Source organism: Capra hircus, chromosome 8 (assembly GCF_001704415.2).
Source record: "Capra hircus breed San Clemente chromosome 8, ASM170441v1, whole genome shotgun sequence".
NCBI lineage: Eukaryota > Metazoa > Chordata > Mammalia > Artiodactyla > Bovidae > Capra > Capra hircus.
In genome coordinates, this window is record NC_030815.1 from 58,061,022 (window position 1) to 58,133,110 (window position 72,089).

The following is a 72,089-nucleotide window of genomic DNA, read 5'->3' on the forward strand; positions in this document are numbered from 1 at the left end:
GCATTCAAGATCAACATACAAAAATTAATTGACTTTCTATGAAGTAGGAAAGGCAACAGTATGAAAAAACAAAAAGATGTGACACTGGAAGATGAACCCCTCAGGTCAGAAGGTGTCCAATATGCTACTGGGGAAGAGTGGAGGGCGATTACTAATAGGTACAGAAAGAATGAAGCAACTGGGCTAAAGCAGAAGAGACCCTGAGTTGTGGGTGTATCTGGTGGTGAAAGTAAAGTCCAGTGCTGTAAGAACAATATTGCAAAGGAATCTGGAATGTTAGGCCCATAAGTCAAGGTATATTAGACATGGTCATGCAGGAGATGGAAAGAGTGAACATTGATATTTTAGGAATCAGTGAACTAAAATGGATGGGAATGGGCAAATTTAATTCAGATGACCATTATATCTACTGCTGTGGTCAAGAATCCTTCAGAAGAAATGGAGTGCCCTTATAGTCAACAAAAGAGTCTGAAATGTAGTACTTGGTTGCAGTCTCAAAAATGACAGAATGATCTCAGTTCATTTCCAAGACAAACCATTCAACATCACAGTAATCCAAGTCTATGACCTAACCACTGATATCAAAGAAGCTTAAGTTGAATGGCTCTAGAACTAACACCAAAGAATGATGTCCTTTTCACCATAGGGGATTGGGATGCAAACTTCTTAATTTGAAGTTAAGAGATACCTGGAGTAACAGGCAAATTTGGCCTTGGAGTACAAAATGAAGCAGGGCAAAGGCTAACACAGAGTTTTGCCAAGAAAATACAATGTTCTTAGCAAATACCCTTTTCCAATAACACAAGAGATGACTTTATACCTGGACATCACCAGATGGTCAATACTGAAATCAGATTGATTATATTATTTGCAGCCCAAAGAATATATGCAGAATATATACAGCCCAAAGAATTCTATACAGTCAGCAAAAACAAGTTCTGGAGCTGACTGTGGCTCAGATCATAAGATCCTTAGTGAAAAATTCAGGCATAAATTGAAAAAACTATGGAAAACCATCAGACAATTCAGGCCAGGTATGACCTAAATCAAATCCCTTATGATTATACAGTGGAGGTGATTCAAGGGATTAGCTGTAGTAGACAGAGCGCCTGAAGAACTGTGGATGGAGTTTCATAACATTGTAGAAGAAGCAGTGACCAAAACCATCCCAAAGAAAAAGAAATGTAAGATGGCAAAATGGTTGTCTGAGGAGACTTTACATAAAGGTAAGGAAAGAAGAGAAGTGAAAAGCAAGGGAGAAAAGGAAAGATATACCCAAATGAATGCAGCATTCCAGAGAATAGCAAGGAGAAATAAGTATTTCTTAAATCAACAATGCAAAGAAGTAGAGGAAAACCAAAGAATGGGAAACACTAGAGATCTCTTCACGAAAATTAGAGATATGAAAGCAACATTTCATGAAAGGATGGGCAGGATAAAGGACAGAAACAGTAACGACCTAACAGAAGGAACAGAGATTAAGAAGAGGTGGCAAGAATACACAGAAGAATTATACAAAAAAAGGTCTTAAGGCCTGGATAATCACAATGGTATGGTCACTCACCTAAAGCCAGACATCCTGGAATGTGAAGTCAAGTGGGCCTTAGGAAGCATTACTACACACAAAGCTAGTGGAGGTGATGAAATTCCAGTTGAGTTATTTCAAATTCTAAAAGATGATGCTATTAATAAGTGCTGCACTCAGTGTGCCAGCAAATTTGGAAAGTTCAGCAGTGACCACAGGACTGGAAAAGGTCAGTTTTTCTTTTAATCTCAAAGAAAGGCAATAACAAAAGATGTTAAATTACCACACAACTGTGCTCATTTCACATGCTAGTGAGGTTATGCTCAAAATCCTTCAAGCTGGGCATCAGCAGTACATGAATCAAGAGCTTCCAGATGTACAAGCTGGATTTAGAAAAGGCAGAGGAACCAGAGATCAAATTGCCAACATATGTTGGATCATAGAGAAAGCAAGAGAATTCTAGAAAAATGTCTACTTCTGTTTCATTGGCTACCCTAAAGCCTTTGTGTGGATCACAGCAAACTAGAAAATTCTTAAAATTTTCTAGCGGTGGCAAGAATACACGGAAGAACCATATAAAAATAGATCTTCATGACCCAGATAATCATGATGATGTGATCACTCATCTAGAGCCAAACATCTTGGAATGTGAAGTCAAGTGGGCCTTAGAAAGCATCACTACGAACAAAGCAAGTGGAGGTGATGGAATTCCAGTTGAGCTGTTTCAAATCTGAAGGATGATGCTGTGAAAGTGCTGCACTCAATATGCCAGCAAATTTGGAAGACTCAGCAGTGGCCACAGGACTGGAAAAGGTCAGTTTTCATTCCACTTCCAAAGAAAGGCAATGCTCAAACTACCGCACAATTGCACTCATCTCACATGCTAGTAAAGTAATGCTCAAAATTCTCCAAGCCAGCCTTCAGAAATATGTGAACTGTGAACTCCCTGATGTTCAAGCTGGTTTTAGAAAAGGCAGAGGAACGAGAGATCAAATTGCCAACATCCGCTGGATCATGGAAAAAGCAAGAGAGTTCCAGAAAAACATTTTTTTCTGCTTTATTGACTATGCCAAAGCCTTTCACTGTGTGGATCACAATAAACTGTGGAAAATTCTGAAAGAGATGGGAATACCAGACCACCTGACCTGCCTCTTGAGAAATCTGTATGCAGATCAGGAAGCAACAGTTAGAACTGGACATGGAACTACAGACTGGTTCCAAATAGGAAAAGGAGTACGTCAAGGCTGTATATTGTTGCCCTGCTTCTTTAACTTATATAGAGAATACATCATGAGAAACGCTGGACTGGAAGAAACACAAGCTGGAATTAAGATTGCCGGGAGAAATATCAATCGCCTCAGATATGCAGATGACACCACCCTCATGGCAGAAAGTGAAGAGGAGCTAAAAAGCCTCTTGATGAAAGTGAAAGTGGAGAGTGAAAAAGTTGGCTTAAAGCTCAACATTCAGAAAACGAAGATTATGGCATCTGGTCTCATCACTTCATGGCAAATAGATGGGGAAATAGTGGAAACAGTGTCAGACTTTATTTTTTGGGGCTCCAAAATCACTGCAGATGGTGACTGCAGCCATGAAATTAAAAGACGCTTACTCCTTGGAAGAAAAGTCGTGACCAACCTAGACAGCATATTCAAAAGCAGAGACATTACTTTGCCGACTATGGTCCGTCTAGTCAAGGCTATGGTTTTTCCTGTGGTCATGTATGGATGTGAGAGTTGGACTGTAAAGAAGGCTGAGCGCCGAAGAATTGATGCTTTTGAACTGTGGTGTTGGAGAAGACTCTTGAGCATCCCTTGGACTGCAAGGAGATCCAACCAGTCCATTCTGAAGGAGATCAACTCTGGGATTTCTTTGGAAGGAATGATGCTAAAGCTGAAGCTTCAGTACTTTGGCCACCTCATGTGAAGTGTTGACTCATTGGAAAAGACTGTGATGCTGAGAGGGATTGGTGGCAGGAAAGGAATGGGACGACCGAGGATGAGATGGCTGGATGGCATCACAGACTCGATGGACGTGAGTCTGAGTGAACTCTGGGACATGGTGATGGACAGGGAGGCCTGGCATGCTGTGATTCATGGAGTCAAAAAGAATCGGACACGACTGAGCGACTGTACTGAACTGAACTCACCTGTTTCCCAAGAAACCTATATGCGGGTCAAGAAAAAAAAGTAAGAACCTTCCATGCAACAACTGACTGGTCCAAAATTGGGAAAGGAGTATGACAAAGCTATTTTGTCACCCTGTTTATTTAACCTATATGCAGAGTACATCATGCTAAATGCTGAATTGAATGAATCGCAAGCTGGAATCAAGATTAAGTGAAGTGAAGTTGCTCAGTCATGTCTGACTCTTTGCAACCCTGTGGACTGTAGCCCACCAGGCTCCTCCATCCATGGGATCCTCCAGGCAAGAGTACTCGAATGGGTTGCCATTTCCTTCTCCAGGGGATCTTCCTGACCCAGGGATCGAACCCAGGGATCGAACCCAGGTCTCCCGCATCGTAGGCAAACGCTTTAACCTCTGAGCAACCAGGGAAGCCCAGGAGAAATATCAACAACCTCAGATATGCAGACAACACCACCCTAATGGCAGAAAGTGAAGAGGAACTTTATAAAGAGCCTCTTGATGAGGGTGAAAAAGGAGATTGAAAAAGCTGGTTTGAAACTCAACATTCAAAAAACTAAGATCATGGCATCTGGTCCCATCACCTCATGGCAAATAGAAGGGGAAAAAGTGAAAACAGTGACAAATTTTCTTTTCTTGGGCTCCAAAAATCACTGGAGATGGTGACTGCAGCCATGAAATTAAAAGATCCTTGCTCTTTGGAAGGAAAGCTATGACAAACCTGGAAAACATATTTAAAGCAAAGACATAACTTTGCTGACATCGGTCTATATAGTCCAAGCTATATTTTTCCCAGTAGTCATGTACAGATGTGAAATTTGGACCATAAAGAAGGCTGAGCACTGAAGGTTTGAGCTTTAGAATTGCGGTACTGGAGAAGACTCTTTAGAGTCCCTTGGACTGTGAGGAGATAAATCCTGTCAATCCTAAATGAAATCAAACCTGAATATTCATTGGAAAGACTGAAGCTGCAGTGCTTTGGCCACCTGATGCGAAGAGCTGACTCATTGATAAAGACCCTGATGCCTGAAAAGACTGAAGGAAAAGGAGGAGAGAGCTGCAGAGGATGAGATGGTGAGATAGCATCACTGACTCAATGAGTACAAATTTGAGCAAACTCTTGGAGATACTGAAGGACAGAGAAGCCTGGTATTCTGCAGTCTATGGGGTCACAAAGAGTTGGGCTGAACTTAGCAACTGAACAACAACAACAAAGCAAAGACAGTAGAAATTGAAATGTAAAAAAGTCACTTGTCATAGCATCAGAAAATATTAAATACTAAATTCTTTCTGATAAATCTATTCAAGACTTATATACTGAAAGTATAAGACATTACTGAGAAAAATCAAAGAAGTCTTAAGTAGAAATATACTACATGTATAGATTAGAAGACTCAACACTTTTTTACATGTATATATACATGCTTTTGTATTCTTTTCCACTATGGTTTATTAAAGGATATTCAGTATTGTTCCCTGTATTATACAGTAGGATCTTATTGTTCATCCATTCTGCATTCCACCCATTTACTTTTAATCTGTACCAGCTTTATATTTACAATTGATTTCTTGTGGACAACATAAATTGGATCATGTTTTTTTTAATCTGCTCTGACAATCTCTGTCCTTTAATTGATGTATTTAGGCCATTTCCTTTCCATTTTGACTTTTTTTATTCATGAAATAAACTCTCTGTGAAGTGACAATGCTGTATGTATATCCTAGCAGTTTAACTTAAATTACATGGAAATCATACATTAAAAATTGTTGATATAAATATCCTAGAAGCATGCCATATAATATAGAATGTAGCATGAGGCTCATGTATTTTAAAGCTCTAAATAAAAAGATTTATATTTTATGAAGTTTAGCAATTCAACAAATAATTATTAAATTCTGGATACATTTTTCAATCTCATTATTTTGCTGAGAATATAACAGAGAATGTCTCTCAGACATTCTGTGAAGAAGATTATTTCAAAGGACATTATAGTACTGTAATGAAAATTACATCTGAAGATGTGCTGGAAAGTGATTGGAGGATAAGGAAACTACTTTATATAATATAATAAATCAAAGTATATTAGTCAAAATAATCTAAATTATGCTACAATCTCCAGATCTTGGTGGCTTAAGACTGCAAAGGCTTATTCTTGCTCCAACTGCATGTCCAGCACAAATAGTCAGGTGGCAGGAGGGTTGTCCTCTGGCCATCATAGTCTAGAAACACAGCATGTCAAAGGTCCCATAGAAATATTTATTTATGTATTTATTTTCTATGATCACCATTGCAGAGGAGAAGAGATATGGTGCCTCTGCTAGAATTGACAGATGTCATTTGTGTGTAAAAGCTCTACGTGCCACTTCTCAAATTTCACTGGCAAGGGACATGGCCATATTTGACCTGAATGGAAGTCAAGGATTCCAGTCACACCAAGGCCTAGAAGAAGGAGTACTGGAATATTTCTGAACATTCCTAAGGACTATCACAGAAAGCCTTTATGAGGAGGCAACCTTTTTTGAAACCTTATCAGTAAGCCAGTCAAACATAGATATAGTCAGTAATTCTTAACCTTACTGCCCATTAAAATCACCTTGGATAGAAACTGTGTATGTGCTTTCAGGCTTTAATTCCATTATTGTACAGCAATGCTCACATTCTATTTCCATCCTCATTTTACAGAAAAAGAAACTGAGGTAGAGTGAGGCTATGTTATTTTCACAAGGTTGCAAAAATAATAAATAGAATCAGGATTTGCATTCAGATAATCTGACTACAGGACCAACAATTTTAACTACTCTAATATAGTCCCTATTTAAATTTTGTGAATTATGGCCTCACATGTAACTAAGTGAAAATAAAGAGTGCTGATCCCTTAGGCTCACCTTCTCTACCCTCAGATGTGTATGCATGTGTGTGTATATGAGTGTGCACACATTTTTGCTCACTTGCATGGCCACTTTCCAACCCTTAGTAAATTGGAGGGCTTTGTGTCATGGCTGACACTAGTCACCTTGCTGTTCTTTGGTTCTCAAAGTATACCTTTCAACCTCAAAACTTTTTAATTGACTTTTCCTGATACTTAGAAACTATTTCCCCCAGATAGTCAAACAATTTACTCCCTCACCTTCTTCAGCTCTTTGTTGAAACATTACCATTTCAGTGAGGCCTATCATAGCATTTAAAATTACAACCCTCCTTCTGCATTCCACAGATTTTTTTCCCTGTGTCCCCAGGGCCTGGAAGAGGGCTAGCACATAGTAGGAACTCACTAAACATTGGTTACCTAAATCTTGGGAATTCAGGCTGAGAGTTGGTCAATGAGGGTAAATGGGATTGGATGCCACAATCTTGTCACAGCATGTGAAGGCAGAGTGGGATGCCTACCCGGGAGAGAGGTGGTATGGAAGGAAATGTGCTGCCATCAGTGGGGCCTGCTAGACTCTTTCCATTCCAAAGAGTACATTAACCTTATCCATAGTCACTGTAGCAAAGGAAAGGTATATAATCCTGTCTAGCCCAGAAAAAAAAAACAATTTATTTTCCTTCTTTCTCTCATCTTTGTCTAGTTCCTAAGAGATCAAGTGAAGGGGAAAAGTACAGGAGGTTGGGACGGTGGGTGGGGCAGACAAGAGCTGACTGTGCCTCAGCTCAACTCCTGTCCTGGAGACAGAGAGAACTTTGAATCAGATTTGGGATTGAAATTAAACCCTGAACAGAACTGTCTTTCAATACTGAAATAAGAAATAAGATTTTTCTGATAACCAAAATTCACTGAAAAATTGGCAAATCTGCCACAATTTATGTTAAGGGAGTTGCTGCCCAGAAGGAAAGTTTGGTTCCACATAGATGACTTGGAGGAATATATTGAAAAAAAGCATAAAACAATTTGCTGTTTCTACTTCAGAAAATTAACACTTCTCCTTAACACAACAGTTTAGTTTAAAACTAGATATTATTATCCCATTAGAGAAGACAGAAATTAAGGCTTAGGAAATTAAACAATGAATTTAAGGTCATACTGCAGAAAGTGTCAGGTTGGCCAAAAAAATTCACTTGGGTTTTTCCATAGGATATTATGGAAAAACACAAATGAAATTTTGGTTAACCCAATATTAGCCATGATTAAATATCAAGTTTGGCTGAATCTACTGTCTATACTTTACTGTTGGAGATATTTTCTCACTTGCAATGAGAAAGAAATACACAAAGGGAGACACACACTGCCCACACACACACACACACACACACACACACAAACACACACCCCCTTCCTTCAGCCCAACCCATTTTACATTGTTCTCATAAAAGTGCTGAATAGAGATCGTCTCTCTTTAAAAATATTATTAAATAGTTTGACACCCCCAAATTTATGCAATTGGAATATTATCCAACAGCATCAACAAAATATTAATAGACTCAGGAAGCCGGTCACACTCATGCTCTCTGGTAGTTTCCCTCCCTGTTTCTTTTTTTTTTTTTTTTTCAGTAACATTCAGTTAATAACTAGCATTCATTTAAAAGCTGGAATTACTTCATTAGCTTAGCCAAATCATCTTTTTATGCTGGTGATAAATAAGCCGCTATTAGCAATGATTCACATTAGTTCCATGGTTTGAAACAGCTGATTTCCTCCCGGGTGCTTTACTGCACTCACGCATATACTTTTGCTCAATGTAGTCTTATTATGGCACTTGTACTAACAAGGTCACCCTCTTCTTTCGAACAAGAGTATAAATCTCTCTTCTCTGGAAGGTTAGACTTGGTAGAACCTATTTTATTAGAAGCATGCTCTTTTTTTTAGATCTCTGGGTGGGTCCAAAGGCTTAGGGTGAGATAAATGGAAGAAAGACCAGCTGTTTCAAACGTTGGATGAATTTTCAGACACAATTGTACATGCTGGAGAGTGAGCCAAACTGTGGAGGAAGGGGCTGATGGCATCACAGTCTCATTTCCTCCTGTCATGCTTCCTTTTGTCCTTCGCCTGTCCTTCCACTTTGTTTCAACAAGACCTCAAATGGACTCTGATAGCTTCTTTTAAAGTGTCATGTGTTGTTTGTGGAGTGTTATCATGTTGCCTTTGGTGCTTAACCAATAAAATGACTATAAAATGACCAGTAAAATGAGTTTTCCCTCACTTCCTATCAGAACTTTATCTGATGTTCAATTAGTTACCAAACTCAACTCGTTTTATCTATGGAATATTGAGAATAGTCCTTATATAGTATCCAAGTGTTCTACAAACATATTGGGAGGAAATCAGCAAATAAAAGTTGACTGGAAGAATTTTTCTTCTGTGTTGATTGGTGGTTTTGTATGCATTAGGTCAAGTTCAGAGGTTAAATTCTTACATGTGATGGTGATGTTTGCTGTTACTTTATAGGTTTACACTCATGATATTCTTCCTTGATAACTGGAGTGTATTTGGTATCTGTTGAACAATAATGGTCTCATGATTGGAAAGCTAGAATTCTTAGAAGTTTCTCAATGTAAGTAATCCACACTTTAAATTTAATTTTACTTTTATATAAAAATCAAATTCTAGTTTTAAATTATTTAAGAAGGGTTTTCAAGGAAACTATTAAAGAAACAAACGGTTATATATAACAGCATTTTTTTTATCACTAATCCATTACTATTATATATATAACTTGGGTTTCCTCCTGGTAGTGACAGTATTTTCTCTAATTCATATAAATAGAAATCATCTACTATTCAGAAATAATTAGTTTAAGATGTATTGTTTGGCTGTAGTATTTAAGTTTAGTCACTCATTGAACACCTTCTGTGTACTAGCCCTTTTGTTCCTACTTGTAAAGAAGTCTTAGTATAATGAGGGACATGAATTGGGCAATACATGTTTATAATAGAGTGGGATAAATATTCCTTTAAAGTCTGTTGTATACCAGAGGGAAACGCGACCTATGTTTACATTGAAACCTGGAGGGTACAAGACAATGAATTAGAAAGAAGAGAATGCTAGGCAAAAGGAGCTACATTAAAAGTAAGCCAAGGAAGTAAAATGAAAATGATCTGAGAATGCCATAATCTAGGATAGATGAGGGGAAATGACTAGAGTGATAGATGGAAGGATAATTAGGGGACAGATTTTCGAGGATCATTCTGAAACATTTATAACTAATGGACAGCCATTAATAGATCTACAGATGTCTTGGAATGATCCTCTCTGACCTTGACAATGCCATAGTACTGCAGTATAACAAATTCCAAACTCGGTAAGCATCTTGCTCATGAATCTGCAGATCAGTTAAAGTTCACCTGATCGAGATGAATGCAGCTGGGCTTGGTGCCACAGTGTCCCTCACGCTCCTTGGACTAACTGGAGGCAGTTTCTTCTCATGGCAAAAGGCCAAAGCAGAAGAGAACAAGGCCATTGTAAATGAACTTTCTGAGCGTTTTCCTTCATGCCGTGTCCAACGCATCCGCCAATGCAAGTTATATGGCCAAGGTTCCAGTCAAAGAGTGAGAGGTATATTCTACCTATTATGAAACCAGGACACAGGTATGAAAGTATAAAACTGTCATAGGGAAGTGAACTACTGAAATCAACCTATGGTACTCTGCATGCTTGTTTTTATTACTATGGGAACCATGGGTCCTCTTTTCTCACTGAATAAATATTATTTAAGTATTTTCTGATTAATCATACAGAATGATAAAGAGCTGTCACAAAGGAATTCTGCAGTTGTCCATGATCCAGCATAAGTGCATGATGCTGTTCAACTTGGGTGACAATGTGTTTTCCAGTAAACAGATATCTAAGTTGGTTGGGCATGTTCCTTTTAGGCATCCCGCTCATCAGAAATCCAGCAGCCATAGCTACAGCCCCTTTCCTCCACTGCCCTAGTAAACCTTAATAACCTCCCTAGAGATCAGCCAATTCCAAGATATTGATTGGCCTTGATTCTGTTTAACTTATGAGAACAATCAAACTCCCCACTTGAGGTGATACAGTATCTGCAGTTCCTGGGAAAGAAAGACTAAATAAATGTCATGGAGAGGAAGCGGTAAGAGGCAGTGTCTGCCTCGACCTGTAAATGCTGTGTGTGTCTTTGTGTCTGTCTCCGCTATCACCTGAAATGTTCTTACCTTGGCTGTTTAAAGGTTTTCCACTACCGTCTCTTTTTGCTGTCTCTTGCAACCCTTCCCATAACGTAGGCAGTTTACAGTAATAGCGTAGGAATGAAGCTATGCTTCAGGCAGGAAAGGTTAAACATTTTAAAAATGCAAACCAGATAAATTTTTAAAAACCTCAAAATAGTCTTGGTGCCACATTGCCTCTATGCCATCCCCAGCCATTCTCTTAACAAAAGACGCCTCTCTCTTTTGCAGGCTGCTCATTTGTCAGAGGAGAGATTTCCCTGTCTCCTCAGCGGCACACTCTGTATAATTTAAGGTGACTCACTATACAGGAAAGTTCACCTTCCATTAGCATGTTTTCTTTAGTAAGCACTCTCTTGCAAGTGCTGTAGTGTAAACATGAGTGCCTACGAATATGAACATTTATTAAATAGCACTGATGAATATTTCAATACCTCGGGGAGAGCAATTCACAGCTCAATCATTCAGGCTGTTTTAAGTGCAGCACAGGACAATTCCACTACATCTTCCATTAATATTTAATTGCCCATTTTATTCTGTTTACCTTTTTGGTTAATATATAATTTAAAGCCCTTCTACTAAAAAGGGGGGAAAAGAGAACAGCTGTTCATCTGCTTTTAACAAATCTCTAGTGAGAGCTTTTATCTCATTTAAAATTCATTGCAAAGAGTTTTTATTTAATATCAGTAACACAAAACCTCAGGTATTAAAAGTAAAACTTGGAAGTGGCTCTCAAGCAGAAAGCCTCGTTGTGACTTGGGTTTGATTACACATCCATTCCTGAGTGGCAGGCATTGACAGGAAACGTCTGAATTGCCAGCAATGGCGCCATGTGTCACGTCCTCATGAAACAGAATCACAGTAACTCGACCTGACACATTCTGACAACATGTCGGAAAGTTGTTATGCACCCTGCAGAAAGTGAGTCCTGTCATCCCGGCAATGCAGATTTTACTGACGGGATAAAACACTTCTCTGCTTGCTAAAGGACAAGGGAGTCAAATATGTGTATGGCCTTGAGGAGCCGGGGAATCCCTGATGCGCTAACCATTCGTTTCTCCTTGGCTTCCCTTCGTGGATGCTATCGGCTTGGCTTCTCTTTTTGTTGCGTTCAGAGCCCCAGGGCTTCTCTCTTGTCATTTCAAGTTTTCTTTCCTCCCAGTTGGCTGCAGTTGTTTGTCCCTTAAACCCTACCTGGTGGCAGGGATCCTGACATCTCCTGACAGATCTCCACGTTATTGGGGTCTTTCTAGACCTCCCAGGCTAGCCAGTAAAACTGACCCCTACATCCACCCCAGTGAGGGTCACCCTATCCCTTCATCCTCAGTCACCTGGAATCAACTGCTTTCCAGGACAGTGAGCTGCATAATCTCCTGTTTTTCCCGCTCTGCTTGATCTCTGCAGCAGATTCATTCCTTCCTGTCTACTGAACTATGGTCTGTTTAAGTATTCCCAGCATGGATAAGCCAGCAACAGCAGGAACCTCAAAACACCATTACCACTGTCACTTTACTCCAGTTCTGAATTTCTTTTCTGAGATAGATTTCTCTTATCTGGTTTGCATCACTTTATTGCTCCTTTTCTCAATCTCTTGTTAAACTTGGTTCACTTTCTCCATCTGACTCTGTTAATGGAGACTCTCTACATAATGCTTCCTTTCCCTCATTCATTTAGTCATTCACAAATTTTTATTGAGCATCTGAGTCAGGCTTTATTTAATATGCTGGAAATATAGAAATATAGTAGGGTGAGGAGGAGAGAGAGGGAGAAAGAAGGGACAGAGAGACAAAGATAGAGACAGAGATACTACCTGACTTCAAAATAGCTTACATAATTTGAAGAGGAGTCTTGAACTCTATTGATGGTGAACCCAGTCACAGTGGCACTTCACCCTTGCCCCAACACTTGGATGCCTCTGTGTGCCCAGAAAGCCTCAATAGGCAGTTGGAAAAGGAAAGATATAAAATACTATTATAAATGCATTGCAAAGTCAACTGCAGTTTTCACCTCTCTCTGTATCAACACTCTGAAATTTGTCTTATTCAGTTGTCGAATCTGGGTTGTACTTATGACTTTCTTTGGCAGTAAAATTAGGATTAAAGTATGGTGTGCCAGTTCTAAGCCTGGATTTAAGAGACCTGTTTGCTTCTGTTTTCTTTTGAACCTTACCTCTGCCTGCACTGACTTACAGGAGAATAAGAGGCCACATGGAGCAAAGATAAGATATTCCTGCTGAGACCATTTTATACTGGCTAACAGCCAGCCAACCCCTATACATGGGAGGGAGCTCAACCAAGATCAGCAGAGTGCCTATCCATCACATAGCTGACCACAGACGTATGAGTGTTCCTAGCTAAGACAAGTAGAAACACCCTGAGAAGAAGGCCGAAAGGTTAGTACTTCCAGATTCTTATAGGCAACAAGAATACATAACGTTATAAGTTATTAAATATAGGGATGTTTTGGTTTGCTCTAATAGCTAATTGATAAATATATTCTCTAAACTTTTATATGATCCAGTTGGGTGAGATATGCACTCCCTTATTCTGTGGCAAACCCCACTCAATTAGATCTTAGGATTCCATAGTTTGGGCTTATTTAAATTTTTTTCAAGTTTCTGAGCCAGGCAATTGGATCAAATCCCTTAAAAATTGAGCTGAGACCACAGTGAGCTAGAAATGAAATGAGAACCAAAGTCTAAAGGGTGGAAGATATGGTTTAAACTTATTGCAAGGGAGAATTGGATGACTGTTTGGATTGATTTATATCTCATCAGAAAGGGCTCACATATCTCTGGGTGTAGTCATTTACCAGCTTGAGTGCAAAAACTGATGCCATGATGTAACTGTACACAGCTCAAATTGTGGTTACAACTCACATTTCTATCCCTCCTCCCCCATTATTCTCTGTATTAATTCAATCACAGAAGTTAGGTGGGTTGGTAGGGAGACCTATTAAGTCATCATGCTTTTTCCCAAGAGCCATATCTGAATTTCTACCCATAGTATATTTTCAGATGCTTTCTTCAATAAAGTTGAAAATGGCTTGAGCAATGGTCCACCGTAAAAGCTTTAACTGGAAGTATATTCTTTGAGCACTTTACTGGAAAAGAAATTAATGCAGAAAAAATAATTGGAGCTTTGTCTGACCAAAACCCACAAAATACAGGGACATTCACGTTAATGGTTAGATTTTCTTTCCTATCAGCCCCCTTTTTTGCTTTGTGTTCTACTACAAAGGTATCAAATACCTCTTGCCTGGGTCTAAGAGCACATTGGAGTTGGGATTGCATATTATCATGGTTCAGGGTCTACCAGAATTACATGGCTCATTTAAATTTCTTAGTATGACCAAATACTCAAAAGTTTATCAAGGTCAGAAAATCCAGATTATTTGCCAGGTGGGAAATTTGAACCAGAGAGGATCACAATATTGCATCTTATTACAGCTGAACTCATGCAGTCATCTTATATTTTGCAGGCTTTAAGGAGTCTCAGATCTTGAGTTCTTGCCCTAGTGTCATTCTATACATAGAGAATATCCTTATTCTAAAAAATATTAAAGTGAATTAAGGGAATCTAGCATGGAGTAATTCCCAAGCTGAGTGGATTTACACAGGTCTCTGCAATAGCTAGTCAGAACTCTTTAACTGGGAAGACCAGGTAAGAATCCACATAGGGGTAGAATGATCTTGGCCAAGGTTACCTACATATATGAAATCTCAATTTTCTACTTTTTAAAATGAAGAGAATAGCTTCCCCATATTGTTATTAGGATCAAATGAGATAATGTATACAAAAGGAGATAGATCCATATTTCCCCATGTGTTCTGCCTAACGTTAATAGGTTATGAATAAAAAAGTACCCTATCATCAAATAATTGTGGGAAACAGTGTCAAGCAAAATTAAAGATTTTCTATACTGTAGGACTTCTCAGAGTTTGTAATGTACTAGTAATCATAATGAATCTGATTTCCTAAATTCATTTGACTGTGATATTGTTGGGTTGGCCAAAAAGTTTGTTTGAGTTTTTCCATAATATCTTACGGAAAAACCTGAATGACCTTTTTGGCCAACCCAATATAACGCCAGTAGGAAAAATATTGTGCAGGAAATAATGAATGTCCAGAAATGTTAATTTCCTTCTCTGTTCTGCTTATCACAGAGTAGTCCCAGTGGTTTGGTAAGATCTGAGAGGGAGAGCTTTTTCTAATTCTCTCCACCTCTTCCTCCAAAGTTTCTACAAGCATGGAATGATCAACACAAACATGCTTATGCTTTCAGGTGTAAAAGCAGCTCATCATTCCATTCCAAATAATGCTTGTTAGCATTCAAAAAATTTTCATTACTTGAGATTCAAATAATTTTGTTGTTCAGTTGCCAAGTCATTTCCAACTCTTTGTAACCCCATGGACTGCAGCTTGCCAGGCTTCCCTGTCCTTCATTATCTCTCAGAGTCTGCTCAAATTCACATCCATTGAGTCTGTGATGCTATCTAACCATGTCATTCTCTACCTCCCCCTTCTCCTTTTGTCTTTAGCATTTCCCACGAATCAGAGAATGACTCATTTTCCAGTGAGTCGGCTGGCTCTTCCCATCAGGTGGTCAAAGTGTTGGAACTTCAGCTTTAGCATCAGTCCTTCCAATGAATACTCAGGGTTGCTTTCATTTAGAACTGACTGGTTTGATCTCCTTGCAGTCCAAGGGACTCTCAAGAGTCTTGGTTCACTGAGACGATCCAGAGGGATGGTACGGGGAGGGATGAGGAAGGGGGATTCAGGATGGGGAACACATGTATACCTGTGGCGGATTCATGTTCATGTATGGCAAAACCAATACAATATTGTAAAGTAATTAACCTCCAATTAAAATAAATAAATTTATATATTTTTAAAAAAGTCTTCAGCATTACAATTTGAAAGCATCAAAACTTTGGTGCTCAGCCTTCTTTATGGTCCAACTCTCACATCCATAGGTGACTACTGAAAAAACTATAGCTTTGACTACATGGACCTTTGTTAACAAAGTGATGTCTATGCTTTTTGATATACTGCCTAGATTTGTCACAGCTTTCCTTCCAAAGAGCAAGTGTCTTTTAATTTCATGGCTACAGTCACCGTCCCCAGTGATTTTGGAGCCCAGGAAAAGAAAATCTGTCACTGTTTCCATTTTCCCCCTTCTATTTGCCATAAGGTTATGGGACCAGATAGCATGATCTTTGTTTTTTGAATGCTGAGTTTTAAGCCAGCTTTTCCTCTCTTCTCTTTCACCCTCATCAAGAGGATCTTTAGCTCTTCTTCACTTTCTGCCATTAGAGTGCTATTATCTGCATATTTAAGGTTGTAGATATTTCTCCTGGTAATCTTAATTCCAGTTTGTGATTCATCCAGCCCGGCATTTCTCATGATGTCCTCTGCATATAAGTTGAATAAGCAGGGTGATAATAGGATATAAACATTTCATTATATACCATTTAGAATGACCAAAATCCAGAATACTGACAATATTAAATCTTGACAAAATTTGGAGCAACGAGAACTCTCACTCATTGCTGGTGGAAATGCAAAATAGTGCACTCACTTTGAAAGATAGTTTGGTGTTTTTGGACAAAACTGAACATGTGCGTGTGTGTTCATGCTAAGTTGCCTCAGTCACGCCCGACTCTTTGCAACTCTACGGACTGTAGCCTGCCAGGCTCCTCTGTCCATGGGATTCTCCAGGCAAGAATACTGGAGTGGTTGCCACACCCTCCTCCAGCAAATCTTCCTGACCAAGGGATTGAACTCAAGTCTCCTGCATTGCATGTGGATTCTTTACCACTGAGACACCAGCGAAGCCCCAAAGCTGAACATACTTTTACTATTTTTGTTGTTGTTAAGTCACTAAGTCATATACAACTCATTGCAACCCCGTTGACTGCAGAATGCCAGGCTTCCCTCACATTCCTTATTTTCCACCCAGATGAGTTGAAGATTTATGTCCACACAGAAACCTGGACACAGAGGTTTACAGCAGCTTTATTCATAATTGTCACTTGGAAGCAGCCAAGATGTCCATCAGTAGGTAAGTATATAAATAAATTGTGGTCCATCCAAGTAATACAATACTGCTGCTGCCAAGTCACTTCAGTCGTGTCCGACTCTGTGCGACCCCATAGACGGCAGCCCACCAGGCTCCCCCATCCCTGGGATTCTCCAGGCAAGAACACTGGAGTGGGTTGCCATTTCCTTCTCCAGTGCATGAAAGTGAAAAGTGAAAGTGAAGTCGCTCAGTAGTGTCCGACTCCTAGCGACCCCATGGACTGCAGCCTACAGGCTCCATCCATGGGAGTTTCCAGGCAAGAGTACTGGAGTGGGGTGCCATTGCTTTCTCCAATACAATACTATTCAGCACTAAAAAGAAATGAACTGTCAAGCTGTGAAAAGACCTGGAGGAAACTTCAATGTATATGATGAAGTGAAAGAAGTAAAATGAAAAGTTACATGCTGTAGAATTCCAACTATGTGATACTCTGGAAAAGGGACAATAAAAAGATCAATGGTTGCCAGGATTTAGGAGGGACTAAAAGGTTCAGCCTCTTTTCACATGATCATTGTTCGTCTGCATGTTTCCTTCCCTGTGCTCCTCCTTTGCTCCTTGTTCCATTGAGCTGCTCTTTTAAAAAAAGGTATTGATTCATATAAGCTCTTTGTAAATTAAGAAAATTATCTTTATAGGCAACATTGTATAAGTTGGAGAAAATATTTTTGTAGCATATGTATTGTAAAATGTTCCTTATTTTGCTTTTGTTTTTGTCACACAGAAATTTAGAATGTTTATACTGCTAAATTTATTTTTCTTCTTCTTTTATGTGTTTTTAGTTTAGGTCTTCCTGTGAAGAAGACCTTCTCTATTCTAATATCATAATAATTTTATTTTTACTTTTGCTGATAATGTTTAGGAATTCATTTTTTTGCATTTAAATCTTTAGCATAGCTGAAAATTATTTTGATATAAAGAATAAAAGAGGGATTCAACTTTTATTTTTCCAAACAGCATTCCAGTTGTTTTAACCTCATTTATAATTAATCTGCTTTTCTCCATGGATGAAAAATGCCACATTTAAATTAATTTCCTATATGTATTTGGTTCTATATCTGAATTCTCTACTCAGTTTGTATACTCCTATTCATAACAATTCTTATCATTTTCCTAGATTGGGTTTTCCAGGAATGGAATAAGCATTTTAATAGAATAGGCTATGCTTTTTATTTAACATAAGATTAAAATGTTAAGCCTAACAATTTCCTGTTCAAATATTTAGGCTTAGTTATTGAATTGGGAAATTGTGTGCTTATGTGTATGTATATGTGATTGTGTATATAAGTGAGAGAGAGAAAAGAGAGGGTAGATTTCATTGATATAAGTACTTTAACACTTGAAATTAAAATGAAAAAATAGTAAAACTGGTTATTTCCCTACATTTCAAGCCTTAGTTGTTAATGGGGTCATTTGTCAATTTGCTATAATTCTAAAAACTTAAAGCAAGAATTGAAAGTAATATGAATTATTTAAAAGTAGGTATTTTCTTTCACAAGCTGAAAATAGCAAAGTCAATGTAATTTGTACCTCTGTCCCTATAAAATTTCTGAGTGGTGAATCAGTCTTACCCCCATTTACTGATAATAGAAAAAGGTAAAAAAAAAAAAAAGAAAAAAGAAAAAAAACACTGAAATCTGATTAAAACAAACAAAAGAATCCATGTTAGGACTTGAAACAAACCCCCAAAGAGACAAGTGTTTGATACATGTATCTTCATTGATAAAAGCCAGGCTGGAGACTTGTTTGACTTACACTTTTTATTGTTGTTGTAAGAAAGAAATTTAGAGATTGAAGTTGATAGTGAGACTTGGAAGAGCATGTTAAACCTTCAACAAAGCTTTCCCAAATGGGTTAATTTTACTTCCAGCATTCAACTGTAGGTAAAATGATCCTTTAGAGAGTATTAAATAAGGAATTTTAGATAAGTCAAACTGAAGCTTCAGAACTATGGGGTAAGGCCAGGAGTAACCTTTTTATCTTTGCTTAGTTTCAGTTATACCTGTGTTTTTACTATTTCAGAAAGAAACTTGGGAATAGATTCTAATCTAATAGTTCATTTTATATACCACAAAGGCACAGTACATATGTTATTTCCTTTCTGATTACATCTTTCTTAAATGTTCTTCTTTCACCAAAATTAAATTGCCTGCTTGGATGTTGCCTTTCTCAAAGTGGAGGATAATTTCATGCAGGTATTATATTCACTATCTTAGCCCCTTGCTTTTTATGAAAATAACATAAATTCAAAAATGAATCTCTTAAAAACCTTGGCTCTCTCTTCCCTATTTCCCTCTGATGCTTCTTGTGTGGATTTATCAGATGAAAGATACTCTATCAGCAGTACCACTATTATCTACCCACTTCCGAATGCTCATGCTTTCAGTTGAAGAAATCTGATCCCCAAATGGAAGAAATCTATACTCTTTTCTATTTGTAAAGACAGCTGCAAGTAATTGTTTAGTGTCTCCGTTATTTCCTTTTTCATTGTCTCTAATCCCTCCTGTTATTATTATAAGTGCACACAATTTTTCCTTGATGTTGTCCTCTTAAATACACACTCTGCTTACAAAACATTTAAAAAATTTCTTGGTTGTAATGTTCTGCTTTTTCTCATGCTTACTATTTAATTTTTCCTCCTTTAATTTTTGATTGTTTACAATTTTCCCCTTTATAAGCCAGATTTTTTCCTTTTAATGACTGATTTTTTTTTTCCTTTCACAATATGGATTATTTAATATCCAGAAGAAAAGAACAAATGCCTCTTCTATTTTATCTTAATTTCAGCAGCTTTTGTCTTATTTCAGTCCCTTTGGGACCCTGGGAAGCCTACTTCCAAGTGATGAGCAAAAGCACAAGCGTTCCCAGGCTCTGGAGGAGCTCCTTTTTCTTCTCATGCATCTCCGCCAACCTGAGTATGCAGAGTGTGCTGGCTGCTGGCCAGGCCTTAGCGAGAACAGTGTTGCCACATACACGTATTTGTCTACTTGGGGCTCAGTCTGGCTTGCTTAGTTCTGGAGGTGCTTTCTCTGAACACAGTCCTTCCAGATTCTCTGCAATTCTTCCAATAAGTAGTTTTGTAACCCTTTGGCTTCATTCAAAACACTAGAGGTACCTTCCCAGGTAGAATAGTCCAGTTTGGGGCAAGCTGTTCTAGGGAGGCACCATGCACCGTTAGTGTCCCAGATAGTCAATACCCTTTGTACTTCACTTTTCAACACCTCCCTGTTGGAAGTCACATAGAAGAAGACATCTAGACATTTAGAGACCTCCCATTAAATCAGTCTTGCTGTTTTAGCAACATGCTTCTACTTGAAGCTAAGGGGTGTCCCTGGTGGTTCAGAGGGTAAAGCGTCTGCCTGCAAGGTGGGAGACTCCGGTTCTATCCCTGGGTCGGCAAGATCCCCTAGAGAAGGAAATGGCAACCCACTCCAGTATTCTTGCCTGGAGAATCCCATGGACGGAGAAGCCTGGGATAGTCCACGGGGTCGCAAAGAGTCGGACACGACTAAGTGGCTTCACTTTTCTTTACTTGAAACCAACCTCTGTACTATGCTATTGCTGTTTACCTCACAGACTTTGCCCCTGTGACAGCCCTCTATTGGTAGTACCCTCCCCTTAACATTTCACATAACTCCCATTCATTCTTTATTTAAAGACAGGTTTCATTTTTATCAAATATATGTATACTTAGTTCAAAAGGTCAGTTACTCCTACCAGCTATGTTAAGGTCACCAGCATTCTCTGGTCTCCTTTTCCTTTTCTCCCTACCTAGAGATAATCACTTCCTCTCCTATACTTTATTCTCAGTTATTTATATTTTAGGCATTATTTGTTGATATCCGAGTAGGGAAGGTAAGAATTTGGTTTCCCCCCTGCTCCCCTATCCTCTAATATTTAATAAATCAATGGTGCCAACAAAGAAAGATTATAGTTTAGTTTGGTGAAGTTAGTATTTCCATTATTATTTATCATATAATTGGACCTGAATTGTATAGTAAACAGTGATCATTTTTCTTACCTGTGCAACTTGTTTTTTTTTTTTTCCCTTACTGGATATAATGCTTTCTGGTTTTTGTTTGCTTATTTTTCTATGTATTTAAAAGAGGCCAATTCTGAACACTGTCAGTTGCCTGAATTGCCTCTCAATACTTTCATTCACATCTGCAACCCTAAGAGTCTCATCTTCTGCAGGGATCTCTGTTAGAACACTCTGACCTGCTTTAGGCTGCTCAGGCTGCCCTTCATACCCGGAGCACAGCTGTTACTTTCAGATTCCCGTTTGCCACCATCTCAGGGATCCTCTTTGCCGCTGATCTGTATTCGATCCCCTGCTCTTATTTCAAGGTTGCATCATCCTCTCTGATTACTCTGAGGATATGAAACATAAGTTTTGAGACTTCTTTTCGCATAATTTCTGTTTCCTCCACGTTGCTTTTTTTCTGTTTATTTTTCTAGAATTTTCAATAGTCCTGGATGTCTGTTCAAGTTTAGGAGTAAGGAAATAAAACTTATTGGAAGCTCTGAGCATGTGAGTCGGATGAATTGACAGTGTTATCATTGTGGGCTGATTTGGCTCAGCTGATATGGGAGAACTCCTGATTTCAGTATCTTTTTGTCTTTTCTCATTGGCTAAATAGTTTCTCCAGAAGAGACTTGTGAAATCTCCTGCCTGGAGGGCAAATATCCGGCAGCCAACATTTGGAAACTGAGTGGAGGAAGCAAACTAGAGGACTATTTCCATTTTTAGTAAAGGATACCTTGATTCCCCCTGTGCAGAGACTATGTCACTCAGCCAACTGTTTTTAGTCTCCAAATTTTGTTATTCTCTTCCCTCCTTTTACAAGGTTTTAAAAAGTGAAGCAAACTGTGCATGTAGGAGAGCACAAAAATTTTAAACATGCAGCCTGATGATTCTGACGCAGTGAACACATTTGTGTGATTACTGCCTAGATCACATTGTAAAACATTACAATGCCTGGGAAACCTTCTCTTTTATTCCCTTCATCTAATCAAAAGTATCTACTATTCTAAATTCCGTGACTTTTATCAGTTTTATCAGTTCGAGCTGTTTTTGAGTTTTATATGGATTGCATCATTCAGTATGTTTTCTTCTGTGTCTGGCTTGCTTTGTTCCACATAATGTTTGCAATATTCAACAATATGCTGAGTAATTATAGTCCTTTGTGTGAAATACTACCATTTCCTTATTCTACTGCTAAATGCATATTTGGATTGTTTCCAGTTTGGGGCTACTATAACTAACGCTGCTGTGAGTATTGTTATATATCTTTTTGGTGAACATATACAGGAATTTCTTTGTATATATACCCAGAGGTAGAACTGTTGGATCATAAAAGCATATGTTTGTTTTACTTTGGTAGGTACAGCTGAAAAATTGTCTAAAGTTTTTGTAACAATTAATGTTCCTACCAGCAATGTAAGAGTTCCAGTTGCTCCATGTCCTCAGGAGCTCTTCATATTAAATCAGTCCTTTTAGTCTTTCCTCTCTAGGGATGTTGTGATAGCTCACTGTGGTTTTAATTTACATACCTCTGATGACTAATTACGTCAAGAGCTTTTATGTTTATTTGTTATCATTATTTATAAAGTGCCTGTTCATGGTCTTTAGAAGAAAATTTTTTTTAAGTGATCTTTTTTTCATATATGCTAAACAACCTTGATTTCACTGTAATATATTATCCACCTTTGTATAACTGGACTTAATTTGCTAATATTTTGATTAGGATTTAGTTTCAATACTCCAGAGATTGTACAGCAATTTTATAATCTTGCTTTTTCTTATCAGATTTTGATAATCATCTTTATCCTGGACTGGCAAGTTTTTCCTCTTTATACTCACTTAGAGAATTTGTATAAAATAGGTGTTATTTACTTATAAGCATTAGGAAGAATTTTTCTTACAGATTCAATTTTTCATAAATATGAAATTTTCATATTTTCTTTTTGCCAGTTATAAGAGCTGTATTTTGTATGAATTTATTGATTTCATCTAAATATTCAAATTTATTGCCATAAAGTTTTTCAGAGAATCCCCTTATTATTTCATTTTTTGATTCTGTAGGGACTATAATGCTGTCCCATGTTTCTCTTCTATTATTAGTTCTTTTCTACCTTTTTCTTTCTTATCTTCACTCTTGGTGTTTCTTTTCAAAGAATCAAACTTTTGACTTCCTGATCTTTTCTATTGTGTTTTTATTTTCTTCATCATTCATTTCTTCATTCATTCATTTATTCTTATTATTATCTTTCTTTTGCTTTGGGGAAGTATTTAATTTACTGTTCTTTTGATTGCTTTTTAGGGAGGTAACTTAGGTAACAGGTTTTTAGCTTTTTCTTCAAACACAGGCTTTCACTGCATTCTGAGGGCTTTCATATACATTTTTATAAATTTCATTTAGTTCAAAGTATTCTCTTTTCAATTGATTTCTTTAACATATAAACTATTTATTAGCATATTACATAAGTTCCAAACATTTGGTGATTTTCTACTTTCTGCAATTAATTTCTAATTAAATTGCTTTATGACTAGAAAACATAACATGGCCACAGTAAGTTTTCACAAAATTAGTCATTATATCAGTGTGTGACAGTGGCTATTACTCAAGTATGATCTGCTCCTACTTTGCTCATTTCTCCTCCTTTTAATAGTTCGGAGGCCTTGGGTAAGTCACTTTACTTCTCTTAGGCTTCAGTTCAGTAAAGTTCAGTTGCTCAGTCGTGTCCAACTCTTTGTGACCCCCATGGACTGCAGCACACCAGGCCTCCCTGTCCATCACTAACTCCCGGAGTTTACTCAAACTCACGTCCATTGAGTGGGTGACACCATCCAACCATCTCATCCTCTGTCATCCCCTTCTCCTCCTGCCTTCAATCTTTCCCAGCATCAGGGTCTTTTCAAATGAGTCAGCTCTTCGCATCAGGTGGCCAAAGTATTGGAGTTTCAGCTTCAACATCAGTCCTTCCAATGAATATTCCGGATGGATTTCCTTTATGATGGAGTGGTTGGATCTCCTTGCAGTCCAAGGGACTCTCAAGAGTCTTCTCCAACACCACAGTTCAAAAGCATCAATTCTCTTAGGCTTAGTTTCATGAAATAGAAATATGGAAATATGAGTTTTAATATTCCTTTCATAGCTCAAATATTGTGTTTTCTAGGTTGCCTTTTCTCCTCTTAACTTGAATTCAGCAGCATGATAATATAAAGGAATCCATAGAGCAAACGTCATTATTTTTTAACATACTGAATAGTTGTAATTGGCAAAATAATTGCCATTTCACCAAAACATGGATTGAGTTTTGTTTAAATAAGAATAAGGTATAGAGTCTCCCCTGACAGTCCAGTGATTAAGACTTGGCTTTCCAATGCAGGGGATGTAGGTTCTATCCCTGGTTAGAGAGCTAAGACTCCACATGCTTCATGGCCAAAAAATCCTAAACATAAAACAGAAGCAATATTGTAAAACATTCAATAAAAACTTTAAAAATGGTTCACATCCACAAAAAATCTTAAAAAATAAGAATAAGAGACACTTTTTTTTTAGAGAGTTATTGTTGCTCAGTTGCCAAGTTGTGTCCAACTCTTTGTGGACCCCAAGGACTGTAGCCCACCAGACTTCTCTGTCCCTGGGATTTCCCAGGCAAAAATACTGAAATCCATTGCCATTTCCTTCTCCAAGTGTTCTTCCCAACCCAGGGGTCGACCCAGTGTTTCCTGCGGTCTCCTGAGTCTCCTGTGTTGGCAGGTGGATTCTTTACTACTGAGCCACCAGAGAAGCCCCTTTTAAATGGAATTTAGGAAGATGGCAATGACGACCCTGTATGCAAGACAGGAAAAAAGACACAGCTGTGTATAACGGACTTTTGGACTCAGAGGGAGAGGGAGAGGGTGGGATGATTTGGGAGAATGGGAATTCTAACATGTATACGGTCATGTAAGAATTGAATCGCCAGTCCATGTCTGACGTAGGGTGCAGCATGCTTGGGGCTGGTGCATGGGGATGACCCAGAGAGATGTTGTGGGGAGGGAGGTGGGAGGGGGGTTCATGTTTGGGAACGCATGTAAGAATTAAAGATTTTAAAATTTAAAAAATTAAAAAAAATTAAAAAAAATTAAAAAATAAAAAATAAAAGTCATTAAAAGATAAAAAAAATAAAAAAATAAAAACAATAGTAAAAAAAAAAAAGGGTATGTAATTGTTAATAATGTTTACAGTCCCTGCTTCTTAAGGCATGCCTCATTTCAAACGGAGAAGGCAATGGCACCCCACTCCAGTACTCTTGCCTGAAAAGTCCCATGGACGGAGGAGCCTGGTGGGCTGCACTCCATGGGTCACTAAAAGTAGGACACGACTGAGCGACTTCACTTTCACTTTTCACTTTCATGCACTGGAGAAGGAAATGGCAACCACCCCAGTGTTCTTGCCTGGAGAATCCCAGGGACGGGGGAGCCTGGTGGGCTGCCGTCTATGGGGTCACACAAAGTCGGACACGACTGAAGCAACTTAGCTGCAGCAGCATGAATGAAAACATTGAAATACCCCAAGAAAGCTAATCTTATTGTGGAGAGACTGAGTAAATCCTAGAAATCTTGGGAAATTGCAAGAGAAAAATTATTGTAACACAAATTTTAGCCTTCAGTCACAGAGTACTCTCTTCCAAATGCAGCTTGCTCTTGACACATTTCATTAATAAGCACTGTGCTTTACAATGAATGAGCCAAGGTTATTTCAGACACATGGCAAATGCTTTCTTCTTGACCTATGCATTGGAAATACTTGCTAATTTTCCTTCCAATAATGATATTTTTGGGTTTTTTTTTAGAATTTTGATTCTTAAGGAAGGGTCAAGATTGATGTTAGGAAGTAGGCTGAGTTTTTTTTTGTTCACAGTTTTTGAGCTTTTTTAAAAGATTAAAATAAAAAATACAGTAGCAAGCCCTTCTAGTTTGTTAGGCATTGTACTAAAGCACACTGATTATTTTACACTATGGGAAGCTTTTTCACGTATTGAGAGTTGCGGTCACTTTTTTTGCTATTTGATAATATGTATGCATTGTGAAATGATTTTCCTCCCATCTAGTTAATTAGAATATCTGTTATCTCCAATGTGTGTGTGTGTGTGTGTGTGTGTGTATGTGTCTGTGTGTGTGTGTGTATATGTATGTATTTTTGGTGAAAACATTTAAGTTTTAATGTTGTAGTAGTTTCAGCTACAGTGTTACCAGTTGCAGTCACCATATTTTACATTAGATCCTCAGACCTTACTCATCTTGTAGCTAAAGGTTTGTACCCTTTTACCCACCTCTATAACTTTCCCCCACTCCCACCTCAACCCCTAACAACCACTTTTCTACTCTGTGATCACTTCTAATTGCTATTCTAGAGTCCAGGTTGGCTTATATATCTTTAAGGTGGTTTAACCTGGGACTATCTTGGACACAGAAAGGCTTGGGTTCCCTATTAATAAAATACTAGAACTTTCTGAGATTGGTCCAGTGATTGGTCCCACATGCAAAAACATATTTTCCTAAGAGATAGCCTGTTTTTTTCCCTTGGTAGAAGAAAAAGCAGTATTAAGCTTGAAATTTTCTGATATTTCTTATCCCCATCCTCAAAACAAGATAGTGAATCATTTCTGTTTCCTCACCAAGAGGCATAGTTATCCTTAAAAACTATCTTGTTTTTATGGCTTCAGGTTTTATTTCCTAAACTTCTTCTATCCTACCTTTCCACAGTGGCATACAAGCTTACTTTGCCTTTGGTTTCTACTCTGTTTCTAGTCTTTGTCTTTCTTTGTTCCTGGACTTAATATTATGAACTGTCCCTTTTTTCCCTGGTGTACATTTGCTTGGGACTTAAAAATTGCTTTCCCCCTTTTTATGCTCCATGGCTATGGTCATTGAAACTATCTCCATCCTTAATCTTGGATGTTGGAGAGCATCTTTCCAAGTGTCTATTTTAAAGTCCATGAGACTAAGTCCCAAGGAAGTAAAGAATCTCACTTCTTAGGGTCTCTTCTCTTCCAGGAGAAGAACTCAGACAGGAGTATATCTGAGTTCCCATGGGCATTTCTCATTGTTCAAATGGAAGAAAGTTTAAGAAAAAGAGCCTAGAGAAAAATGAGACTGGTTTGCTCTACTTTATGGGCCAAAGCTAGCTACTGCCATGCACCATTAATTTAAATTCTGAAGTTTAAGAATTAGTGCCTCCTTGTCAGATTCTTTTAGCTTACTCTAAGAATTTTTATCCTCAGTATTAGAAATATTTTTCTGCCTGATTTGGTGGTTTAATCGCTAAGTCGTGTCCAACTCTTGCGATCCCATCATCTGTAGCCTGTCAGGCTCCTCTGTCTATGGGATTCTCCAAGCAAGAATACTGGAGTGGGTTCCCATTTCTGCCTAGATAATTTCAAAATACAAATAATAATAGCAGCAGGAACAACAAAAACATAACATTTATTGAGAACTATCTCTGGTTCCAATCAACTTTATATATATTCTCTCATTTAATACAACAACATAGTAAGTTAGGTTATATCATAATCCTTCCCAGGTAGCTCACTGGTAAAGAACCTGCCTGCCAATGCAAGAGACACATGTTCGATCCCTGGATTGGAAAGATCCACTGAAGAAGGAAATGGCAACCCACTCTAGTATTCTTGCCTGGGAAATCCCATGGACAGAGGAGCCTGATGGGCTACAGTCCATGGGGTCACAAAAGAGTCAGACACAACTTAGTGACTAACAACAAATAATTATCCTCATTTGAAAGAAGAGGAAACTAGGGTTTTAGAGAGGTAAATAAATTGCCTAAGGTCACATAACTAGTATATATTGAAACTTGTAATAAAATCCAGTGGGCCTAGCTCTTAGTTGCTAGGAATATCACCTTTTTCTTTGCTCCATGGTTTAGCAATACAAAATGATTTCTGAGATATGTGGTTTGGTTTATTATTAATGCCAAATTAGATACTCTGTATCAGAAACTCTTATTTTTGATAGTATGTGACCAAGAATGTCCTAGTGGTAATAGGCTTTTACACTTAGTACAGTGTTTTAGATATAGGACATATTTTCAGTATTTGGCCCACATATTGATCCTATATGGATGCTTCCATAGAGAGGAAAAGATTGATTTTTACAGAAATCATGGAATTGCCCACGGTCACATGCAAATGGAAGAATTAAGACATGGGGCACAGTCTTTTGACAAGTATGTCATTCTTCTTTACATAGGGTGCTATATTACTGCTTACCGGATTTACTCCAGGGACTTTTCTTGTGGTCCAGTAGGTAGGACTCTGGGCTCCCAATGCAGGGAGCCCAGGATTAGGGAGCTAGATCTCACATGCTGTAGCTAAGACGTTCACATGCTTCAACTAAGGTCCCGCAAGCTGTAACTAGGACCCACTGCAGCCAAAATAAATAAATAATTTTTTGTTAAAGAATGACTCCAAAGTATCTGTGAAATGGAATTTCATCTGTTTGGTAACATAAGGTTATATCTGTGTGATTCAACCTAGCTTATTAAGTTGTTGTGTTAAATGAGAGACTATATATAAAAATTTCATCTTTCTGGTAGCAACTCCAGAAAGATAATAAGGGTAATCAATCATAAGAATATTTTCAGTATTTTTTACAGAGTAGAATTCTACGCCATTTATGATCTTATGTGTCCAGAGGAAGACAGATATCCTATAGGGTTTCATGAAGCACTCTTATCTTAGTCAACAGGAGAAAAAGAACCTCTGATGCCTTTATACCCACTATTCCTACCACACCCCTGCACATTACTAGAAAGTCAGCCTTCCAATTATAGCACCTCCTGGGACAGCAGTTGGTTCCACTCCACTGAATCTATAGTAACTTCTATGTCACAGATTTCATTTTTATCTAATGTGATATGTTGAATTCCACTATCACATAATTTTAGTACCTTTTTGTATGTCTATTGGGAATATATTCCCAACTGCTGAAGCAGGGTGCTGTGATTTCTTGAGTGAATCCCTTGATTAAAAGGAAAACTTTGAGGGGGTAGATGCCACTTGAGGCTAAACAGAAAGTACCAGCAACTCAGTAGAACCTAGACAATTAAAAAACTCAAATGCAGCATTTATTACCTCTACTTAAGCAAAGTATGAGAGATCAGAATACTAGGGCAGAGTTTCACTTGTTATTTAAATTCTAATCAAGGTCATCCTAACAAATAGCTTCATATATTGTCAGAAACACCAGCAAGGGCAAATCCTTAACAAATGACTGATTATAAAGACAGATTGTTACTAGGATATTCTAGATATAGAAGTAAAGCCGTCTTTGCAAACTTCAGGACAAGAAAGGAGAGAGGAAAGCATTTGGATACTCTGTTAAACAGTTTGCAGGTTACATACTTTTCAGTAATGAGCTAGTAAACCAGGTCTCTAGGGGGTTGGAAGCCCTAACTTTTAGTTTTATGGCCAGCATTCTCACCATGGCTGATTTCAGGCTACCAACATGAAGCCGCTGCATGCCAAATTTTAAAAAGATGCACGCATTTGTTTCTCACAATCTGTAAGAACCAACTATAGCATGCTGTTGAATCCTCACTGTAATTTTATGAGGTAGGTATTATTATCAGAGATGTTAAGTCACAATGGCAGGAAAATTGTAGCAGTTCAATTGAAATTGAAATACTAAGAGTTCTATCCTTTTCTGCTATTCTACTATGCCTAACATGTATATATGGAAAGCTTTCCCTGTGCTAAGCATGGGAAGACATATTGCCCTAGTAACCTAAAAATAATGAAGAAATGCATGAAGCCTTTACTCTTGGCATTATGTTGATTCTCTACCCACCCACATGGGAATTGTGAAAGCAGTTTTCAGGATTTCTAAGAAATTTACAATAGAAAGAGATTTACTGAATCCAAAAATGCAGTGTAGTGGAAAGAAAACATCTGATGTATCTTCCAGGTTTTTTGTTTTTTTATTCTGGAGTGTACATACTTATATTAGGGCTTCCCTGGTGCTGCTAGTGCATAAGGGATGTGAGTTCGATCCCTTATGGAGGAGGCCATGGCAGCCCACTCCAGTGTTCTTGCCTGGAAGATCTCATGGACAGAGGAGCCTGGTGGGCTACAGTGGATAGAGTCACAAAAAGTTGGATAATTGGATGCCAAAGCCTTTGACTGTGTGAATCACAATAAACTGTGGAAAATTCTGAGAGATATGGGAATACCAGACCACCTAACCTGCCTCTTGAGAAATCTGTATGCAGGTCAGGAAGCAACAGTTAGAACTGGACATGGAACAACAGACTGGTTCCACATAGGAAAAGGAGTACGTCAAGGCTGTATGTTGTCATCCTGCTTATTTAACTTCTATGCAGAGAACATCATGAGAAACGCTGGACAGGAAGAAACACAAGCTGGAATCAAGATTGCCAGGAGAAATACCAATCACCTCAGATATGCAGATGACACCACCCTTATGGCAGAAAGTGAAGAGGAACTAAAAAGCCTCTTGATGAAAGTGAAAGAGGAGAGTGAAAAAGTTGGCTTAAAGCTCAACATTCAGAAAACAAAGATCATGGCATCCGGTCCCATCACTTCATGGCAAATAGATGGGGAAACAGTGGAAACAGTGTCAGACTTTATTTTTGGGGGCTCCAAAATCACTGCAGATGGTGAATGCAGCCATGAAATTAAAAGACGCTTTCTCCTTGGAAGAAAAGTCATGACCAACCTAGAGAGCATATTCAAAAGCAGAGACATTACTTTGCCGACTAAAGTCTGTCTAGTCAAGGCTATGGTTTTTCCAGTGGTCATGTATGGATGTGAGAGTTGGACTGTGAAGAAAGCTGAGTGCCAAAGAATTGATGTATTTGAACTGTGGTGTTGGAGAAGACTCTTGAGAGTCCCTTGGACTGCAAGAAGATTCAACCAGTCCATTCTGAAGGAGATCAACCTGGGGATTTCTTTGGAAGGAATGATGCTAAAGCTGAAACTCCAGTACTTTGGCCACCTCATGAGAAGAGTTGACTCATTGGAAAAGACTCTGATGCTGGGAGGGATTGGAGGCAGGAGGAGAAGGGGACGACAGAGATGAGATGGCTGGATGGCACCACTGACTTGATGGACGTGAATCTGAGTGAACTCCGGGAGATGGTGATGGACAGGGAGGCCTGGTATGCTGCGATTCATGGGGTTGCAAAGAGTCGGATACGACTGAGCCACTGAACTGAACTGAAGCAACTTAGCACATACGCATACTTATGTTACTGCTTGAAAGAGGTGGGAACACAATCATGCCCATAATGTCTTGAAATGGGGAAGAATTAAATGTAATTAAGACTCCTCTTCCCTGCTCTTCTGTTAAAGAAATATGAGCCCGTTCTGCTTGTCTCAGGAAGAATTTGATAACGCCATAGGATAAGACAATAGTGGGCCCATTCTCAAATGGCTCCAAAGTGATCAAAGGTGTTTCATTTTATTTTGATTGATTCCTCATCTGTTTCCATTTTCTGTTTAATTAGAAATAATTGACAGGTAGTGCTTAGTGTCTAAACCTATGAAGTTCAATTTCAAATTTTGTTTACCAAACTCAGACAGGTACTCAGGCTCATAGTGTTATAGAAGCCTGGTATGCCTTACCACTGTATTAATTAGGTTACCTAGAATAAGTGATTTTCTTAAAATTATGCTAAAAGTAGAGTTTCACAAGAGTTTACAACATTGTCTGGTAGATGTTTATAGAGGTTTTAATGCTTCAGTGACCTGAAGGACTAAAAGAACCTAAGTAGCTATTTTACCGTCTGTCTAACACTATGTTTTTGACAGTTATACAGTCAGTTGAAATAGAGCTCAGCTGCCTCTTTGCTCTCAGTTCCTTGTCAAGTTGATTCCATCCCTAGACTACTATAGCATCATGGAGATACAGGTTTAGAGGCTCATAGGATTGAAACTGTTAGTGAAAATTATGGCGTCTCAAAATGACAGCTGGACTATCTGGATTTCGAATAAGAATTTTTGGAAGGAAATCTAGAGGTTTATGTGTGGACACGAAGTGGGAGGCAGATGATAGGGAACTGTCTCTCCTGTAGGTCTTCCTTTCCTGATTCTGTCTGTGTATCTTGGCTGACCTTTAGTAACAAAGGCAACAGACATCAGAGGCTACTTTCTTTAGAGTCAGTGAGAGTTAATGAGGAAGGAGACATCATACCTTCTCTCTGAGCCCTCATGACAAGCTCTCCCCAAACCCCTTCACTGTTCTTCATGTTGGCTGACCAGCCTTGGCCATAGTAGAGGCGACATATATATAGATGGATCATTTAACCTCATTGTGCCTAAGTTTTATCTTCTGAAAAATAGGGATAGTAATGAAACCAAGGTCATAGACCGGTATGCAAAATGCTTCTATATGAATACTATATACGTGTTCACCCAGATAAAGTTGCCTAAACCAGATGATGTAGCACATGGTTTCAATGTTCTGGCTATATCTTCCAGAATCTTCTGACATTCACTCTGTGTGCTAAAGACTGTTATGGCAAGCACCAGCCAGAGGTCTTTTTTCCTGTCACAGGTTGGCTTGCTGCTGCTGCTGCTAAGTCGTGTCCTCAGTCGTGTCCGACTCTGTGCGACACCATAGATGGCAGCCCACCAGGCTCCCCCGTCCCTGGGATTCTCCAGTCCAGAACACTGCAGTGGGTTGCCGTTTCCTTCTCCAAAGCATGAAAGTGAAAAGTGAAAAGGAAGTCGCTCAGTCATGTCCGACTCTTCGTGACCACATGGACTGCAGCCCACCAGGTTCCTCAGTCCGTGGGATTTTCCAGGCAAGCGTACTGGAGTGGGGTGCCATTGCCTTCTCCACACAGGTTGGCTTACATGAAGGCAAAGCTTTATCTGTAAACATAGTGCTTCTGGAAGGATTCCCAAGCCAATGACAGAAAGGATGTTGATGGATAACTACTTGGCTTCTTGTCCTTCGATTGAGATCATTCTGGAGTGTGTTCTATACTGTTTCCTCAAGGTCCCCATTAAGCTCTAATTGCCCACAGTGGTAACTGGTTTGATAACACATGCTTTACTGACTTTCTTCTCTTTATCTTTCACTCTCTCTTCCCATCTTTTCCTTCCCTTTTCCTTCCCTTTTCCTCTCCTTTTTTTTTTTTTCCTCACTACTCTATTTCCCTACTGTTGTTTCCTGGGATCACCTCCTAAATAAACTACTTGCATTTGAATCCTTTTCTCTGAGTCTACTTCTGGGGGAACCTAAATCAAGACAAGTTTCATGACTTTTTAGGAGTATTATTAATGGCTATTAGACTGAGGACATTGCTATTAAAGAATTTCATTGAGATAGCATATTTTATTTAAAATTTCTAATGGGCATGTAGGTTTTTATGCTCTGTATTTTGTATATTAAGATTTCTTTCTTAAGTAGGAAAAAGTTCTGAAATTAGAGGCAGAGGACCCAAGTTATTATTGACCAACTAGGTGAGTGCATTTTTTAAAAAATTATCAGTTTTACATGTGATACTAATATATATCCAACATTGTAATTAATAAGATAATGTCCATAAAAGCCTTCTGAAGAGCCTACATTTATTGTATCATTAGCACTCTTCTCAATGGGTTTTGTTGTTGTTATTGTTCTTAGAATTTTTACCACCTGATGCAGATTTGTCCTGTGAAATTCTGTGAAGTAAAAATATATTCATTTATACTAAAAAGAGAAATATTGTGACCATATTGTTATAACCTACCTTCTGTTACTCAATTTTGGTTAACATTTTAATTTCAACTTTTCAACAACCTTATATTCCTTCTATTTCAGAAGCTTCCTGATGATCTAGCCATAGTTTGTGTGTCTTGTAGCAAGCAGGGTAATAGATTTTTGAGCTGTGTCCCCCAAAACTTGGACTCTAAGTTGCAAACTGCATGAGACATTTTGATTAATAATGTCAAGAATATTTATTTTTCCATTATGCAAACAATTCATGTGTTGTTTGACTAATGCTTACGCCAAGTATGAGTTTACCAAACTACTCAGCCACAGGCAAATTCAAACTGTATAGTTTTTCCCTGTGTCTAAAAAATAATGAAAAAGACATGCATAGCCATAAAAATAAGGAAAATTCTATTGCTTATTATATTAGCTAGTTCAGAAAGAATTGATCATTAAGAAAACTATTTATTTAAAAAATTATTTAGAAAGTTAAGCCCTGTGAGAGTGAAGAGACGAACACTGCACCCCCTTCTCTGTAAGATTTGACATTAGACAAATTTGGAGGAAACCACAGTGTCCTTGGCTGAGGCTCCCTCACAGGAAAGAACCACAGTAGTGACAGATGGGAAAACATGACAAGAGAAAGTAACTTTGGGCTTCAACAAGGTTTGAGGATAGGTCTGGCCTTGGCAAGTCTTGTGCTAAGCCTTCATGTCCTTAGGCCTTGCCAGCCTAGTACAAGAGTCAGGACTTGGCAGCAGTGGGATGGCCCTAGGAATCTAAAGGTACACAGGTCACACTGTCGCTGTGGGAGTCTCATTCCGTTTCAGTGTCCCCTTGTGACAGTCCCCACAGTGTAGTTCCATTAGTGTCTTTCCCTCTCATTGAGAAGAATGGTGGGAATCCTCTGGCTGAATAATTGTGATTGCAGGTGACTTGGGGTAAAAAGCTGCCTGCCAGTATAGGCATGTGGGTTTGTAAGTGATTAATTAGAATAATAAAAAGGATGTGGCTGTGTTTATATGTCCAGGCTGGTGAAGCAAGTTACTACAATTCAAACATTTTTCATGTTATCATGGATTTTAATGCCTGCTGAGGGATATGGCGAGAGAATAGACCATATCTTATTTTATCTTTTCTCTATTATTGAACACTAACGTTTTTTGTGTGAGGCATCTCTGACAGATCTAGTATTATTGTAGCCTTATTAGTATAACAGTAGTAGGAATACATTTTCCAGGTGTTGAAAAAGGCAGTTACATTATAAAATAAGTTATTTAGAACACAAACATTATTCTCTGAAACATGATGAATGTAGCCTCCTTGTCATCTTGTATTCAAGGGGCAGTAGGAACCTTTGCCAAGAGTGGGACATGATAGGGAGAGGGGGCCTCAGAGAGCAAAGAGTGCAGTCTGTGCTTGAGTTCTGTCTTTTCCAGGACACCTTTGATCCAAAGGAGGGTCAGGGGTAGTATTATGTGTAGGATGGAAAGTCCTCATCCATTAGACATAAGAGGTCATGACTTTCCCCAGTAAGTCCCCAGAAATAAGCAGGGCCCAACACATAGGAAGTGTTTGCTACATATTTTGTGAGTATTTGGATGAATGAATATTTCTACTAAGCACTGAGGGAACAGATTACAAGACTATGTAAGCATTCCAGAAGTAAAGGATCAGATTTGTGCAAAGTTGCCATAATTTTGGAAATGCTGTTTAACCTCAGGAAGTCCATTTTCTTATATGAAAAATTGGTAATGATTTCCATATTTACCTATATAAAAGCATAATATTATATTAAAAGTGGATTCATGTGGTTCCTTTTCATATCATGTTATGTTATTTCAAGATATTATTTTCCCTGATAGCAGTTATGTGATCTTCTGCACCTGGATCTAAACAACAGCAACAACAACAACAGAAAAGAAATAAAGCACCACTGTTTTCAGAGAAAATAATAATAATAGTTCATGGCCATAAATGATACCTACAGTAGATAGGAGATGACTTTAGGCCTGTATTTCTGAGTGTACGTGGGGTTGCAAAGAGTTGGACACGATTTAGCGACTAAACAATATTATTACTTTTACTTGATTGCCCTCCAGTTTCCATTCATTTGAGAATTGTGGCAAAATGAGACTATAAGTGCCACTTTTAAATTGGAGAATTTGGGGAATTACAGAATGGGATTTTCTTTTGTTTTGCTTCCAGAATATAGTTTCTATTGTGTCCTGGGAACATGGTGGCCTGTGGAGTAATAGGTCCAGTCAGGACCCCCCAGGTACATTGTCTTGAAAGAAGGGCTGACAAGAATCACGACTGTCTTTTTTATTTATATTTTTTGTAGACATAAAGAAAATTTCTGCTACAAAATAGAGAGTGAATTTAAAAGTTCTGTTTTTGTGAGCACTGAAAGGAAACTGATTGAGCAATAAAATAAATTTCAGGGCACAAGTGGTGATAAAAATAGTCTCTTAAAAGGGATTAAATCTCTATAATCAACAAAATGCAATTAACATATACTAAGTCTCAGTACAGCCTCTGTAATCCTTCTTCTAAAATATCAGGAACTGAGACTCAGAATGATTAGGGACCTTGTCCACTGCAGGACAGGGGCCTTGTAACTGAGGATTAGAGTTTGGGTTTTCACTTTCCTTCTTCCACAGCCTCTCCATGCCGCTGTTGAAGGTTCCAGAATCTTAGCATCTTTATGTCTTTCTCTCCTAAGTCATTTAGTTATAGTTCCAGAATATCTTTGCAAAAGAAATGAATGTCCCTTCTGAAACTCAGCGCCTTTAACATATATGTTATCTGTATAGCTCCATCTACAAACTCTTACAAGTAACATGAAAGCTTGAGGTGTTTATTCCTTCTTTTTCCTCTCCCCTTTGCTTTCATGCATGTCCAGAAGGTATTCTTTTTATACTGCCATTTCCTAGAGGAAAGAAAAATAGAAATTTTTCTTCTTTATCAAGGCTAATAATCTGACTGCTTTTTGTTTAAATTTAAAAAACAAAAACAACCAAGAAAATCCTTTCTGTCGGTTTAACTTGTTATCCCAGTTCTCTCTAATATGTGCTCAGAGATTCTAATATTTTCTATTTCCTGGCCACAAGACTTTTTGATAGAAAATTGAAACAAGAGAAAGGTCTGTTCCCTTTTGGAATGCTCTCCGCACAGAAGCCGAGGAGAAAAGTTGTAGCATATGTTTGAGACCCCAGCTTCTAGGAGCCGGGCCAGAATAGGCAACATGAAATAAGAAAAGGTGATTGTTTTTACTTTTAAGCTTTGGTTCCCTTTTTAAAGAACTCCATTTTTTGTGTACAGGGAAAGCAAATAGAGTTGATTCTGAAGTGGATGCTGCTCAGACTTCCTGATTGTCAAAGCAGAAGTGAGAAGGCAGAATAAAATGAATGAGTGTGTATATATTTGTTTACTTTCACTCATACACACACACACATACACACACACACACACTTGCATGGGCACACAGGATAAAGCAGCAACATTTTAAAACACAATATAATCTGTGAAACAAAACACATCTTCGATTTCAAGTAAGAATGAATAAAAATGAGCGTATCTCTAGAGTAGGAGTCAACAAGCTTTTTCCATAAAGAGCCAGAGAAAGATATATTTTAGGCTTGGTTGGCAACATGGTCTCTGTCTCAAATGTTCAACTCTGCTGTTGTAGCACAAAGCAGCCTCAGCACACAAGCAGATGAGCACGTCTGTGTCCCAATAAAACTTTGTTTATGGACACTTAAATTTGAATTTCATATGACTTTCACATCATTAAGCATTATTTTTCTTTTTAATTTTTTCCTCACCACTTCAAAAAACAAAAGCCATTCTTAGCTTGTGGGCTGTACAAAAGAGGCACTGAACCCAGATTTGGCCCATGGGTCCCTAGAGGAAGGGTAATGCTAGTATACGAGTGGTATGAAACATGAAAGACATTTCTTTTCATTCTCTTCTGAAGTGGTGACCAGATGAGCATATTTCCCCATGTGCCTCCTCATTCTCCTTATGCAAAAAAGAAATTTACAAAAGTTATGTCCATTAAAATCATATCTCTGAAATTCTCTTAATCATCAATGGGCATTTTTTTGAAAGTTTACTTGCATTTTTCTGTCTTTATATTTAAGAGAAATCTAGTGGTCAAAGGAGGAATATCTTAAATCAAGATTGGGAATTGATGGGATTGTTCCAAAAATCCATACCAATACACCATCAGGTTAATTTTCTATTCTGTAATACAATAGAACTGTCACATAATACTGAAACATGATTGCAATCAAATAAAATAATGTGTGTTATAGTGTCCTGCATATGTGTAGGGAAAGAATCTATGTTTCTAACTGAACTCAAAAAAGAAAAACAAACCAACTCATTAAGAAAGCAAACCACTTCTGATGAAGGGAACATGAGTATAAGTGCATATCTACAAATCTTTATTTTTAAGGCATCCTCTCCCCAGTTTCCTTTCCTTATTACTTTAATTGTGCCCATAACTATGGGCACTCAGATTTAGTTGGGGTATAATTTGAAAGAATGTCTGACTATGACCATAAACATAAAATTGTGCATTTAATTGTTGCCATAAATCCCAAATGTGGGCAACAAAATAGACATTTACTTGTGGGAGTGAGAATCATCCAGATAACTTCTATTCAATTGTTGTCTGTAGATCACGAGTATCAGCATTACAAAGAAGCTTATTGGAAATGTCAGACTCCACCCTCCAACTTCACTGAATCAATATCTGCATTTCAACAAAATCTCCAAATGGTTTGTATATACGTGAATGGTTAAAAGGCATTCAGCTTTAAGAATAGTTTCCAACATTGGCTATAAATTAGAATTCCCTACAGAGCTTCTAGAACAAGCAGTATCCAATCTGGATTGTTGACCAATCAAGTCAGAATATCTGCAGGTGGGATTCTACAGATAAGTATTTTTTAAAATTCCCTAGATTATTCCAATGTGCAGGAAAGTCTGAGAATCACTGGACTAAGATGGTGGACCCAAGGTATTATTGCTCTGAGGGTAAGAAGGGAACCCTCTCAATATTAAGTGGAAACAAAAGTCCCCAGAACTAGAGGCTTTATTGGAAGTGTTACAAAAGTTTAGCATGGTATGTATTAAAAGAGTGACTTTCAGGAAGAAAACCCAGCCCTCACAATGAGATAAAATGTTCAGGTTACTAACAAGTTAACTAAAATGAACAAAATTAAAGGTTAAGTTCATTGGGTTCTGGTACTTATTGATTCTCCCTAACCAGAAAGAATTCTGCCTAATGTCGGACAGATATAAATTGGGTCCTCTTCATGAAAAGTGAAAGTATAGGTGGCTCAGAACTGTCCAACTCTTTGCGATGCCATAGACTATATAGCCAGGCAGGCTCCCCTGTCCACGGACTTCTCCGGGGAAGAATACTGGAATGGATTGTCATTTCCTTCTCCAGGGATGTTCAGTTCAGTTCAGTTCAGTCCCTCAGTCATGTCTGACTCTTTGTGATCCCATGGACTGCAGCATGCCAGGCCTCCCTGTCCATAACCAAATCCCGAAGCTTACTCAAACTCATATCCATTGAGTCAGAGATGTCATCCAACCATCTCATCCTCTGTCACCCCCTTCTCCTCCTGCCTTCAATCTTTCCCACCATCAGGTGTCCAAAGTATTGGAGTTTCAGCTTTAGCATCAGTCCTTCCAATGAATATTCAGGACTAATTGCATTTAGGATTGACTGGTTGGGTCTCCCTGCAGTCCAAGGGACTCTCAAGAGTCTTTTCCAACACCACAGTTCAAAAGCATCAATTCTTAGGCACTCAGCTTTCTTTATAGTCCAACTCTCACATCCATACATGACTACTGGAAAAACCATAGCCTTAACTAGACAGACCTTTGTTGGCAAAGTAATGTCTCTGCTTTGTAATATGCTGTCTAGGTTGGTCATAACTTTCCTTCCAAGGAGCAAACGTCTTTTAATTTCATGGCTGCAGGCACCATCTGCAGTGATTTTGGAGGCCCCCCCCCCAAAAAAAAATCTGTCAGACTGTTTCCATTGTTTCCCCATCTATTTCCCATGAAGTGATGGGACCAGATGCCATGACCTTAGTTATCTGAATGTTGAGTTTTAAGCCAACTTTTTCACTCCCCTCTTTCTCTTTCATCAAGAGGCTCTTCAGTTCTTCTTTGTTTTCTGCCATAATTGTGGTGTTATATGCATATCTCAGGTTATTGATACTTCTCCCAGCAATCTTGATTCCAGCTTTGCTTCATCCAGCCCAGCATTTCACATGATGTACTCTGCATATAAGTTAAATAAGCAGGGTGACAATATACAGCCTTGATGTACTCCTTTCCTGATTTGGAATCAGTCTGTTGTTCCATGTCCAGTTCTAACATTTGCTTCTTGACCTGCATATAGGTTTCTCAAGAGGCAGGTCAGGCGGTCTGGTATTCCCAAAGCTTTAATAATTTTCCACAGTTTGTTGTGATCAACACAGTCAAATGCTTTGGCCTAGTCAATAAAGCAGGTGTAGATGTTTTTCTGGAACTCTTGCTTTTTCGATGATCCAGTGGATGTTGGCAATTTGATCTCTGGTTCCTCTGCCTTTTCTACATCCAGGTTGAACATCTGGAAGTTCACAGTTCATGTACTGTTGAAGCCTGGCTTGGAGAATTTTGAGCACTACTTTACTAGCGTGTGAGATGAGTGCAACTGTGCAGTAGTTTGAGCATTCTTTGGCATTGCCTTTCTTTGGGATTGGAATGATAACTGACCTTTTCCAGTCCTGTGGCCACTACTGAGTTTTCCAAATTTGCTGGCATATTGAGTGCAGCATCTTCACAGCAATATCTTTTAGGATTTGAAATAGCTCAGCTGAAATTCCATCTCCTCCACCTGCATTGTTCGTAGTGGGGCCAACTTGATTTTGTGTTCCAGGATGCCTGGCTCTGGGTGAGTGATCACAGCATTGTGTGACCAGGGATGTTACAGAGCAGTACTGTGGGCTTCCCAGGTGGCACTAGTGGTAAAGATCCCACCTACCAACGCAGTTTAGACGAAAGAGATGCAGGGAGATCCTTTGAAGTAGGGCTCGGCAACCCACTCCAGTATTTTTGCCTGGAGAATACCATTGGCAGAAGAGCCTGGCAGGCTACAGTTCATAGGGTCACAAAAAGGTGGACACGAGTGGAGCAAGTTAGCACACAGGGCAAGCTCCTGCCTTGTAGGCAGATTCTTGACAGTCTAAGCTTCCAGGGAATCCCCCCCTCTTCTTTCTACCTGCCACTAATTATGCATCATTTTTAGATCTTCCTACATCTCTCTCTGCCCCCATCCACCCTGGCCCCCGTTTAATCCTGGTGTTTTAGGTTCCTGGTGCTAGAGTTTATCTTCTAATTGCAGAGTTCTAAAGTTTTAGCTTGCCATTGCTGCATAGAGCCCATCTACACTATTTCTATTGTTCTAGCTACTTCTGTGCTTAATTGCTAATTTCACAGACCTGTGGAACATTGCAAGTGCAATCATCCTCCAGCGTAATTGCCTTCTGCAAAAATTGACTCCCACAGAACTCCAACAAAAATTGTGTCCTGTTTGTTATCGCCTATGAATTTTATGGATGCCTTTTCAGCTATATATAGAGAGGTGTTTTCTAGATTTCCCTGGCTTTAGAAAAGAATAAGTTATCTCTGTAGTTGGAACACTTTTTTTAATTAGGGCCTTTTTATGATGGTTATTTCAGGTGTCCCATTAATCTGATATCCCTCCTGGGTATATTGGTTGACGTTAAAGGTGATCTGATTGGTATCACTTGGGAGCATTTGTCTGTTTAAATATTTCATTTTCAATTATACAAAGTTACTCACATTAAATAGCTCCTAAATTCTTTACAATCACTTGATACAGGTACTACAATACACAAACACTCTCTTCAGCATTCAGTTATGCAAGAATTGTGATTTACTTTGTAAATATGAACCAAAGGGCCTATTCTGTGTAAGACAGTATCCTAGATTCTGTGAGAAGTTAAAAGATTCAGAAAAAGTGAATCTTGCCCTGCTCTCTTTGGAGCCCACAGGCAAGAAATGCACACAAATAATCATCTCCCAATCCCTTGTGGCTCAGCTGGTAAAGAATCTGCCTGCAATGAGGGAGACCTGGGTTCAATCCCTGGGTTGGGAAGATCCCCTGGAGAAAGGAAAGGCTACCCACTCCAGTATTCTGGCCTGGAGAATTCCATGGACTGTATAGCCCATGGGGTCACAAAGAGTCAGATGTGACAGACCAACTTTCACAATCAAATACCATTGGTGACTAAAGCAAACAAACAGGCAGTAAGTGCTGTGGGAGTCCCGAGGAAAGGAAGGGCAAGAACACATGGGGACAAAATTTCAGCAAATGCTTCATGAAAGAGATAGCATTGAAGGTGGATCTTGAAGATGGGTAGTTTTCAACAGGGAGTTCTCAGGATGAGTGGAAATGGAGTTAACAAAGATACTGTCTGTAAATGCATGAACATTCATGCATAAGCATTTATCACATGTAAAGGGCTATCACTTCCTTCATCCAAAAACCTTTGTGATCGAGTAGCTAAGTGCTATATGCTTGGTAATAATAATGTAAGGCAACCAATGTTCTTCTCTCCTTTGAGGTAGAAAGTGAAAATGAAAAGAATCATCAAGGGCTCACACACCTGCCACAGAGAAAACAACCAGTGTAGTTGAATAAAGCCTAGGTATCCTGATTTGAAATCCATTTAAGCATGCCACCAGATTTTTTAGCATTTTTCTAACTGTTTGATAAAAACTTCTTGTAACTTCTCCTTCTGTGCATCTGTTCTTTTCCTGAGTTCTTTATGTAGTCACTTATTTATGTGACCCTGTGTAGGGGATGTCCTATGTGTCACAGCAGTATACTCCCCTCTGGGCACCCAAGGACCAGGAGCCAGCTAGCTGGTCCCAGGGTAGGTTCTGACCCAGGTCAGTTCCGCAGTCTGCAGAATGGTAGTTTCCTTCCTTCTAATGCCTGCCTCCTGGTGGATGAGGCTGGTCTAGAGGTTTGTGTAGACTTCTAGTGGGAGGTGCTGATGCCTGCCCATTGGTAGGTGGAGCCGGATCTTGGCCCTCTGGTGGGCAGGGCTGAGTCAAGGGGTGTGTCTAGAGATGACTGTGGACTTAGAAATTCTTTTTAGGTGGCCTGTCTGCTGATGGTAGGGCTGTGTTCCCGACCCTGTGTTTGTTGTTTGGCCTAAGGCGTCCCACCACTAAAGCTTACAGGTGGTTGAGTGGAGCTAGGTCTCCATTTCAGGGGCCAAAAATATCTGCCTCTGACTCCAGCCAGAGTTCACACAGGCCCCTGCTGAGTCTGCCATCAGCTTTTATGACTCCAGAGAGAGCTACAGTTGCCTCCCTACATCTCTAGGAGACCTTCCAAGACAGGTAGATCTGCCCCAGCCTCCTGTGGGGTCACTGCTTTTTTCCTGGGACCTAGTGGACATGGGACCCTGTGTGAATGCACTGAGGGTAGAGTCTGTATCCCCCAGTCCTGTGAAGGCAGGACTCCTGCACTCAAGCCCTACTGACCTTCAAAGCACGGTGCTCCAGGTGTTCCTCCTCCTGATGCCAGACCCCTAGGCTGGAGGGTCCGCACTGGGCTAAGAGCTCTCACTACTGTGAGCGAATTTCTGCAATATAATTGGTTTTCAGTTTGTGGATTGCCCTTCTAGATAATATGGTAAGATTTGGCTATATCATGACCTCCTGTATTCTCATGGTTTCTTCTTATGTCGTTAGATGTAGAATATCTTTTTAAAATGGATTCTAGTCTTTTAAAAATCAGTGGTTGTTCAACAGTTAGTTGTGATTTTAGTATGCTCATGGGAGGAGGTGAACTCAAGAGCCTCTTAATCTGTAGTCTTGTCTCCAGCTGGTTTGAAACCAAAGAGGAGGAACCCTCAAATATCTGTAGAGAAGTCAATTCTTCTTATCGTTATTTTTTAATTTGGCTGTGGCATGTCTTTGGTGTAGCACCTGGGATCCTCAGCTGCAGCATGAGGTATCTTTTTTTAGTTGCCACAGGTGTGATCTTTAGTTGCACCATGTGAACCCTTAGTTGCAGCATGTGAACTCTTAATTGCAGTGTCTGAGACCTAGTTCCCTGACCAGGGATTGAACTTGGGCCCCCTGCATTGGGAGCATGGAGTCTTAGCCACTGGACCACCAGGGAAGTCCTGAGAAGTCAATTCTTTATTAATCCATGAACACCAAGGTCTTCCTGGGATTGATGTGCTGAAGTGAGTTTTACTCCTGAAATCCCTACCATCTTTTGTTTGAATTTCAAAGAATTTACTTTTCCCATATGAAGAAATCAGGGGCAAATCAAAAGGAGTTTAGGTTGTTGTTGATAAGTATTCTAAATCCTTCATTGACTGATGACTGCCAAGAGACAGCAGCAGGTGGTAGGTAACATTTCCTTTGTAATCATTCTAATTGTTTGAAGTAATTCAGGGCTGTTTTTGGAGAAGAGGCCTGAGAGAGACAGCGCAGATGGGCCTGATTTAAACTGTTGTTGTTAAAAGTGCATATTATATTTGCTGATTAGGTTATTGGCAAATTTAAATATATTGTCAGTAAATTGAACTAATCATTTGTTGCAAAACAGTAGTAGCCACAGCCATCTTCCTTTTAATTTTTAAGAGAGAAAATACCATATTCAATTAGTTACACATATCCGACATGACATATTTTCTTTCTTTTGCACTCAGGGTCTCCGATGTCACAGTGTTGCTTTTTTGTTATGAATAGACATCTTCGTGGGCTTTTTTCTTTTAAATTTATGGAACATATGCAGTATCCACTTCACCCAAAGCTATAGAATAATGACGCTATTACTGTAGCCATCTGTCTCTTCACATCAGTGTCTTCTGTGGTTTTATAGTCCAGTCTTAGGGCTCTGTAAGAAACAATATTGGTTAACATTAATAACTGCCTTCATCTGACAATTTACATCTCTATTTGGAGACAGCTCCTGAAAGCATCTTCCCCAGTTTAGGGTGCAGGGCTTTGTGGGGAAGGAGGGACAACTGTCTTGAGGGAGATGGAGGCAGGGCACCTATTTTGCTCCACTTGACTGACGCCCAAAGGGTGAGTCAGTCTCCCACTTCCTATTCTAACTCTGCATTTGCAGTTTTCCACCTTGACAAGCAGTAACAGTTCCAGCCAATGCTAATTTGGGTAACATCTAAAAGGCTTGCCTGACAAGGCAGATTCAAATTATGAAGCAAACCCCTCACATACTGAGACCTTGTTAGCTAGATTAGTGGTGGATTGGCTCCTTGTGACAGCTTGTTTGCTAGAGGTGAGCTATCTGCATTTTCAGTGCAGGCAGGTTATATCATCATTTAAAGAAAAAAAAATAAAGATGTTTTTCTTGTTTGTCATGGACTTCATGTAATATTCCCTCTCGATTTTCTCATTGTTGACTTCAGAAAGAAATAGCAGCAAGTGTGTACCTTTGAGTGCGACAGCTAATTTTGTTATGGATGAACAGAGTATTGTGACAAAACAGTGGCACAGCTGTCATAACAGCTGTCACACATTAATCATGACAGTGACAAATAGCATAATTACCTTATCTGGAATTCCTAGCATGCACACTCAGTATGCCCCACTGCCGAGCGAGCATATCACGCATCGTTTAATTAAAAAGACATCAATACAGGTTAGTTAGACAAGGGCTAGAAGACATTGATCCAAAATGAAAATAAAATTATTTGTAGGTTGGTGTTTAGGGACACCCAAAGACCGATTACTTAGCCAACATGATAATTTGAATCTTACTCCCCTAACTGGCCCTTCTCAGTGCAGTAAATTGGCTGCTCTACCCCACACCAGCAGTCCTTTTTCCTGAAATATTTGATCCCCGGTTTTCTTGAGCCACAGCATGGGTCCTTGGGAGCCATCTTGATGTGCTGTCAATTGATTGAAGGGGCTTTATTGGTAAACGTGACTACCAGTGAACAAGTTGCAGCTAACAGTTTTTAACTTGCTTTCCAATCAGGTACTAAGTCAGGAGAATGATATTAAACTTGAATAACTTTTGTTTTATTTGGAAATTCTTAAGTAAAGAATAAAGGCAGGTGAGACTGATTTTTAAGCCTAGAAATAATAGTGTCTTGCATGTGCTGTGTTTTAACATGTATGGCTGTATTCATGTGCATATATGGGTCATATCAGTATGTGTAAATATGCACACATGCCAAATATATGCATATTTTTGCTGCCTCCCCCACCCCCTGGTATTTTAAGCTCAACAATTCATTGAATTCACTGATTGAATTCCTGGTAGCTAGTTCTTGAATTGCTCTGAAGCTGCCTCGATGAAATATTAATGAATCAATTTCCATAGACATGGACTCATTATCTTCTGGGATGCCAGTGGAAAACACAGTCCTGCCTGCGGTGTCCTTCCACCTGCCTGTGACATGATTCAATTTTCTCTCTCTCTTTTTAATTAAATAAAAATATAGGAATTTTTTGATAACTGTAGAAACAGACATTTCCATTTCTCCTGATAGGCACCTAAAAGGAGGTAAACCATTTAAAATACATTTATGTTTCACTTAAGTGATATATTGAAAAGTGAGTCCTGAAAATTAAAAGAGGGTAGCCAGTTTAGTTCTATAGTTTCTGTAATGCCCTTTGGAAATGAGGGAACTGTTGTTCTCAGAACAATCTACCTTGAAAATGTCTGTATTTTAGGAAACTGGAGTGAACCATCTAATTGTTTACAAAGTTATCAACTTTAGAAAATGTTACTAAACACAAATACTTGTCATGTTAATTTAAGACTGATGGAATATAGATGGAATTATTCAGACTGCGTCTACAAAATGCCAAAACAGCTGGTTAGAATGTGAAAAATTCAGGCAAGTAATGATTAACTACACACAATATAAATAGCTGGTTTTAGGTATTTTGTTGTTTGGTCACTGAAATTGACTGGTTTCTTAAGCCTTATGCAATAAAGCACATTAAACTGCAATTATATCAAAGTTTTTAGTTTCCTTCCTTACCATTCATTCTGTTTCAGTGAAAATTATTAATGCCTGCTTTGGGTACCATCAACACCCACTTTATAGAATTAAAAAAGTCCACTGGCAAATGGTTGCCAACACTGATAAAAACTAGGATTATGTTCTCAAATTCAGTAGCTTTTACCATTTTGATTTAGAACCAGTGGTATATTTGAATGTCATGTGATCTGAGGACAATGTTACCATTTCAATATGTACATATTATATGACCTAAGAATGGTATTATTATTTCAACAAATTCTTTTTAAGAGAAAATGGGAAAGCACAACCCTGACCAAGGATATCTTCTCAGTACCGAGGCAAGAAAGTAGTTTATCTTTGAGAGGAACTCTGACTCTCCATGGGAAGCCCACTTGGCTCCCATTCTCTCTGGAGCTGATCTGATTCTATATTCCAGATCTGAGGAATGCCTTGAAGTAGCTCCTGGTTTGAAATAGTTCGAGGAAAGCTATAAGAAACACAAAAACATCTACACACAGCAATTTTTGCATTTCATGTCTAGTTACCGGTTAAGATGGATAGCCCATGTGTGGACAGTTGGTAATCAATCCCTCAAGTATAAAAAAAAGGTCAAAAATGGTCTGGAACTGCTCTCAGAGGCTGGACACCACTCTAGATCTTTATTCTCTAAATCTTTCTTGGGCTCCTCTTGAAACTAGAGGCAGAAACAGATTTCTTGAGAATAAATCTAAGGTATATTTATTCCACTAGATATTCAAGGAGATTTTAATAAAGAATCAATTTTACATCGACATAAAAGAAAATAAAAGTTTTAGCCTCCTTGATCAAACTTTTTAGATGGAATCTCCCTCTCTTCACTGTATATGGCCATTTTTATTTTAGGGTATGCATTTACTAGTGTGAAAGTGAAAGTTTTAGTTGCTTCAGTCATGTCCAACTCTTTGTGATCCCATGGACTGTAGCCCATCAGGCTCCTCTGTCCATGGAATTCTCCAAACAAGAATACTGGATGGGGTAGCCATTATCTTCTCCAGGAGGTCTTTCCAACCGGGGATTAAACCCAGGTCTCCTGCATTGCAGGCAGTTTCTTTACTATCTGAACCATGTACATTGCTGTTTTTTATGTGGAGTTATCTCAGTATACTGTAAGCTCTTTGAAGGTTGATTCTGTGTTTGAGTCTCCTTTTTCTTCCTTATGGAACCTAGGATTGTGCCTGCGTGTTGTAATTGCTGACTAAATATATACATAATAAATGATAACATGTTGGCTTCAATAATTAAAACAGAGGCATGGCTTTGCTCTAAAATGTTCAGGCTGTTTCTTGAATTTAGCATATTGCTTGACTGAAAGCTCTAAGAAGGTCAGAGTGTTTATTTTTAAAATAAATTTTCTTCCACATTCTCTTCTTAAGATGGTTTGATTTCCTTCCTCCCTTCTGCCTGCTAGTATAAGAACTGACCCTTTATAGAAAGGTTGGATTGATTTCCATTGGTTTGAGTGGAGTGGGATATTGATCCAATAGCTGAGATACCAACAACCCATTTTCTTCTCTCTCAAACTTTCATATCTCTGATCTTCCCTGACCTTGAAGGGTAAGTTGCCTATATTACACATACCTGTTTTACATATCATATAATAAAACATTCCCAATTGTCCTTTGCCTTGTAACTTGCTCCACAATGAAATTCAGTGGGATGGCCTTATCCAACTTGAGAGAATTGATACAAACAAAACTTTGTCTCTCTGCACCCCATCACCCTTTTGATCTTTTACTCTCTATGCCTCAGAATATTTCAATAGCACTTCCTCTGTCCAGCAGTGACAATCAGCAGGCTTTCTATGTAAGAACTAGCAGGAGCAATTGTGTTTATCTCACTGACTAAGAGGTTTCCTATTTATCTTTCCTGAGGTGGTGCCCATGTGGCTGTCCTGATATTGAGCAACTGGACAGATTACACCCTGGAGCCACATCTGTGGACACATAGATCAACACCGTTTTCATTGCCTTGGTGCCCAAGAAGTTTATCTTCTGTCAGTGAGATTTAGTACTTTCTTCCTATATTAAGGCTTTCTTTTGTCCCTATGTTTCCTTTCCTCAGCCACCTTACTTGGTTTCAAGCTACGTTAGCATAATCTGATCAGGATTGTTAACAGTTGATTTTTAGTTTTTGTTTCCTTCCATCATTAGTGAGGATTTTCAGTGGGACTTTTGTAGAGGAATCTTAACTAGTAAAACATATAGCATGGGTATCTTGCGGAGAAAGAAAATGACTTTAATTACTAAGTGTACATCTAATAGGATTGGTTTTATATACTGTGTCTAAATGCATAGTAAAGGCATTGTTCACAGGACTAATATTTTTGCTGATGTTGCTTCAGTCAGGACATAATCTCTCAAATCTGTGTTAGGATTTTTTAGTTTACAGTACACTTTCACTAATGCTTTCTACCTTGACTCTCAACAGAGCCCTGAAAGGCGAAAGGAAGGATTTTGTTATATTGTTCAGTTTTATACATGGAAAATAAAAGTTCAAATAGATGAGAAAAATCACAAAGTCAGCTGTGAAGCCAAGGCTCAAATCTAGGATATTATATTTGCATCTCAACTTCTCCCCACTTAACTTCAGTGTTTCCTCCAAATAATTCTCCCTATGACTGTCTTTTTCACTTTGTCAGGCTTTCTCTCAACTGTTCTAAAAGCTGATAACTTTTTCCTCGGCAAATTCTGTGACTTTGCTGACTGAATTATAATAGAAGATTTAGGCCATGCAAGTTATCTATCCACTTACTTAACTGTAAAGCCAAAAAAAAAAAACAGGTGAGACCGTTCTTCAGAGTATTGATTACTTCAATGGTTTCTCTTCTGCCTGCATATTTGAATTACCTGAAGAACTTTAAGAATAATGATGTCTGGATCCAACCTCCAGAGATTCTGATTTAATTGTTCTGGAGTCAGAGCCCAGAAATGGGATATTATTTTTTAGAGCTCCCCAGATGATTCTAATATGCATAGAGTGTTGAAAACCACTGGGGAAATTCCTTCTCTTCACCGCATTTTGGACTCTTTTCCTTATTTTCCCCCCACCGAATTTTTAGAAACACCTTGTTTTCTCAAAATCAGAATTCTGTGTCTTGGACATTAGTTGTGACCCTCCAAATTTTAGAGTTTACATGAATGTGTGTATCTGTATGTGTGCTTACTTTGGCTAGTCTAGGAGAAGGAGAATAATCATGGAGAAGGCTGTTGTGGACATTGATTATGAACTAGAGACATTTTGCGGCGTAAATTTATACCCCCTAGAATGTCAGCCCCCATGTCCCCCTGCCACCCCTGCCCCAGGGTAGTGATTTGGTCTGTTTTCATAAGTGCTCTTTCCCTAGCATGTTGAACAGTGATTGGCTTATAGCCCTGTGAAAGTTGATCAGTCCTGACAGATTCTTTGCAACCCCATGGACTGTCGTCAGCCAGGTTCCTCTCTCTATGGAATTCTCCAGGCAAGAATACTAAAGTGGGTAGCCATTCCCTTCTCCAGGGGATCTTCCCAACCCAGGGTTTGAGTCCAGTCTCCCACATTGCAGATGGATTCTTTACCATCTGAGCTACCAGGGAAGCCCTGGCTTATAGCATACATTCAATAAATATTCATTTCAGTTCAGTTACTCAGTCGTGTCCAACTCTTTGTGACCCCACGGACTGCAGTACACCAGGCTTCCCTGTCCGACATCAACTCCCAGAGCTTACTCAAACTCAAGTCCATTGAATCAGTGATGCCATCCAACCAATTTATTCTCTGCCATCCCCTTCTCCTCCCAACTTTGATCTTTCCCAGCATCAGGGTCTTTCCAAATGAGTCACTTCTTCATATCAGGTGGCCAAAGCTTTGGAGTTTCAGCTTCAGCATCAGTACTTCCAATGAATATTCAGGACTGATTGCCTTGAGGATGGACTGGTTGGATCTCCTTGCAGTCCAAGTGACTCCCAAGAGTCTTCTTCAACACCACAGTTCAAAAGCATCAGTTCTTAGGTGCTCAGCTTTCTATATAGTCCAACTCTCACATCCATACATGACTACTGGAAAAACCATTGCTTTGACTAGATGGACCTTTGTTGGCTAAGTAATGTCTCTGCTTTTTAATATGCTATATAGGTTGGTCATAACTTTTCTTCCAAGGAGCAAGTGTCTTTTAATTTCATGGCTGCAGTCACCATCTGTAGTGATTTTGGAGCCCAAAAAAGTAGTCTGCCACTGTTTCCATTTTTTCCCCATCTATTTGCCATGAAGTGATGGGACCAGATGCCATGACCTTAGTTTTCTGAATGTTGAGTTTTAAGCCAACTTTTTCACTCTCCTCTTTCACTTTCATCAAGAGGCTCTTTAGTCTTTGCTTTCTGCCATAAGTGTGGTACCATCTGCATAACTGAAGTTTTAGACATTTCTCCTGGCAATCTTGATTCCAGCTTGTGCTTCATCCAGTCTAGCATTTCTCATGATGTACTCTACATATAAGTTAAATAAGCAAGGTGACAATATACAGCCTTGATGTATTCCTTTCCTCATTTGGAACCAGTCTGTTCCATGTCCAGTTCTAACTGTTGCTTCTTGACTTGCATACAGATTTCTCAAGAGGCATGTCAGGTGGTCTGGTATTTCCATTTCTTTAAGAATTTTCCACAGTTTGTTGTGATCCACACAATAAACATTACCATGGAATATTTCCCCAACATTTCCCTCACTCATTCTGAACAAGAGCTTAATAGACCCCCTTGCAGTTTCCCCATGTTAGAGGAATCACAGTTTTGGTGCCGGCATCTCATACTGTTTCTCTCTGCTTAGAAGACTTGTCTCCGCATCTCTTCACATCTAAATTCTATCATTCTTTAAGGCCTAGCATTAGTAAAGTTTCTTCTACAAGGCTTTCTGATTTTTCTTTGAGCTGTTATAGGCAATTTCCTGGGCTTCCCTGATAGCTCAGTTGGTAAAAAAATCCATGTGCAATGCAGGAGACCCCGGTTAGATTCCTGGGTTGGAAAGATCTGCTGGAGAAGGGATAGGCTACCCAGTGCAGTACTCTGGCCTAGAGAATTCCATGGACTGTATAGTCCATGGGGTCACAAAGAGTCTGACATGACTGAGTGACTTTCACTTTCACTTTTTTCAAAAGATTATATATATTTTACTCATCACAGCTACTTACCACTACTGATCTTTATGTCTTCACTGTTCTTCTAGTCATGGCCAATTTCTATTTGTATCCCTTTCAGTACCTATAAGGAGAAGGCGATGGCAACCAACTCCAGTACTCTTGCCTGGAAAATCCCATGGACCGAGGAGCCTGGTAGGCTGCAGTCCTTGGGGTCGCTAGGAGTCAGAAATGACTGAGCGACTTCACTTTCACTTCTCACTTTCATGCATCGGAGAAGAAAATGGCAACCCACTCCAGTGTTCTTGTCTGGAGAATCCCAGGGATGGGGGAGCCTGGTGAGCTGCCGTCTCTGGGGTAGCACAGAGTTGGACATGACTGAAGCGACTTAGCAGCAGCAGCAGCAGCAGCAGCAGCAGTACCTATAAAAGCCCTTAGTATTTTTTTGGATGGTTGCAAATACTTGTTTGCAATTCCTGTTGCTTCTGGTATGTATGTTAGATTCCTATGTTATACTATAACAAGAGGTTAAATAGCATTTTATAATGTTTGGTTTTGTTTTTTACTTTGCATTTTAAAAAATATTTCCATATACAGTATCTTATTTGTTCCTCAACATAAATCTGAGGAATGAAAGAGATGATATTACAAATATAAATGAAATGAAACTGAGGCACAACTACTTTAAATGACTTTTCAAGGTCACACTATTCAAGGGATAGTGTGGATGGAGTAGCTAATTTTCCAACTCCTAATCCATGCAACTTCACTAAAGAACGATGTGTTTTCTCCCAAGTTGGGTGTGCTAACTGGCATATTTTGGTTTTGTTACCTTCCATAAGTCCACCCTTCCAGCTGAGGTGTGCGTGTGGGTTAGTCACTCAGTCATGTCTGACTCTTTGCGACCCATAGATTGTAGCCCACCCGGCTCCTCTGTCCATGTCATTCTCCAGGCAATAGTACTGGAGTGGGTTGCCATTTCCTTCTCCATACAACTCTGTGTTGTGTGTGTGTGTGTGTGTGTTAGTCACTCAGTCGTGTCCGACTCTTTGTGACCCCATGGATTGTAGCTGAGTTATCAAACCTCAATTTGCATTATAAGCTGTATGTGGAGAGTGTTTGTATTATTTGTGATAGAAATCTGTTTTTAGGCAGAATACAATTGAGAAAGGCAAGCCTTTGTCCTTGCTGATGTCTTGTGCATTATGTTTTCTTGTTCCAATGTGTCATGGCTTGTTTATTTCCCTTTTCATGTAAACTTCACTTTGTTCTTTAGATCAAAATCAAAATCATACTAGAAAGTGGGATGCATGTTTGTAACATCCTAAGTAGGTGAATAATTAGGCAGTGAGAAGTACCACATTGAAAAAAAAAAAAAAACAGTAGAAAAGGAATGAGAACCCAGTTTTATGTGGCTTCCCAGTTAATTTTCTGTGTGTATTTTTTAAAAAAAACATTTAAATTCAAACCCTTAGCTATTCAGCAGTTTCTAAATACCAATCAACAGCAAGAGCATAGGGGCAGGGATTTCTTTTAATCATATATTTTAGCTCAAAGAAATGATTAAGAATCCATATTAAATGACCTGAGGTTTTATTTTTTCTTAAATATATAACACATGCATGAATGAAAACATCAGTCTAATCTTTTGAGCAAGACTCACCATTGATTTATCCAAGACAGAATGAAGCAATAGTTTTTGACAGAACAAGTGGTGTAAATAGCTGTTGTTAGTATGATTTAAATTTAATCATTACATATTTTTAATGATACTTCATGAGCATTTTCTTCAGTTGCAAGTGCTTATTTTCCAAGAGTGGAAATAAAACATTGTCAAATACTCAGGAATGAAATAAAACTGTATTTTGGTTTGCATAAGATGTAGTTACATTGAGAGTTGTGCTTGACTGTAAAGGATAAAGTAGCCTTATGATTTTTTTTTTCCATTTACATAAATACAGTTCAGGGAATATTACTAATGAAGTCGATGTGGGGTCACCTAGCCACCTTAGGAAAAGGTTACTACGTTATTTTAAGTAGCCCATCAATCATTGTGAATTAATGTCATATTCTAGGTGAAAGCACTAATCATAATAAATTCATTTTGTATTCATGAGGGTGTCAAATGTACACCCATAGGAGTCCTATGTCATTTGTCAATATGGAAAGAAAAATTTAAATATGACCTGTTTGCCATCTCTTTGCTATGGCTTATACTCAGATGCATGTTGTGGTACTGATGGACATGTGATGCTTGTGGGGGAAAGCTGGAAACTTCACTAAGATTATTGGAAATGGAATGAAATCTGTGTCAGGAATAATGACCTGAGGCTGCTGGCTGACATTTCCATGTCCTCCAAGGAATGCCAAAGGGTCAAGTGGGTGCCTGAGGGCACGGCTGTAAATGGGAATTCATGAGCCCACAACAGAGCTGCCTTGTTTAATTCCCTGCTTCCAAATTCTATGTCTGCCTCCTATTTAAGACAATGATGTGGCATCATTATTACCATAACTTTTCCTATTACCAAAGCAACATAAAACCCTTTTCTGAGTGGTTTCTAGACCCTGATAATTCAACAAAGCATTGGGCATGATGCAGGAAAGGCTTTTTCTATTTCTCCCTTTACCCTCTGTTGGGAGTATTGAAGAGAAACCTCCTTCTTCTCTCTTCTCACTGAATGCATCTCCATGGGAAAAAGATTAATAGAAATGCCAGATGGTTAAAAGAGCAAGTGTCTAACACACAATTAGAACTACTTCTCTACTGGGTGGAATTACTGTGTTAAGTGACTTGCTAATACTATTTTTTATCATTGTTATTAGTATTGCTGATATTATTATTTCCATTTCAAAGAAAAAAAAATAAGCATAGATTGGCTAAGTAACTTACTATGACTTTATAGCCCAAAGTGGTAGATTTGCCACTTGAACCACTATTCTGCCCCTCTGTAATTATAATAGTACCTACTACATGTGAGGGTATGGTTTCAAAAATTAAATGAGGCCCAGAAGAGTAATTAATGTTACCTAGTATGATTAAGATGGAATCAAGATTGCTTGGAGAAATATCAATAACCTCAGATATGCAGATGACACCACCCTTATGGCAGAAAGTGAAGAGGAACTAAAAAGCGTCTTGATGAAAGTGAAAGAGGAGAGTGAAAAAGTTGGCTTAAAGCTCAACATTCAGAAAACAAAGATCATGGCATCTGGTCCCATCACTTCATGGGAAATAGATGGGGAAACAGTGGAAACAGTGTCAGACTTTATCTTTCGGGGCTCCAAAATCACTGCAGATAGTGATTGCAGCCATGAAATTAAAAGACGCTTATTCCTTGGAAGGAAAGTTATAACCAACCTAGATAGCATATTGAAAAGCAGAGATATTACTTTGCTGACTAAGGTCCAACTACTCAAGGCTATGGTTTTTCCTGTGGTCATGTATGGATGTGAGAGTTGGACTGTGAAGAAGGCTGAGCGCCGAAGAATTGATGCTTTTGAACTGTGGTGTTGGAGAAGACTCTTGAGAGTCCCTTGGACTGCAAGGAGATCCAACCAGTTCATTCTAAAGGAGATCAGTCCTCGGTGTCTGCCTTCAATCCATTGGAAGGACTGATGCTAAAGCTGAAACTCCAATACTTTGGCCACCTGATGCAAAGAGTTGACTCATTGGAAAAGACTCTGATGCTGGGAGGGATTGGGGGCCGGAGGAGAAGGGGACAACAGAGGATGAGATGGCTGGATGGCATCACCAACTCGATGGACATGAGTTTGAGTGAACTCCAGGAGTTGGTGATGGACAGGGAGGCCTGGCGTGCTGTGATTCATGGGGTCGCAAAGAGTCAGACACGACTGAGCGACTAAATTGAACTGAGTATGATTAAATTGTATGGTTTGGAGTAATTCCACACACACACACACACACACACAAACACATATGCTCCCAGTGCCTGTTTCCACCTCATCCTAAGTTTTTCCTTTGGAAAGAAGGAAAGACATGGTACTTTTTATTTTGTTCTGATTGGCTCTGGCACCAAAATAACAATTTTTCATAGTCAGGGATCCACCTCTCCTCAAGAGACTCTTCCTGCCACCATGCTCAGGTTATTTCTGGGCCCTCTGATGTTCAGGTCCTATAGAAAGTGAAAGTTGCTCAGTCCCGTCTGACTCTGTGACCCCATGAACTATATAGTCCATGGAATTCTTCAGGCCAGAATACTGGAATGGGTTGCCTTTCCCTTCTCCAGGGGATCTTCCCAACCCAGGGACTAAACCCAGGTCCCCCACACTGCAGGCAGATTCTGTATCAGCTGAGCCACAAGGGAAGCCCTTCAGGTCTTATCAGTTCAGTTCAGTTGCTCAGTCATTTCTGACTCTTTGCAACCCCATGGATTGCAGCACGCCAGGCTTCCCTATCCATCACCAACTGCCGAACTTTACTCAAACTCATGTCCATCAAGTCAGTGATGCCATCCAGCCATCTCATCCTCTGTCATCCCCTTCTCCTCCTGCCTTTAATCTTCCCCAGCATCAGGGTCTTTTCAAATGAGTCCATTCTTTGCATCAAGTGGTCAAAGTATTGGAATTTCAGCTTCAGCATCAGTCCTTCCAATGAATGTTCAGGACTGATCTCCTTTAGGATGGACTGGTTGGATCCCCAGGCTGTCCAAGGAACTCTCAAGAGTCTTCTCCAACACCACAGTTCAAAAGTGTCAGTTCTTCAGCACTCAGCTTTCTTTATAGTCCAACTCTCACATCCATACATGACTACTGGAAAAACCATAGCTTTGACTAGATGGACATTTGTTGGTGAAGTAATGTCTCTGTATAGGTTGGTCATAGCTTTTCTTCCAAGGAGCAAGAATCTTTTAACTTCATGGCTACAGTCAACATGGGGACAACAGTGATTCTGGAGCCCAAGAAAATAAAGTCTGTCACTGCTTCCATTGTTTTCCCATCTATTTGCCATTGAGTGATGGGGTTGGATGATATCTTCATTTTTTGAATGTTGAGTTTTAAGCCAGCCTTTTCACTCTCCTCTTTCACTTTCATCAAGAGGCTCTTTATTTCCTCTTCACTTTTTGCCATAAGGGTGGTGTCATCTGTGTATCTGAGGTTATCTGAGGTCCTATGTCTAGAATTAAATTGTTCTCTGCACTTTCTGTAATTCCTTAAAGGTGGCAAATGGAAGCTGATGGTGCTGCTTTGAGGCCTCTGAACCCTGGAGGACTTGACTTCTCACAAAGTTTCTCTATTTTTGGTACCAGAAGAGAATCCTCTTGCCTAGTGCTTTTACCTTGAAGCCTAAATGGATAATTTGGACCCTGTGAAATTCATTTCTCTCTTTTCATCACACTTTCTTTTCCTTTCCACAAATAACTCTTTGATGAAATAGAGACAGACTCTGTAAGAAGAGTAAGACTCAAAAACAATGGAGCTTAAGAACTTCACACTGCAATCCTAGAAACTCTTTTATGCTTACTCCCCTTCCAAAGATTTAATAGCAAAGAACTAACCCTAGACAGTCTATGTGTGAGAGTTCATTTCTCTAGCAAAAAGGTACTATGAAGTATTAGATCAAATGAGAGGAAGTACAGCTCAAAGGACTTGTTGAATGGCTAGATATATGATTATTAGTTCTTTTTAAACTCCACTTTGCCACTGAAATTTCTAAGTGACTTTGGTCAAGATATGTATTCATGCTATTTCTCAAGAAGGTAGAAATTATTCTCATGTTTATGAGTATTCAAATCCCATGTCATACTCAGTTGACCTTCCCTGGACTCTTTCCTTGGCTGCTGGAAACTTAAGTTTATACCTAATAATTTAAATCTTACGCATATTCTGATTTTATTAGTCATTATTATCTAGTATCCTAGATTGTAAGTTCTTATAAAGTATGGCATATGTCTTAATTTAAAAAGCAATCTGTTGTGATAGAGAGAACACTGAAATTTCTCTCAAGGGTAGCATAAAAGTTTTCAAATGGGGAAGTAACTTAATTGGTAGGTAATAAATTGCAGGAACCTTTGATTGACACCAAGATTTCTATCTGGGGAGACTAGAATATAACATTTATGCAACACATTTTGAATAACTTTTTTTGAGGGATGCAGACATTGCCTTTGAAAATATTCAGCATGTTGTTCATTCTCTTTATGATATGTAAATATCTAATGGTCAAGGAGGATGCTGGTGAAAGGGCTCTCTAAACAGTTTCATATATTTATCAAAAGAAGATGAAGCAGAAAGGAATTAGATATCTTATTCAAGCCAATGCTTAAACTTCATGGATTAGCTCAAGCAAAAAAATAATTTGAATAAAATTTCTCTTTTATTCATTTCATATAGGCAGCCCTTTTACTGGTATATTCTAAGAATCAGATTTATTGATAACAAATCTTCAATATATCTTAGAACATCCAGTTAAAGCACAAATTTTATATAAGATTGCTGATTTTTTTTTTTATTAACTAATACTTCAGAGTAACAGTTCTTATGTTTTGGGAAGTTACATATTGTACCAGTCAGAAACTGGAAGACAAAGGATAACATTCTTCATGAATTTAGCTAAAGATATTTTTATGAATGTGGAATTTAAGGGATGTGGGCATGATTTAAGGTGACAAAGAACAGAGGGTGACAAAGAACAGAGGGTGAAGCATCCTGAGACTGGCAACAGTGGGAAGACTTTACTACTTCCAACTGTAAATGGGCAAATGAAAGGAATGCTGTTTCCAGAACTGGGGCGGAAGGTATGCAGTGTAGGAATTACGATCATAGAGCGACGCTGACACTGCCAACATCATTCACAGCTGAGGAAGTGAAATCTTGGTTATAAGCATGGCATAAAGAAGTGTGAATTACTTCATGATTCTGAATCCTTAAATAATGTAGGGAAAGAATTTAAGAACCTAAGTACAAAACTACCCAAAACCAGAGTGGAATATTGAGCAGTTTCATGGGCCTGAGGAAATAAAAATTTAATTTCAGTCTCCATCAGCCACATTTGGGCCCTTAGAGAACTATATCCTAAGAATGAGTGTGAACCAGATGTAGACCAAGGTTTATGAAAACTGCAACCTGGACTCCTGACTAGATTAAGGTAATTATCCAGAGGATAGAGTAAAAATTCTCTGGAGTAATATAAAATCATCTAGAACCTCTACAATTAATACAAAATGTTTAGCATTCAATAAAATTACCAGCTATACCAAAAAGGTAATCAGGGGAAAAGGCAAGTGAGCCATTTATCAGTGTTATCAAACACACATGTTTAAATAATGTATTAAAACTAAAACAGTGGAAAAAATAAATGACAAATGGAAAATGCACCCAAGAAATGGAACCCAAAAGTCAAGTGAAAAATATAGAACTGAAAAATGCAGTAACAAGATTTAAGAACCGAATAATGACATTAACAGCAAATTGGAAGAATTACAAAAGAAAGCATTAGGTTAGACTAGGTCATTAGAAAATACCCAGGTTGAAGCATGAAGAGAAAAAAGAATGAAAACTACAGAACAATTAATAAGATATACGAAATATTATATAATTGTCTAATATAGATGAAATGGGAATCCCAGAAGAGGAAGAGGAGGAGAATAGCAGAAGCAATATATAAGATATGCATGCAAAGAGCCAAATCGTTAGAAAAGACCCTGATGCTGGGAAAGATTGAAGGCAGGAGAAGAAGTAGGTAACAGAGGATAAGATAATTGAATGGCTGCACCAGCTCAGTGGACATGAGTTTGAGCAAGCTTTGGGAGATAGTGAAGGATAGGGAAGCCTGGCATGCTGCAGTTCATGGGATTGCCAAGAATCAGACATGACTTAGCAACTGAACAACAACAGTATATAAGAGGAATAATTGAGAATTGTCCAAAACAGATGAAAGACCTCCAATCCCTGCTGCTGCTAAGTCGCTTCAGTCGTGTCTGACTCTGTGTGACCCCAAGACGGCAGCCCACCAGGCTCCGCCATCCCTGGGATTATAGGCAAGAACACTGGAGTGGGTTGCCATTTCCTTCTCCAATTCATGAATGTGAAAAGTGAAAGTGAAGTCACTCAGTCGTGTCTGACTCTTCACGATCCCATGGACTGCAGCCTACCAGGCTCCTCTGTGAGATTTTACAGGCAAGAGTACTGGAGTTGGTTGCCATTGCCTTCTCCCCTCCAAGCCATATATTTAAGAAATACTACAAATCCAAACCAAAATAAATACAAATAATTTAATTATACCTACCACATCTTACTGAAATTGTTTAAGGCAAAAGGCGAAGAGAAGATATCAATGGCAACCAGCGGGGAAAGGGACACATTACCTTCAAAGAAGCAACAGTAAAACTATTGGCTGACTTTTCAATAGAAACAATGGAAGCTGAAAAATAATGTGATGGCTATCTTTAACAGCATATTAAAAAGCAGAGACATTACTTTGCCAACAAACGTCCATCTAGTCAAAGATATGGTTTTTCTAGTAGTCATGTATGGATGTGAGAGTTAGACTATAAAAGTTGAGTGCCTAAAATTAATGCTTTTGAACTGTGGTGTTGGAGAAGACCCTTGAGAGTCCCTTGGACTGCAAGGAGATCTAACGAGTCCATCCTAAAGGAGATCAGTCCTGAATATTCATTAGAAGGATTGATGCTGATGCTGAAACGTCAATACTTTGGCCATCTGATGTGAAGAAGTGACTCATTGTAAAAGACCCTGATGCTGGGAAAGATTGAAGGTGGGAGGAGAAGGGGACGACAGAGGATGAGATGGTTGGATGGCATCACCAACTCAATGGACATGAGTTTGAGTAAACTCCGGGAGTTGGTGATGGACAGGGCGGCCTGGCATGCTGCAGTCCATGGGGTCACAAAGAGTAGGACATGACTAGAAACTGAACTGACTGATCTTTAACACGCTAAGGGAAAAAATATTCTGCCAACTTAGAACTTTATACTCATTGAAAATATCCACAAAAATGATAGCGACTTAGACATTTACAGACACACAAAATTGAAAGATCTCATTTCCATCAGATCTGCATTTATTGAAATACAAAGAGAAGTCTTCAAATAGAAAATTTGAAGTTGAAAATGAGTTATAGAAAGGAATGAAGAGTAGGAGTAAGTGAAAATATGTGGGCAAGTGTATTTATGTTAACAGAGTAAGACTAAGGTCATTTGTATATCTAAAGTGAAGTGAATCACTCAGTCTTGACCGACTCTGCAACTCCATTGACTATGCAGTCCATGGAATTCTCCAGGCCAGTATACAGTATACAGGCCAGTATAACCATTCCTTTCTCCAGTGAACCTTCCAACCCAGGGATTGAACCCAGGTCTCCCATATTACAGGCAGATACTTTACCAGTTGAAACACCAGGAAAGCTATTGCAGAATTAAGATACATAGAAACGTTAAATAAAGGGGTAAGAGGGCAATTGGAGTTGAAATGATTAGAATATCACCTGGGCACTGGTAAAATTAATAATTCATGTACAGTTCAGTTCAGTCACTCAGTCGTGTCCAGTTCTTTGTGACCCCATGAATCTCAGCACACCAGACCTCCCTGTCCATCACCGACTCCCAGAGTTCACTCAAACGCATGTCCATCAAGATGGTGATGCCACCCAGCCATCTCATTCTCTGTTGTCCCCTTCTCCTGCCCCCAATCCCTCCCAGCATCAGAGTCATTTCCAATGAGACAACTCTTTGCATGAGGTGTCCAAAGTATTGGAGTTTCAGCTTTAGCATCAGTCCTTCCAATGAACACCCAGGACTGATCTCCTTTAGAATGGACTCATTGGATCTCCTTGCAGTCCAAGGGACTCTCAAGAGTCTTCTCCAACACCACAGTTCAAAAGCATCAATTCTTTGGTGCTCAGCTTTCTTCACAGTCCAACTCTCACATCCGTACATGACCACAGGAAAAACCATAGCCTTGACTAGACGGACGTTTGTTGGCAAAGTAATGTCTCTGCTTTTCAATATACTATCTAGGTTGGTCATAATTTTCCTTCCAAGGAATAAGCGTCTTTTAATTTCATGGCTGCAATCACTATCTGCAGTGATTTTGGAGCCCCAAAAGATAAAGTCTGACACTGTTTCCACTGTTTCCCCATCTATTTCCCAGGAAGTGATGGGACCAGATGCCATGATCTTCGTTTTCTGAATGTTGAGCTTTAAGCCAACTTTTTCACTCTCCTCTTTCACTTTCATCAAGAGGCTTTTTAGTTCTTCTTCACTTTCTATGGTGTCATTTGTATATCTGAGGTTATTAATATTTCTCCCGGCAATCTTGGTTCCAGCTTGTGTTTCTTCCAGCTAAGCTTTTCTCATGATGTACTCTGTATAGAAGTTAAATAATCAGGGTGACAATGTACAGCCTTGACATACTCCTTTTCCTATTTGGAAACAGTCTGTTATTCCATGTCCAGCTCTAACTGGTGCTTCCTGACCTGCATACAGATTTCCCAAGAGGCAGGTCAGGTGCTCTGGTATTTCCATCTCTTTCAGAATTCTCCACAGTTTATTGTGATCCACAGAGTCAAAGGCTTTGGCCTAGTCAATAAAGCAGAAATCAATGTTTTTCTGGAGCTCTCTTGCTTTTTCGATGATCCAGCGGATGTTGGCAATTTGATCTCTGGTTCCTCTGCCTTTTCTAAAATCAGCTTGAACACCTGGAAGTCACGATTCACGTATTGCTGAAGCCTGGTTTGGAGAATTTTGAGCATTACTTTACTAGCGTGTGAGATGAGTGCAATTGTGCGGTCTTTCCCATTCTATTGTTTTCCTCTATTTCTTTGCACTGATCACTGAGGAAGCCTTTCTTATCTCTCCTTGCTATTCTTTGGAACTCTGCATTCAGATGCTTATATCTTTCCTTTTCTCCCTTGCTTTTTGCTTCTCTTCTTTTCACAGCTATTTGTAAGGCCTCCCCAGACAGCCGTTTTGCTTTTTTGCATTTCTTTTCCATGGGGATGGTCTTGATCCCTGTCTCTTGTACAATGTCACAAACCTCATTCCATAGTTCATCAGGCACTCTGTCTATCAGATCTAGGCCCTTAAATCTATTTCTCATTTCCACTGTATAATCATAAGGGATTTGATTTAGGTCATACCTGAATGGTCTAGCAGTTTTCCCTACTTTCTTCAATTTAAGTCTGAATTTGGTAATAAGGAGTTCATGGTCTGAGCCACAGTCAGCTCCTGGTCTTGTTTTTGTTGACTGTCTAGAGCTTCTCCATCTTTGGCTGCAAAGAATATAATTAATCTGATTTCAGTGTTGACTATCTTGTGTGTCCATGTCTTCTCTTTTGTTGTTGGAAGAGGGTATTTGCTATGACCAGTGCATTCTCTTGGCAAAACTCTGTTAGCCTTTGCTCTGCTTCATTCCATATTCCAAGGCCAAATTTGCCTGTTACCCCAGGTGTTTCTTGACTTTCTACTTTTGCATTCCAGTCTCCTACGGTGAAAAGGACATATTTTTTCGGTGTTAGTTCTAGAAGGTCTTGTAGGTCTTCATAGAACCGTTCAACTTCAGCTTCTTCAGCATTACTGGTTGGGGCATAGGCTTGGATTACTGTGATATTGAATGGTTTGCCTTGGAAACGAACAGAGATCATTCTGTCGTTTTTGAGACTGCATCCAAGGACTTCCCTGGTGGCTCAGATGGTAAAGTGTCTGTCTACAATGCGAGAGACCTGGGTTTGATCCCTGGGTTGGGAAGATTCCCTGGAGAAGGAAATGGCAACCCACTCCAGTACTCTTGCCTTGAAAATCCCATGGACGGAGAAGCTTGGTGCAGGCTACTGTCCATGGGGTTACAAAGAGCCGGGCATGACTGAGCGACTTCACTTTCTCTTTCCAAGTACTGCATTTCGGCTCCTCTAGGCCCTCCTGCACTGGTGCAGCCACCACTCTTTGGGCGTGGGGTTGCTCCTCCCGGTCACTGCCCTGGCCTTAGGTATGGGATTGCTCCTTCTTGCTGCTGCCCCTGGCCTCAGGCTGCTGCCCCTGCTCCTCCCGGCCGCCATCCCTGGTCATGAGTCTGAGTGAACTCCAGGTTGGTGATGGGCAGGGAGGCCTGGCATGCTGTGATTCATGGGGTCGCAAAGAGTCAGACATGACTGAGTGACTGAACTGAACTGCATTTCGGACTCTTTTGTTGACCATGATGGCTACTCCATTTCTTCTAAGGGATTCCTGCCCACGGTAGTAGATATAATGGTCATCTGAGTTAAATTCACCCATTCCAGTGCATTTTAGTTTGCTGATTCCTAGAATGTCGACATTCACTCTTGCCATCTCCTGTTTGACCACTTCCAATTTGCCTCGATTCATGGACCTAACATTCCAGGTTCCTATGCAATATTGCTCTTTGCAGCATCTCATAAATGCAAGGTCTGTGTCATAATCTATAAGGCAACCGTGAAAATAATAGTCAAAGATTATATTGTTAATCAGATAATTAGTAGATGAGGAAAAGATAATTTAAAATATGGATTAATCCAGGAAAAGAGAAGCTAGAAGAGAATATAAAAAAATACAAAATTGCATGGAACAAGCAGAAAACAATAAGGTGGTAGATATTAACCTGAATTTATCTGTATTCATGTTAAATGTGCTAGAAATATTTTTTAAACTGAGTTAAAACAATGTTTATAAGAGCCATTGCATAAATATAATGACACTGTATGATAGAAATTAAAAGAATGGAAAGATATATACCATGTAAACAGTAACCAAAAGGAAATAAAGTGTAACTATATGAGAATCCAATAAGGATTGGACTCCTTGTTGGACAAAAAGTATAAGAAGCATTATTACTGATGAGAGACATTTAATGTTGATAAAAAAATAATATACCAGGAAGCTAGAATCTTTAATTTATATGAATGGTATCAAAATATATAAAGAACCAAAAAGAAACAAAAACCACAGTTAAAGGGAAAAACTTTGTTTAATACACCTCTCTCATAAATTAATAAAATAAATTAAAAATAAGTGATGATATAATTTTTGAAATTTGAATAGATGCATTTTCTGCTTGTTACTTATATAGTATCTATTATCAATACTATCATCATAGTATTTTGACCTGAAAAGCATGACTAAAATATTAATCTGGGCGATGTCCTTATCAAAGAAATCCTCTTGCAACAAATATTGGCATTTCCCTTGTAAACAAACCAAACTATTGAAAGGCTTCATATTGAAGTTTTCCTTAATACAACCTTTTAGTGAGCCTGTGTTTTAAGATATAGCAATGAAAAATCTTGTCTCTCTGGTGTTTGTTGTTAAACATAATACTTCATTATCATGGGAAAACAGAAGAAATTTCAGAATAAATAATGATTACTCTCAGGTATTCTTATCTCTGTATAGTATCAGTATGTTGTGTGGCACAGATACATACTGCTTATCTCGCTTATCATTTATGTTTACCTGTGTTTTGATGGTATATATAATATGGTTATATAAAGTTATACCTTGAAATTCTTCTGGGTTTGAATTTTGTTTCCTCTTTGTGTTGTACAGTTTTATTCATAATTTTAATTGTTGTCATTATTATGCTTTCAACATAACAGATGAAGTGTCGGTAAAGCACACATATAGACTTAATGACAGAGAATATGTTCTTTATTCAAAAATACATTTAAATTAGTGGCAATTAGAGTGAGTGCCACATGTTATAGGGTGAATTCTGAAATGACTTGTAGCCCTGATTTTATGACACCCTAGCACACCTTCAATTAGCTTAAGGGATGTGAAGACCTGTAAAAAATTCTCAAAGATAATTTGTTAAATTCACTTTAATTCAGTAAATATCATTCAGCATCTTTGTGGTAAATGACACAAGAGGGAAGGGTTATGAATTTTGGAAACATTAGGTTTAATAGAATGGTAAAAGGTATATTATTACACAACCAAGGGAAATAATGGACTTATCATCTTTATCCTTCTAGAACCCTCCCTTCTATTTCTGGATATAATATAAAGATATGGATAATACAGTATCATTCAACATAATTAAGCTCCATGAAGGCTAATGAGGTCTGTCTGCATTTTCTGAATAAAGCTATGATTGAGGGATACATACATTTACTTGATGATAAAATCAAGATTGTGAGTCAAAGGATTAGCAATATATCTAAGTGTGAAATACTTCTCTTACTATAAAAGAAGAATAGAACATTATAAAATTATCATTTTCAGAAACAAAATTTTGTCTCTATATTAATAATTAAATTCATTATTTAGTAGAGTTTAAAGGCTTTCAAAGATACCTATACATATGTCTTGAAAACTCAAATATTCATTATCCCTTAAATATTTCTGAGTAAAGAATATCTTCTGCAGTTTTCATTATTAAACATGTATGTAATTTTTTCTGGCAGTTTACTTCTTTGCTGTTGGAACTACACACTGTTAAGATGCCACAGATTTAAATAGCCGCAAAAAAACTAAATACCATTAATGTAAATTTTCGGATACTTTAGTGAGTAAAATACAATAAGTTCTAGACATGTTTCTTGTTTTTTATGTGATTTTTAAAAACCCATAATGTTAAAAGCTACATAATCAAGGTAATACCCTAATGTCTTTTGTTGTTTAGTTGCTAGGTTGTGTCCAACTCTTGTGACTCCATGGACTGGAGACTCCCAGACTCCTCTGTCCATGGGATTTTCCTGGCAAGAATATTGGAGTAGGTTTGCCATTTCCTTTTCCAGGGGATCTTCCCAACACAGGGATCAAACCCGCATGTCCTGCATTGGCAGGTGGATTCTTTACCCCTGAGCCCTAATGTCCTTTGAGATTATCTAAGCCATGGGTTAGCAAACTTTTTCTGGATAGGGTCAGATAGTAAATATTTTTGACTTTGCAAGCCATACCATTTCTGTTTCTGCTACTGAGTTTTGTCAGTGTAGCACAAAAGCAGTTGTAGACATTACATAAATGAATGGGCAGGGCTGTGTTCCAATAAAATGTTATTTTTGAGAACAGGTAGTGGTCTCTGGGTCATGTTTTGCCAACCCCTAAAAGTCAACAACATTGGTAAGTTATTCATTAATCACTTACTATATGCCATGCCCTGTGCTAGGCATGCATGCATGCTCAGTTATATCTGACTCTTTGCAACTCCATGGACTGTAGCCTGCCAGGCTTCTGTGTCCATGGGATATTCCAGGCAAGAATACTGGAGTGGGTTGCCATTTCCTCCTCCAGGGGATCTTCCAGATCTTCCAGATATCAAATTCATGTCTCTTGCATCTCCTGTATTTGACTTGGTTCCTGCCCTCAAAGAGCTTTTAGACTAGTAAGAGTATACGGATATATATAGTGAACAAGCATAGTGTGTTGGGTAACATGACAAATATAGGGGCAGACAGGGAGAAAGAGAAAGCAAGAGAGAGAATATCCTTAATTTAGGAGTATAGTGAAAAGTTTTCCAAGCACACACACAAAAAAAGGAATTGGTGTTTGGAAAAAGGAAATTGTATACACATTACAGAGTAATGAAAGAGTTTGGTGAGTTTGAATGCTACATAATGATTTAGTATAGCTGAGGTACAGTATAGGAAGTAGCATATAGGAAAAATGAGAGCAGAAAGATTGGTGATAGGTAGGCTCCTTAAAACAGGCCTGCTAAGGGCAAAAGGGGATGAGATGGTTGAATGGCATCAGCGACTCGATGGACATGAGTTTGAGCACACTCTGGGAGTTGGTGATGGACAAGGAAGCCTGGTGTGCTGCAGTCCATGGGGTCTCAAAGAGTTGGATACGACTAAGCAACTGAACTGAAGGACACTTGGTTTCTTGCTGGGGCAGTGGGGAGATGAAAGTGTTTTAACTTAGAAGAAGGGTAATCTTATTTGTGTTTTTGAAAAATATTCCTGGCAGTTTGGGGAATGTTGCAGCAGGAAAAAGCAAGACTGAGGCAAGGAAACCAATCGTGGAGTGTGTATATTGTGGTCAAAACCCTAATTATAAGGGTTTGAATCAAGATGAGATCATTGTGCACATAGCATTTTGTTCAGTATGTTTTCCTACCAGGTCTTAAACGTTTGTCAGAGAAGGAAGCATTGTTGCACAAAGTGACTGAAATCTTTCTAGGGTTATTTAAAGACAATATTTTATTGTCACATGTTTTAAAACGTTAATGAAAATGTGTCCAGGATTACAAGGTTGTTTCTTATGGTATTTCTAGCACTTAGGAAAGCATAAAATGTGGTTTCTAATCTCAGTTTTAGCACTTAGAAGTGTTAAGGCACACTTCTTAATTTGAGCCTCAGTTTTCTTTTTGGATTAAATTCATAGTTTTTCTTTTCAAGTTTTTTGGGAAGAATACCTTTTCTTCCAAGATTATATGGAAAAATACATTAATAATTATGAAATTATTTTAAGGCTATCATTTCATCATACAATGGTAAGTGATTATCACAATATGAAGAAAATATTGGAGAAAATTGATTACTCTTGATTCCCTTATCTACAACAAATAGAGCAGAGATCAGAAATTATTAATGTGTTGGCAGGAATGTATGCTTCCCACAATTTTAGGCAGCTCAGAAAACCAGACCCATGGAAAAGGGAGCCCAAAGGAACCAATGAGATTAATGATCCTTATAAAATGGCCCACCCTGTGCTTCCAGGCTCCTAGCATTTTATATGTGTGAGTGCACACATACATGCACTCCCACACATTACACAGATGCACAATGCATTGAAAATATCATCATCCTTCATGCTCAGTCTCATTATTAATGCTGTTTGCAGTCTCCATGGATGTATGTGCAACCTAAGTGTTTGATATGTAGCTGGAGTGTCAACATCTTCTTTTCTATTTGCAGTAACTGTTTGACCCAGCTCCCCTAGTACACACACAGGCACACATACAGACCACAACATACACGATATAGCACACACACAAAATACAAATAAAACTCACACAGAACACTTAATGCGCACAATGCACAAATACATGTAATACACAAATATGTGCAGCACACAAACATAGTCAACGTATACAGTCAGTGGTCATACCATACATGCAGAATACATGGCTACTACATAGACAACTGAAAAATACTAAGCACACACATACAAATAATACAATATGCACCACATAGGAAATATATATAGCACAAAACCACAGGCATAGCATGCATACATTAATGGTGCTTCCCAACCCAGTTTTTCACATATTTGCTTTATTTACATATCACCCAAATATTCATTTACCTAATATTTTATGTAACTTATGTAACTTGTACTTCAGAGTATTTTATGTATTTTTTCCTACTCTTTTTCATCATTCTTGACAAACTAGTCATTTTCTGATTTTTACATATTTGCTCATCAGAACTATGTGACAGAAGTATTGGTGTAAATCTGATAAATTTATCCATCACATGTGAAAATGTTGATTTTTCTAACCTAAGTGGGTGAAATGCTGTGCTGGATAAAGCACAAGCTGGAATTAAATTTTCCAGGAGAAATATCAATAACATCAGATATGCAGATGACACCACAATTATGGCAGAAAACAAAGAACTGAAGAGCCTCTTGATAAAAGTGAAAGAGGAGAGTGAAAATGTTGGCTTAAAACTCAACATTCAGAAAACTAAGATCATGGCATCTGGTTCCATCACTTCATGGGAAATGGAAGGGGAAACAATGGAAACAGTGACAGATTTTACTTTCTTGGGCTCCAAAATCACTGCAGATGGTGACTGCAGCCATGAAATTAAAACATGCGGAAGAAAAGCTATGACCAACCTAGACAGCATATTAAAAAGCAGAGACATTACTTTGTTAACAAAAGTCCATCTAGTAAAAGCTTTGGTTTTTCCAGTTGTCATGTATGGATATGAGAGTTGGACTATAAAGAAAGCTGAGTGCTGAAGAATTGGTGCTTTTGAATTGTGGTGTTGGAGAAGACTCTTGAGAGCCCCTTGGACAGCAAGGAGATCCAACCAGTCCATCCTAAAGGAGATCAGTCCTGAATATTCATTGAAAGGACTGATATTGAAGCTGAAATTCCAATGCTTTGGCCATCTGATGCGAAGAACTTTCTTATTGGAGAAGTCCCTGATGCTGGGAAAGATTGAAGGCAGGAGGAGAAGAGGATGACAGAGGATGAGATCATTGGGTGGCATCACTGACTCGATGGACATGAGTTTCAGTAAGCTCCTGAAATCGGTGATGGACAGGGAAGCTGGCATGCTGCAGTCCATGGGGTCGGAAAGAGTAGGACACGACAGAGCAACTGAACTGAACAGTGGGCTTATCTACCCACATAGCAGTTTCTTTATAATTTATGGAGAAATATTTATAAAGATAAGAATTTTAAAATTAGAATGCACATCAGAAGTTAGTCAACCCAGTCCACTGTCATGCCCATGCTGTTTCTACCCTATAGCACTAATGCTAAGAATAGCAAGTTTATCAGTAATATTAATGATACTGTTTTGGAAGTCATCTGTGATGGCTTATAAATGTATTGAAGGCAAATGATCAGGTTGATATGGGTGCTCTGTACATAATATGTCTGCTCAAGGACAGATGTAAAATTTATTAAAATATAATTTGTGGTGATCATAGAAAAATTGGAAAAATAGGCCATGGTAAATTAACAATTAAAAGCATAATTAATCTTACTGCATAGAAACAACATTGTTCTGGAAGTAAGTTCATTGATTTGAAGGACATGTACAGTTTCAATGCTTTCAGAACATGTAACACAATTGTTTCCCAGAATATATATGCCAAGATATACTCCTCACAGAATTGAGCATAGTCTAAGCCATCATGTTGTTAGAATTGAATATTGCCATTAAAAATAATCTTTTTAAATTTAGTTTTTCCTATTGACTATTCCCTAGGTCTACCTATTGATCAGAGTTATTTCCATAGAGATTCAGCTCAGGTTCCAAGAAAATACCTATTATAATTTAGAACAGTCCTTAAAATGAATTGGCACATTGAACAAGGAAGTCTTAATGTTGTAAGTTTCTTTTGTGGTGAAGTGTTTCCTGTGGTACCCGATATCCAGAGTCATGTTGGTTAAAAGGTTTTCCCTTAATAGCTAACTTCTGTGTCCAAAACTCTTCCATTCTTGAAGTAAAGTGCCAACAAGATATTTGAAAAGACAATGGCATTTTCATATTTCAGTTAAAACATATTTATTTTAATTTTTTTTTTTTTTTAGTGCTTGATTCTCAGACTGCCTTCAAGAAGGTTCTGATGCAAAGTGACTTCTAATAAAGTTAGGGTTGCTACAAAACCTTTAAAGCAAAGCAAGAGTGTCCCTTATGATCTGTTTGTTCATAATACTGTCTTTGAGTTTGATGTATGGTAAATGCAAAAGTATACATATATACAGACACTGATATTTCTCTGATGAAATACTTTGCTAATTGGTTAGTATGCCTTAATGATGTAACAGTAAAAATTAATTATGGATATTTCTTTGTACATGTATTTTATTCCAAAGAATATACCTTCTAAGTAAGTAGAAACCATTGATTATAAGTTTAAGGTAGTTGTAACTTTTATATTTTCTCTTTTTCTTTTCCCTCAGGTTAGATTCACTTAAAAGATGTATTTTTTTAAAAAATAAAAGATGTATTTCATTTCTGTTGCAGTCATAATAACTTTTTAAGAATGTGTGCTGGAGAGTTCCTGGCTCACAGTTAATTTTTAAGTCGATATAAATCCATTAAAGGAAGAGCTAATTCTTGGCAAATGACATGGAGATGAATAATGCTTACATGAAATTGTTTTCTAAGAAAAATATATAAATTACTAAGCTTTCAAGATATTTTTTAAGATTTAGCAGTAAATATTTAGTCCTTTATTTTTGCTGCACAATGAATATTTTTTGGTAATGCTAGTTCATGTTATTGACACTTTGATAAATTTGTGGTCAACAGGTTATATCAGAATATAAGAGACTAAAGCATGAGGGGATTGGAAAATTACTGCTAAGTTCCTTTACAGTTGCATCAGCCTGTGATTATATACTTATATAACTTATTAAGAAATAACTTCCAGATAATAAGAAATATACTGTCCCCTCTGTCCTTTACATTAAAGCATAATGTAAAAAGCATTCTTCTGGAAGGCTCCCTCAGAATGCCTGATGGTACATAATCTGAAGTGAAGTGAAGTCGTGAAGTCGTGAAGTCGTGTCCAACTCTTTGCGACCCCATGGACTGTAGCCTACCAGGCTTCTCTGTCCATGGGATTCTCCAGGCAAGAATACTGGAGTGGGTTACCATT